This window comes from Drosophila rhopaloa, unplaced genomic scaffold (genome assembly GCF_018152115.1).
Source record: "Drosophila rhopaloa isolate 14029-0021.01 unplaced genomic scaffold, ASM1815211v1 contig_203, whole genome shotgun sequence".
Classification (NCBI taxonomy): Eukaryota; Metazoa; Arthropoda; class Insecta; order Diptera; family Drosophilidae; genus Drosophila; species Drosophila rhopaloa.
Window position 1 is genome coordinate 1,907,529 of NW_025335088.1, and position 72,089 is coordinate 1,979,617.

The 72,089-nt window shown below is 39.5% G+C and overlaps 3 protein-coding genes across 9 annotated transcripts; 2 read left to right on the forward strand and 1 right to left on the reverse strand.

Annotated features, from left to right (window-relative positions):
* Nucleotides 1-6,175: 6,175 nt before the first annotated feature.
* On the reverse strand, nucleotides 6,176-39,945 carry LOC108047547 (slo-interacting protein 1). Of its 3 annotated transcripts, none has more exons than XM_044460541.1 (6): nucleotides 39,655-39,943; nucleotides 39,024-39,566; nucleotides 32,140-32,457; nucleotides 30,923-31,907; nucleotides 27,678-27,817; nucleotides 6,176-7,547 (listed from the first exon to the last, which is right to left on the reverse strand). In XM_044460541.1, the coding sequence occupies exons 1-6, from the start codon at nucleotides 39,700-39,702 to the stop codon at nucleotides 7,221-7,223; spliced, it is 2,361 nt and encodes a 786-aa protein (XP_044316476.1). In that variant the 5' UTR covers nucleotides 39,703-39,943; the 3' UTR covers nucleotides 6,176-7,220. The 3 variants fall into 3 exon arrangements, with proteins under 3 accessions (XP_044316476.1, XP_044316475.1, XP_016983267.1); XM_044460540.1 differs by having other exon boundaries at nucleotides 27,663-27,817; nucleotides 39,655-39,940; XM_017127778.1 differs by lacking the exon at nucleotides 6,176-7,547 and having other exon boundaries at nucleotides 27,802-27,817; nucleotides 30,871-31,907; nucleotides 39,655-39,945.
* LOC108047557 lies at nucleotides 34,171-35,443 on the forward strand. 2 transcript variants are annotated; one of them, XR_001769443.2, is made up of 3 exons: nucleotides 34,171-34,260; nucleotides 34,341-34,812; nucleotides 34,947-35,443. XR_001769443.2 is itself a non-coding variant. In XM_017127790.2 (2 exons), the coding sequence occupies exons 1-2, from the start codon at nucleotides 34,282-34,284 to the stop codon at nucleotides 35,025-35,027; spliced, it is 612 nt and encodes a 203-aa protein (XP_016983279.1). In that variant the 5' UTR covers nucleotides 34,208-34,281; the 3' UTR covers nucleotides 35,028-35,443. The 2 variants fall into 2 exon arrangements, 1 of the variants encoding a protein (XP_016983279.1); XM_017127790.2 differs by having other exon boundaries at nucleotides 34,208-34,812.
* A 961-nt stretch (nucleotides 39,946-40,906) lies between the features above and the next one.
* On the forward strand, nucleotides 40,907-59,814 carry LOC123037870. Of its 4 annotated transcripts, none has more exons than XM_044460558.1 (2): nucleotides 40,907-40,988; nucleotides 58,289-59,814. In XM_044460558.1, the coding sequence occupies exons 1-2, from the start codon at nucleotides 40,945-40,947 to the stop codon at nucleotides 59,103-59,105; spliced, it is 861 nt and encodes a 286-aa protein (XP_044316493.1). In that variant the 5' UTR covers nucleotides 40,907-40,944; the 3' UTR covers nucleotides 59,106-59,814. The 4 variants fall into 4 exon arrangements, with proteins under 4 accessions (XP_044316493.1, XP_044316494.1, XP_044316496.1 ...); XM_044460559.1 differs by lacking the exon at nucleotides 40,907-40,988 and adding an exon at nucleotides 40,995-41,153; XM_044460561.1 differs by lacking the exon at nucleotides 40,907-40,988 and adding an exon at nucleotides 41,022-41,043.
* The last annotated feature ends 12,275 nt before the right edge of the window (nucleotides 59,815-72,089 follow it).

Sequence of the window (72,089 nt, forward strand, 5' to 3'; positions counted from 1 at the left end):
TTGTTCCGAAGGGAGCTATTTGACATATAAACCGGCAGAGGAAATTAGACTTTTTGAAATTTTGCAAATATCTTTAAAACTGATCAACTAATTTACTTAAAAGGGACGGATGGACAAACGGACATGCATAAACACTCCTAGTTATGCTGATCAAGAATATGTATGCTTTATAAGGTGGGAAATTTGCCCTTCACTGCGTTGAAAGTTTTGGCTGAAATTATAATACGCTCTGTAAAAGTATACTAATTGTAATTTTTGTTTTATAATTATATTATTATTATAATTATAATTATTTGTGCATATAGAATATACATATGTTTATTACATACACGAAAACGATAGCCTCAGATCGACGAAAACTGTACGCCAGTCATAAGAGAGATCAAGAGGCAAACAGCTGGTGTCCACTTTTCGTCAGACTTTTTTTTCACCTCGGTATCATTGCCAGTCTGCTGAAATTAACTCTGGGTGAACCCTAGCGAAAAGAATAAAAAATGTAATCTTTTGGCGTGCGCTTCGCACTGAACATCCTAAAAGTAGAGGGAAAATATAAAAAAAACCCGCGAAAGTCATTTGCAGGCACGGTTGCCTGCTTTTGAGCCAAATCTGGTTTTTTTTTCGCGTTGGCTCCTTGGCCCATTTTTATTGAATTTTGCTCTTTTTTGCTAATAGCGATAAAACATATTTTAAACTTTAAAAAAAATTATTAATTTTTTTATTAATGCATTTATTTTTTGCAATTTTAAAAGTGATTAATGTCTGAAACCCAAAAGTGCCGGATCGAAACTAAATTGTTCCGCTGGTATGGTAGCTCTAAACAAGTGTATCGATATGGTAACTTTAACATGTGCTTCTAAATTTGGCGGTAATTGTGGTGTCTCAAAGTGTGCGAAAATAATTTATAAAAATTTAAATAAAAATTTGGCTCTTTTTTATTCAAATTGGCTCATTTTTAATCTTTTTTTGGGCTCATAAAAAATTTTTGAAGTGACAACCGTGTTGCAGGTGTTTTCTTGTGAGGGTGTTAATCTTTTGGGGTGTTTCTTAGGTCAAAAATGTACAAAAAAACACAACAAAAAAATTAGAAAAATCGTCTGTTAGAACTAAGTGCAGCTATGAACTTTAAATTAGCAAATAATTATCAGTAAATTAAAAAAAAACTGTTAAATTTAAATTGTATTGTTTTTTTTAATAATCTTGTCAAGGTAGTTGATAATATCTTTGAAAGGCTTCCCGCAAATACCATTTTTGAATATTTACTGCTTCTCAACAAACCCAGATTGACAGTACGACCGTGGTACGCTTAATTCTGATGAACTCTTGAAAATGCAGACACACTGGAAAGATTAAAGTTTTCACGCTCGCGAACTCGTTTGTCGATCTGAGTACTAGGCTGTACTAAATAAGGACAGATAATTTAGGACCGAGGACGTGCGCTTAAGACAAAAATGTAGATCAATTTTATTTATTAAGCCTAGTACTCAGATCGCCAAACGATTATGCTCGCGTAATCTTTCCAGTGTGACCAAAATTTCGAGAGTTCATCAAATTTAAGCGTGCTGCGGTCATACTGTCAATCAGCTGGGTTTGTTGACAAGCAGTTAAACGCGCACTTCTATGATGCTATGAACTTTAAATTAGCAAATAATTATCAGTAAATTAAAAAAAAAAAAAAACACAACTGTTAAATTTAAATGGTATTGTTTTTTTAATTTCTTTGTACAGCGGCAGACTTGTCTTGCTAAGGTAGTTGATAATATCTCTAGGCTTTAATAAAAACTTTAATTCATAAAAAAATTTAATCAATAAAAATTTTCATAATATCATCAAAACTGTGCCCACAGCTTGTGGGTTGTGGGCGTCAGAGGGGGCGTGGCACCATTTTGAAACAAACTTGCGCTGCGTAGGAACTCCTAAAATCTACATGCAAAATGCCAATCTTCTGGCTTTTATAGTTTCCGAGATCTCAGCGTTCATACGGACGGACAGACAGACGGACATGGCTAGATCGACTCGGCTAGTGATCCTGAACAAGAATATATATACTTTATAGGGTCGGAAACGCTTCCTTCTACCTGTTACATACTTTTGCACGAATACAATATACCCTTTTACTCTACGAGTAACGGGTATAAATACAATTTTTATGAAGCTGTGGATAAAAAGTGTACTAACGCGGTAACACCTACCAGTTTTCGTACAAATGTACCAAATGTGTACAGAAGTGGCAACATTATCATATGTTCCTGTCGATATTTGCCAATACTTTTTTACGTTAAACTACCATCACAATATAAAACGCGTAAGTGGTGATCTACACGTATTACACAATGCCCAAAGCAAAGACCAATTTAATCTATATATATTCTAATGTCTTTGCACAAAAAGTATGAGCAAAAGTGCAGTAATGTTTGGTTGAAAAGCGACGAATGCAAGGCATGACTTCGCAGCGATGACACTGACTTGCAGCTACTGCAAGATCTGAACAAACATGTCGTACGATAGCGAAACTAATGATAGTCGCGACGAATTAGCTGACTTGCTAAATATGTTATAAATAACAAAATTAAAAAAGATTAAAAACAAAAAAAAAATTGTATGCGCTGTTTTCGGATTATTTTCAGCTTTTTTTCTTTCTCTCCAGTTAAAAACAGCTTTTTTTAAAAAGTTGTCAGCACTGAGTCATTTCTATAATTCCGAATGACATTCTGAATTTGCAATCCTACTGATATCTCTTCATTTTACAACTGATGTAGCTGTTCGGTGCCATTTTAACTTTTCTTGTATAATCCGTTTTAGAGGTATTTTGTTATGAGCCTCGACCCATTCCGATGGGTTGTAAATATGTAACCTAGCTTTAAACAGATCGATCAGAGGAATCTGGTCTGGTTCAAATCGCCTGGTTGATCAGAACCAACGTAGAGGTTTAGAAGGTTTAATCGCCAAGTTGATCGCATACCTAAAGTTGTTGGTTTTTACCGTCTTTGGTCGCCTTGTTGACCGTTAAAGACTAATTTTATGCTGACTATCAATAGTTGAAGACAGCAAAAATAGTTTGGTAGCCTAGTTGACCAACAATATTATTATTTTTTTGTTAACAAATTAATCGCCAAGCTAATTCAATTTTTTTTTAAATCACACTTGTGATTCATGAAGCAGGATCAATAGGAAATTTTATTTGAGCAAAATATATGGTTCAAATTTCTACCAAATTTCGTTGATCGATAATACCGGTTCAAATTGGAGTCCCAATTGTCGGATTTCTTCCGAAATCTGTTAGCTGAAAATATTTTTTTGCGCGCCGCAAGTACAGCACATTTGCAAAAGTCGTCGCAACAAGTACAGAACAAATTGTGCTGCGGAGAAGTGAATCCGGGCTTATATACAGCTATGAAAAAAATAATATCACCAGCTACTCAAGCTATGTTAAAACGGTCACTGTACCTATACTTTTTACACTATGAAAACGTTTAATACCATTTTGAAATCGAAATACAATAAACCAACGGGAAATGTAAAAAAAAAATTTAATTTCTTAAGATATGTTAGATATTTTATTGAAACTAAAGAAATTTGACGAAAAAATAATAGCACCACTTTTCAAAAATAGATTTAAAACTATAACAACGACTAGTTAGTAAAAAATTCATGAGTTTTCTATATTTATATATCCAAATAAAGTGTAGATTCTTTATTTACTATTTAGTTATACATCCATTATTGGCAATAACAGCCTCACAACGTCAACCAGGTACTGGCACCGTTTAGTGGGAATATGAGTCCAAGACTCCTCCACTACTTTTCAAAGTGATATTACGGTGGTTGGCTTGGATGCAGCAACTGCCTTCTTGACATCGGACCACAGATACTCTATTGGATTAAGGTCAGGCGACTGCGCAGGCCACTTCAACACATTGACAGAGTTTCTTCCGAACCAATCCTTTGCCTTTCTGCTGGTATGTTTGGGGTCATTATCTTGTTGGAAAACCCATACGAGTGTCATTTCGTACTCTGCAAAGGGTAGCGTAATCGTGTCCAAAATATTTGCGTACACGTCCTGATCCAGTATGGTTTTAATCCAATGTATTGGACTACTCCCTCCATGTTTTATGGTCTTTGTGGTGCACTGCGACATAAAATAAGAGTTTTTGGGACGCCTGACGTACGATCGAGATCCTTTTCTAACATCAGAACGAACTTACTCTCATCTGACCATAAGATATTCCTCCATTTTTAAAGTAGCCAATTAACATGTTCTTGGCAAACTTTATGCGCTTAGCAATATGCCTGGCATTTAAAAGTGTTAACCTTTCTGGGACTGCAGGCTTTTAAGTTATGTTGTCTGAGACACTTGCGAATTGTTTCATCTGTCGCATTCATTTTAGGATCCATTTTAAGCTCAGTAGCAGACTTGAAAGGATCCTTCTTACTCTTATGAATCAACATTTTGGCATGTCAAAGTGTTACATATCGTTTTCTTCCACGTGTTTTGGATTTTTTCTTATGATTTATGGCGTTCCTAATCATTTTATTGGAGCATCCTACCAATCGACCAACATTTGTGTAAGAATTTCCTTCTAAAATCAATTTTTTAAGAAGTTTACGCTTTTCCGCAGTGCTGTTTTTGATTTTTTTTTAAACAAAATAGGTAAAAAATAGTCCAATCTTATCAGCAGGTACTTTCTATTAAGGCTGTTGGGCGAAATATAAGATTTTCTCTAAGTAACTTGTAAGTGGTGCTATTTTTTTACGCTGTTTTTCTAACTTGTTGGTAAAAAACTAAAAAAAAAAACGGAAACTTTGTTTTAGACTACAACAATACTAAACCTTAAAAAAAAAATAATTAAAAAAACAAAACAATAACAGCAAACTAACTTATTTTACAGTGAAAGCAGTGCGATGTAGTGGTGCTATTATTTTTTTCGCAACTGTACATGAATTGGGGTTACAAGGATATTTACTTAGGTCTATTCTAGATAAAAATTAACAACATGGTTTATTATCAGTTTACAGAAACAATAGTCTAAATAAGAAATTACATCTACCAGATGGTCGGTTTAAAGTTTCCGAAGGGTTTGGACAGATGGTGTGAAGACACGTTCGTTGGCTTAATTTACCGCGAATGCACAATTTGAAAATTGAATTAAATGGAGCTAGATCGGCCATTTCGTCTCAATGCGTCATTGTAAAGGCTTATAGCTTCCATTCCAAGGCAAAGGGGAATTCATTATAAAACAAGAAAGGAAAGCTAACTTCGGGCGGAGCCGAAGTTAATATACCCTTGCAGAATATTCTGTAAATTATATTCTCCAAAATTATTCATATAATGCATTCTTAATACTCATAAAAAATCCAAACTTCCTAACTTTAAAAACACCAAAGTTATGGCATTTCCAATCGTTCAGTTATATGGCAGCTATAGGATATAGTCGGCCGATCCTTATGAAATTTGGTAGGTCGGATTGATAGGCCAAATATAAAACCCATAGAAAATCCCAACTTCCTTACTTCACAAACACCAAAGTTATGGCAATTCCGATCAATCAGTTATATGGCAGCTATAGGATATAGTCGGCCGATCCTTATGAAATTTGGTAGGTCGGATTAATTGGCCAAATATAAAACCCATAGAAAATTCCAACTTCCTAACTTTACAAACACCAATGTTATGGCATTTCCGATCAATCAGTTATATGGCAGCTATAGGATATAGTCGGCCGATCCTTATGAAATTTAGTAGGTCGTATTGATTGGCCAAATATAACACGCATAGAAAATCCCAACTTCCTAACTTTACAAACAGCAAAGTTATGGCATTTCCGATCAATCAGTTATATGGCAGCTATAAGATATAGTCGGCCGATCTCGGCCGACTTATATACTGCGTGCAAAGGAAAGAAGGGTGTGTGCAAAGTTTCAATTCGATAGCTTTAAAACTGAGAGACTAGTTTGCGTAGAAACAAACAGACGGACAGACGGACAGACGGACAGACAGACGGACAGACGGACAGACGGACAGACGGACATGGCTATATCAACTCAGGAGGTGATCCTGATCAAGAATATATATACTTTATAGGGTCGGAGATGTCTCCTTCACTGCGTTGCACACTTTTGACCAAAATTATAATACCCTCTGCAAGGGTATAAAAATATGTAAGTACATATTTTCAACTCTTGTACATTTTTTAAACTTTATTTTAAGTAAACAATATTATTCGTAATATATAAGAATTATGTTGAAGCTTACACAAATTATTTTTAAAATTACGTAATATGCATTTATATGCGATACATATTCATTAGCATCAACGAAGACTGTATGCATGGATGGGATTACTTTAACAAATAACTAGTTAGGAACAATTGACAACGAAATATATATATGCTGAAAGTTGTTTGACATATTTCAAATTAATGATTTTATTTTTATTTTTATTTGTCAAAGATCGTCAAAACTTATACAATGGACGAGTTCTATTGAAAATAAAAAAAAATATCAAATCTACATATTTATTAAGCAAAAATTTTTGATGAAGTAATATAAGTCTTGATTATGCACTTACGTAGACTTAAATCTTATAATCTCCGTAAGTTTCGTGAGTCGTGACAAGCAAGCAAGCTTTGAAAGTTTTACGATAGCGACTAAAAATTTTAAAATTAAACAGGGGAGAGGTCTATAAATTGGGACAATCTGTAAGTTAAACCTGTCAACCCTCTCCAAATTTGTCTACTAAAACAATTTTGTTTAATATAAGGCTCTTAAACTTTTACCAAACGAATTTCAAGCCAAGCTTAAGCCAGGTACTGAAAAAGTGTTAAATTGATGGTCAAAAAATTGTATTAAATTTTAACTTGAGAAGTGTAGGTAGAGCCACTTATTTTGAAGGCATTCATGATTAAAAAAAAAAGGCTGCTTCTCCTTTTAGTTTTAGAAGTAATAACAAAAATAAATATTTTCCTAAAAATTGGAGTGCATTAAGGCGATTTTTCAATTATCCCTAATCTGCATCACCTTTTTTTAAATTGAACTTTTTTTTCATAAAGGAGAACAATTTATTTTTGCTTTTTATTTAAAGCTAAATAAATAGCTTTCACAAGCTAGCTACCAAATGGCAGACCAAAATCAAAAGGGGTCCCAACCTGTGGACCTCTCCTCTATACAATTTACGAAAACGGTAGTTAAAGCTATTTAATACTTAAATGAATAAGTGGAAATTTTACTGCAGCTGTTGTTGCGTTTGATGATGCCGCCTCTCTCTGGCTCGTTCAATGTGCCGCTTTCGTTCTTCTTTTGTCCAATAACGACCAATTTTGACCTCAGATACAGTATCTTCTTCCGTTGTGGTAAGCTCATTACAGCGCATGTTTTTTCGGTTAGAAACTTGGGGACGGTTGCCAGTGCGTACTGGCCGTTTTACAATGTATCTCGTTCCGTCTGGGCGTCTCTTAACTTTCCAAACCATTGGAATTCCGTCACCATTTTCGCTATTGGGCAATCCAGAATTTCGTTTCGAACTTGTTGATTCTTGGCATCTCTTTGCAACCTATAAAAAAAAATTAAATAAATTAGGAAATTCGACTGGCACTGAACATAATATGTTTGGTCAAATTTACGGCGCAAAAGCGGGGAAGGGAGAAATATCGACGTCAGCGTCAAACCCCAAAAACCTTTAGAATTTCAAGACCAGACGTTGCTGCTAACAATTAAGATATTTGTTTAAATAAATTTAAAATGCTAGGATTTAGGATTAAAACAAAATAAAAGTGTTCAAGGATGCCTTCGCAGAAAACCTGATTTTATAAAAGTATTACAAGTCCTTTTTTTTCAAGCGGAGCACTCAAACACTTTCTCCTTTAAAATCAATTAAAAACAAGAAAGGCAAGCTAACTTCGGGCGGAGCCGAAGTTGATATACCCTTGCAGAATACTCTGTAAATTATATTCTCCAAAATTATTCATATGATGCATTCTTAATACTCATAAAAAATCCCAACATCCTAACTTTAAAAACACCAAAGTTATAGCATTTCCAATCGTTCAGTTATATGGCAGCTATAAGATATAGTCGGCCGATCCTTATGAACTTTGGTAGGTCGGATTGATTGGCCAAAAATAAAACCCATAGAAAATCCCAACTTCCTAACTTAACAAACACCAAAGTTATGGCATTTCAGATCAATCAGTTATATGGCGGCTATAGGATATAGTCGGCCGATCCCTATGAAATTTGGTAGGTCGGATTGATTGACCAAATATAAAACCGATAGAAAATCCCAACTTCCTAACTTTACAAACACCAAAGTTATGGCATTTCCGATCAATCAGTTATATGGCAGCTATAAGATATAGTCGGCCGATCCTTATGAAATTTGGTAGGTCGGCTTGATTGGCCAAATATAAAGCCCATAGAAAATTCCAACTTCCTAACTTTACAAACACCAAAGTTATGGCATTTCCGATCAATCAGTTATATGGCAGCTATAGGATATAGTCGGCCGATCCCGGCCGTTCCGACTTATATACTGCGTGCAAAGGAAAGAAGGCTGTGTGCAAAGTTTCAACTCGATAGCTTTAAAACTGAGAGACTAGTTTGCGTAGAAACAGACAGACGGACAGACGGACAGACAGACGGACAGACGGACAGACGGACATGGCTATATCAACTCAGGAGGTGATCCTGATCAAGAATATATATACTTTATAGGGTCGGAGATGTCTCCTTCACTGCGTTGCACACTTTTGACCAAAATTATAATACCCTCTGCAAGGGTATAACAAGAAAGGAAAGCTAACTTCGGGCGGAGCCGAAGTTGATATACCCTTGCAGAATATTCCATAAATTATATTCTCCAAAATTATTCATATGATTGTGACGGCGATTCCGATGCCGCCACAATTATTCCCGATCCCCACGGAGGGGAGGAGGAAATATGCGTTTTTTTTATTATTAATATTATTGTTATTCCTTTGATTTTTTAGCTTTAAGAGAAAAACAAGAAAGGAAAGCTAACTTCGGGCGGAGCCGAAGTTGAAATACCCTTGCAGAATATTCTGCAAATTATATTCTCCAAAATCATTCATAATGCATTCTTAATACTCATAAAAAATCCCAACTTCCTAACTTTAAAAACACCAAAGTTATGGCATTTCCAATCGTTCAGTTATATGGCAGTTATAGAATATAGTCGGCCGATCCTTATGAAATTTGATATGTCGGATTGATTAGGCAAAAATAAAACCCATAGAAAATCCCATCTTCCTAACTTAACAAACACCAAAGTTATGGCATTTCCGATCAATCAGTTATATGGCAGCTATAAGATATAGTCGGCCGATCCTTATGAAATTTGGTACGTTGGATTGATTGGCCAAATATAAAACCCATAGAAAATCCCAACTTCCTAACTTTACAAACACCAAAGTTATGGCATTTCCGATCAATCAGTTATATGGCAGCTATAAGATATAGTCGGCCGATCCTTATGAAATTTGGTACGTCGGATTGATTGGCCAAATATAAAACCCATAGAAAGTCCCAACTTCCTAACCTAACAAACAGCAGAGTTATGGCATTTCCGATCAATCAGTTATATGGCAGCTATAGGATATAGTCGGCCGATCCCGGCCGTTCCGACTTATATACTGCGTGCAAAGGAAAGAAGGGTGTGTGCAAAGTTTCAATTCGATATCTTTAAAACTGAGAGACTAGTTCGCGTAGAAACAGACAGACGGACAGACAGACGGACAGACGGACAGACGGACAGACGGACAGACGGACAGACGGACATGGCTATATCAACTCAGGAGGTGATCCTGATCAAGAATATATATACTTTATAGGGTCGGAGATGTCTCCTTCACTGCGTTGCACACTTTTGACCAAAATTATAATACCCTCTGCAAGGGTATAACAATGAATTAATAATTAGCATAATAAGCCTAGGCAAAAACAAACATAAGTACATTATTTAATAAGTGGAAAAGAGAGGGGAGAGCGGGGAAGAGAGGAGAGCGGGGAAGAGAGGCGAAACCGGGAACAACTCCTACGCAGTTGCCTAAGGAATTCACCCCAAAAAGAGCATGAGAGAGGAGTAAACTGAACGACTTGAACGGAGTGCAAAGCCCACCTCAGCGACTGCGCGGTCGACGACAACGGAGAGCGAGAGGGAATATCGAAAAGCGAGCCGGGCAGAGCAGAATAGTTGCTGTTGCCAAATGGAGAAAGGGAGTCGCGAAATCGAACTTCACCACTGCGACTGCGTGGTAAGAGGATGGTGAGATCGGAGAGGCCAAGGGCACGAGAACAAAATTAAAAGGAACGCAAGGGACTGACACGCGAGCATCGGAGCCGGATAGTCGTACTTAAAAAAACGAGATAAGTCGCAATTAGGAGACCACGTGGTTTTAGTCGGTAAGCAAAACGGTACAGTCGTGCAGAATTTTACTGGTGCAGCGAGAAACGCGATTAGATCGTAAAATTGTAGAACGAAGATTGGTGAACTCATGTGAACAAGACGAATAGGCGAAAGAAGCCAACAGTGAATAAAGACTAAATTAATAAATTATAATTTCGGCAACGTGTGTATATTCTTTTTTCTGACCTTCGACCCGCTTCAATTAAGCCCGTTGAATAAATAATTTAATTATAACAAGTGATAATAACCCTAACCTGAGAATCGATCAAACGTAACGGAACCATAATCCCGACGCGTAATTAACTAACATATCGGCCGTTAATAGAGTCCGCCCGAGTTTTACCGTAGTTATTATTAAAGCCCTGGGTCCGCCCGAGTTTTACCGTAATTAGTAATAAAACCCTGGGCCCGCCCGAGTTTTATCGTAGTTATTATTAAAGCCCTGGGTCCGCCCGAGTTTTACCGTAATTAGTAATAAAACCCTGGGCCCGCCCGAGTTTTATCGTAGTTATTATTAAAGCCCTGGGTCCGCCCGAGTTTTATCGTAATTAGTAATAAAACCCTGGGTCTGCCCGAGTTTTATCGTAGTTATTATTAAAGCCCTGGGTCCGCCCGAGTTTTACCGTAATTAGTAATAAAACCCTGGGTCCGCCCGAGTTTTATCGTAGTTATTATTAAAGCCCTGGGTCCGCCCGAGTTTTACCGTAATTAGTAATAAAACCCTGGGTCTGCCCGAGTTTTACTGTAGTTATTACTGAAGCCCTGGGTCCGCCCGAGTTTTAGCGTAGTACTTATTAAAAACCTGAGTCTGCCCGAATTACATCGTAGAAATTATTAAAAATCCAAGGGGCTACCCAAGTTTTACTGTAACCAAACCCTGCCTCGACCAAATTTATGGTAGCCACCGATAAAGCCTATCACTGACATAGGTTCCTACGATAACTGTTTACTAAGTCCAGGGTCTGCCCGGGCTCAGTAGCCAGTCTTAGGTACAGCCACGTACCTTTTGTCGCGGTTTCTTCTCTTAATTATAAGGACCACGCCTAAAAACTCACTCGATTAACCCACATCGTCCACTGTAAATTTATAAATATTTTGTGGAGGCCCTAGCCAACCCCTGAGCATATCCTGGCTGGGAAAACATCCTTACAAATGGCGCCCGAGCAGGGACAAATGTGGGGCTGATCACGATCGATCAGCAACAAAAACACCAAGCGGAGTAAAGACCCGTACAGTGTGAGGCTGGCTAAAATAGTTAAGGAGTAAGAACGTCGATCAGGATCGGATTGCTGACAAGAAGTGTAAAGGGAGCACACCAGATATAATACAATGGCAGAAAACGAACAAGGAAAGAAAACTAATATGGGTTCGCCAGGCAGTCGTATAGGGACTCGTTGGATCTATACGCTAAGAAAGGACGAATTACTCAGCTTCGCACAGGAATTCGGATTCGACGACACAGGCAAGGTGGACGAGATGAGAAGGCGTTTCGCAGAAATCGTCAAAGCAGGTGAGCTCTCTCCATCCCAAAGGGCCCGATTGGTCCGATTAGAAGCCGGATTCGCGAATGGGGGAGTGAACGACGACGTGAAAAGGGTAGAGGAAGTCGACCTAGACCCCAGGTCAATCCAATTCCAATCCACCTAGAGGTGGGAGCCCTGTCGACCACGAACGAGCAATTTCTACGGAGGGAACCACCGGCCGTAATAATACCAAATGTAATGTTACACGGGAGAACGAAATGGCTTGGGGTGGAAATTTTGGCCGGGCCACAGCACACGGTGTCATAGCAGAGCAAGTCCGAAAATGGGGACTCAAATTCAATGGCCATACCGATCCGTTGGGGTTCCTAGAGGAGCTGGAGGAGAGGGCTACATCGTACGCCCTTCCCTTAGCCCAACTGCCAAGAGTTATGACAGAAACTCTTACAGACAGAGCCTCTCGGTGGTTTAGGACCAGCCAACTGCAGGGAGCCACTTGGCCGGTATTCCGGCGGGAGTTCTTGGACTTTTTCTTACCACCACATTATTTTCGACGATTAGAAGACGACATCAGAGCTCGTTACCAACGTGAGGGAGAGGGCTTCAAGGATTATGTAATCGAGATCCGAACGCTGATGCGACACGCAGGGTACGATCAGACGAAGGAGTTAGATAGGATTTACGAGAACTGCCTCCCCACATACCAGATGTACGTAAAACGTGGCGACTTTGAGACCTTAGGCCAGCTTTTACAGTTCGCAGTCGAGTTCGAGAGTATACAACATCGCGACCGTATGCGATTACAGTCCCAAGATCGCTCGTACAGGAGTCTCGGCCAAAATCACGGGAACGCCCGAGAGTCTCCGAAGTCACAGGTGCCGGCGAACCCCATCCAGGTTCGCAACCCTTTCCGAGGAAACCCGCAAACCCCCTTACAACTTGGTCCCAATCCCATGCCACGGGAAGAAATCTCGAATAGGATGATGAACCAGGAGTCGCTACAAACACCTCCCGAAAGTCGGGGTTGTTTCAACTGTGGGGCAGAGGGCCACTTTGCGAGGGAGTGCCGGAAACCCCGACGGTTAGTGTGTTGGGATTGTAGAAGGGAAGGGATCAGGACTATTGATTGTTGTAGGCGTCCCGAGTCGGGAAACGACCAGCGTCCTCGACCAACCCGGGAGCAGTTGGGGACGAGAGTACCAGAGAACCGGGAATAGGCGCACCCCTGCGCGTAGAAGACGGAAAGATCGTAGCGCAAGTATTAGTCGCTGACATCTCTGTGTTAGCCACTGTCGATAGCGGGGCCACGAGGAGTTTCATCAACGAAACACTCCTCAGACAGCTGAAGGCATCAGTGACAGTGAGAGAGGTGTGCACCGGCATACGCTTGGCAGACGGGACCAGCGTCAGTATCACAGGAATGGTAGTCACCAACATCGACCTCGGAGGACAAGTAGTAGAATTAGCGCTACTGGTAATGGACTCTATGCTAGATAAAGTAATATTAGGACTTGACTTTCTCTGCGCAATCGGCACTACAATACGATGTGGACGGGCTCGACTACATCTTCGTGAGGCGGGACCGAGAACCACCTGCACCAACGAGGACCACCACGCAGGGAACCGGCCGGTCATGGCTAATTTGCAGGGACTCGGGACAGAAGGGACCCGAGAGGGATCTACCGTCGACATGGAAGACGTGCGCAAGGCGAACTGGGGGATAACGGAAATCGGAAAGAGGACCAAGAAATCCACTGGAAATGAACTGGAAAAAGGAGAGAAAATACAGGAGAACCAGGGGACACAGGAGAACCAAGGAGTACAGGAAAACCAGGGAATACAGGAGAACCAGGGGATACAGGAAAACCAAGGAGTACAGGAAAACCAGGGAACACAGGAAAACCAGGGAACACAGGAAAACCCAGGAGAAGAAGTCACGCCCCCTCGGCGAGAAGGGGAATGGTCAGTAGAGGACCAAGAACATATAGATCGATTCCTCCAACGAGAGCTGAGAGAATTCGAAGGGATGTCGGGGGTATCACACATCGCACAACATACGATCACAATGCGAGACGATCGACCGGTGAAACAACGATACTACCCCAAGAATCCTGCGATGCAACGAATTATCGACGATCAGGTGAACGAATTGTTAACCGCAGGACAGATAGAACCGTCCAAAAGCCCATATAGTGCACCCATCGTCTTAGTGCGTAAAAAGAACGACGAGTGGCGGATGTGTGTCGACTTTCGACAATTAAACGCGAGGTCAATACCAGACGCGTATCCGACACCTCGTATTAACTATATCCTAGAGAGACTAAGCCAGGCCCGAGTCTTGTCGACATTAGATCTGAAAAGCGGCTACTGGCAAATACCTATGGCATCAGACAGTAAACAGTACACTGCATTCACAGTCCCGGGTCGGGGTCTCTTCCAGTGGCGTGTCATGCCGTTCGGGTTACACTCCGCAGCTGCCACTTTCCAACGCGCCCTAGATAGTGTCATCGGGCCCGAACTAGATCCGTTCGCGTTTGCGTATTTGGATGACATCGTTGTAATTGGGAGAGACTTAGCAGAACATACACGAAACCTACGAGAGGTATTTCGGAGACTCAGGGCTGCTAATCTACGCATTAACAGGGAGAAATGCTCATTTTTTAAAAGAAAGCTCAAGTACCTGGGCCACATGGTAAGCGAAGATGGTATTCATACGGACCCCGATAAAGTGGCAGCAGTCAGGGAGTTACGACCACCTACCTCTTTGAAGGAACTGAGAAGATGCCTCGGCATGGCATCGTGGTACCGTAGATTCGTACCGAACTTTGCGACGATCGTTCAGCCGATGACCAAGCTCCTAAGGAAGAGCGTTAAGTGGCGCTGGGATACTGAAGAACAGGCTGCCTTCGACACACTTAAAGGACGTCTCACGAGTGCCCCCACCCTGGCCTGCCCAAACTTTGACCAACGATTCGCGGTCCAGACAGATGCGAGTGACGTCGGATTGGGAGCAATATTGACTCAGGAGATGGATGGAACGGAAAGGGTAATCGCCTACATAAGCCGTCGGCTAGAGAAGGCTGAGGAAAATTATACCACGACCGAAAAGGAGTGTTTGGCGATCGTATGGGCCATCCGGAAGTGGCGCTGCTATCTCGAAGGATACGAGTTCACCATCATCACGGATCATCTAGCATTAAAATGGCTGAATTCAATTGAAAGTCCATCCGGACGGGTAGCTCGATGGGCCCTTGAATTACAACAGTTTCGATACTCGGTCAAGTACCGGAGGGGCTGTCAAAACGTCGTGGCGGACGCCCTGTCCCGCCAACCCCTAGCGGTATTACAGTGTACAGAAACAGACAAGGAAGAATGTGAATGGTGGACACGGAAAAGGGAGCAGATCTTGGGAAGCCCGGAGAATTTCCCCGACTTTACCTATGAGAACGGAGAACTATATCGTCGTCTAGGGACCCGACCAGACGACGCCAATTTCGTGCCATGGAAGCTGTGCGTACCTCAACACCACCGGAGACGAGTACTGGCAGAGTGTCACGATGCACCAACGGCAGGACACCTTGGCATACGGAAGACGATCCTACGAGTCGCTTCGAAGTACTACTGGCCAGGGATGTATCGAGATGTGAAAAGGTATGTGCAAAACTGTCAAACCTGTCAAAGGTTCAAGTCTGACCAACAGAAGCCGGCGGGACGGATGCTGTCTCGTAGAATAGAGGAACCCTGTTCGACATGGTGTGCCGACTTTGTGGGACCTTTGCCGAAATCGAAGTCAGGAAACACAATATTGTTGGTTTTTTTCGATGCGTTTGCCAAATGGGTTGAGCTCATCCCACTCAAGAGGGCCACCACCGCGACCCTAATCAAAGCATTCCGCGAACGTATTCTTGGACACTTCGGGGTCCCACGCACGTTCGTGTGTGACAACGGCACGCAGTTTACAAGCCGCGCCTTCAAAGAATATATGCGGGAACTAGGATGTGAGTTACAATATACGGCGCCCTACTCGCCACACGAGAATCCTACGGAGCGTGCAAACCGCACGGTCAAAACCATGATCGCGCAATTCATCGAAGGTGAACAATCAAGCTGGGACAACCTTCTGCCGGAGATGACACTGGCAGTCAACTCTAGTATCTCCGATACTACAAACTTCAGCCCCATTTTCCTGATGCAAGGTCGAGAACCAAGGATGCCCAAGGCGCTATACGAGGAGAAGACACGAGGGAACGGGAACACCCCAGAAGATTTCACGATCAAAGCGGCCAAGATGAAGGAAATATTCGAGGTTGTAAAAATTAATGCGGAGCGGGCGAGTGCCGACCAGATGCGCCACTATAACCTGAGAAGACGTGAATGGCGCCCCGCCTTGGGCTCGCTCGTGTTAGTAAAACAGCACCAACTGTCCAGAGGAGTCGACGGCTTCGCGGCGAAATTGGCGCCGAAATATGACGGCCCATTCCGGGTACTTAAGTTTATATCGCCGAACATCGTACGGATCCAGAGGCCCGGGGAACGTAAAAGGAAAGTGGCCAACATTGCAGAGCTGAGAGAATTCCGGGACGATGAGACAGGGGAGGGCGAAGAAGTAACGTAAGGTATCATTAACTAACATCAAGTATCTTAAGATTGTAATTAGATATAAGGCGTTTATTGTAAGCTGCACCAGTAGGCAGGGAAATCTTAGGGTCAGTTATATAAAGTAAGTTATCTACCCACTACAGATACTACGGAAGAAGGAGAGTCAGACTCCACTCAAGAGTGGACCGGCGAAGATGGCGAGATGGACGACGGTGGTTTCGAACCTGAAGAAGTTCCTGTCGACCTCACCCTGGCGGACACGGAAGATAGCGACGAGGAGGCGGTGACGGGAGCCGAAAGAGACAACCTATCGTACTCGAGCGAGCTACCAGACGAGTCAACCCGGGGCACCTCCATTGGTAGTACATCCCCCCGGGGCACGTCCCCACGGTACGCGTCCCCACGGCACGTATCTCCCGGGTACGCGTCTCCACGGTACGCATCTCCCCGGTATGCGTCCCCACGCTACGCGTCTTCCCAGCATGCGTCACCCCACTACGTGCCCTGGTACGAATATAACCCACACTGGGCAACGGAAGAACCACCTCCCTCGACGTACAGGCCTTTCCCTCGCGGACGGTGTCAGTCCCCTCATCCAGCATCCTTTGCCAACCTGGGGGGGCATACGTATGAGCCCCGACACGACCACTATTCGTCTACCAGAGGTCGCTCACGTGACCCAAGACGAGGGCAAGGTGTATACCAGCGGACAACCGAGGCAACTGTGGACCGATATAGCGAAGTTCAAGAGTCCGAAGAGGAAGAGGATGAAGACAGCGAGTGGACTGCCAGCTTCATTAGGGAACGGGAGGATTACCACTGGGCGACAATCCCTGGGGGATATCGGGTCACCCAAGTCCGGCAGGTGACGATGGACATAATTCCACCTCTAGGACAAGGCCCCGCGTTCCGGTTTGAAGCAAACTGCGGCAGAACTCGTGCACCCCCACTGGCCGCACGAGCGGCATGGAGCGAAGGATGCCGCAATGAGAACACCCAGGTGGCCCAGGAGCCCACGCCCCCACCCCAGGAGGTAGACGACGATACCAGGCAGAGTCGCGAAGGCAGGCGAAGCACAGGACAGTCGATAAATGATGGGCAAGATGTCGCTGAGGGAACTGGAACCGCACGACGCCGCCGGATACGCCCGCGGGAGTACTGCACCTGGGACTCCATCCCGTCCGAGGAAGAACAAGAGGATGATCAACCGCTCCTACGGCGTAGATACACTGAGTCGTCCGGGGACGAGTGGGAAGTTTCCCAAGATACCAGCTTCCCGACTCTGAGTCTCCGGCGACGCAACTCTAGGGCCACGACGATTGAGCCCGAAGAACCCCAAGCTATACCGGAGGCAGAACCCGGAACAGGGGCCGGAGTAGAGGACCTAGACGTGATCGATTTCGGCCTGGGACTAGAAGGCGACGAAGAGGGTTTTGGGGTAGAGGAGTTGCTGCAGGACATCGAGGCGCTAGAGCGAGCCGCAACCGAGACCTCTCGACAGACGCTGTTGGAAGCACCAGAGACCTGGAGGGTCTACACGCCCGGCCGTATGCTCCCGGAGGAGCTAGTGAACGAATTGACCAGATTCGTGCCACAAGGACCAAAGAGGGATCGCTTCACCCGAGAAATCGACGGAGGCGTGTATCGAGTGACACGGAATGTCGATGCTGAAGGGAAAACGGCTCTGACCGTAGTCCTTCGTCCTCCCAAGTAAGGGGGGTGTGACGGCGATTCCGATGCCGCCACAATTATTCCCGATCCCCACGGAGGGGAGGAGGAAATATGCGTTTTTTTTTATTATTAATATTATTGTTATTCCTTTGATTTTTTAGCTTTAAGAGAAAAACAATAAATTAATAATTAGCATAATAAGCCTAGGCAAAAACAAACATAAGTACATTATTTAATAAGTGGAAAAGAGAGGGGAGAGCGGGGAAGAGAGGAGAGCGGGGAAGAGAGGCGAAACCGGGAACAACTCCTACGCAGTTGCCTAAGGAATTCACCCCAAAAAGAGCATGAGAGAGGAATAAACTGAACGACTTGAACGGAATGCAAAGCCCACCTCAGCGACTGCGCGGTCGACGACAACGGAGAGCGAGAGGGAATATCGAAAAGCGAGCCGGGCAGAGCAGAATAGTTGCTGTTGCCAAAAGGAGAAAGGGAGTCGCGAAATCGAACTTCACCACTGCGACTGCGTGGTAAGAGGATGGTGAGATCGGAGAGGCCAAGGGCACGAGAACAAAATTAAAAGGAACGCAAGGGACTGACACGCGAACATCGGAGCCGGATAGTCGTACTTAAAAAAACGAGATAAGTCGCAATTAGGAGACCACGTGGTTTTAGTCGGTAAGCAAAACGGTACAGTCGTGCAGAATTTTACTGGTGCAGCGAGAAACGCGATTAGATCGTAAAATTGTAGAACGAAGATTGGTGAACTCATGTGAACAAGACGAATAGGCGAAAGAAGCCAACAGTGAATAAAGACTAAATTAATAAATTATAATTTCGGCAACGTGTGTATATTCTTTTTTCTGACCTTCGACCCGCTTCAATTAAGCCCGTTGAATAAATAATTTAATTATAACAAGTGATAATAACCCTAACCTGAGAATCGATCAAACGTAACGGAACCATAATCCCGACGCGTAATTAACTAACATATCGGCCGTTAATAGAGTCCGCCCGAGTTTTACCGTAGTTATTATTAAAGCCCTGGGTCCGCCCGAGTTTTACCGTAATTAGTAATAAAACCCTGGGCCCGCCCGAGTTTTATCGTAGTTATTATTAAAGCCCTGGGTCCGCCCGAGTTTTACCGTAATTAGTAATAAAACCCTGGGCCCGCCCGAGTTTTATCGTAGTTATTATTAAAGCCCTGGGTCCGCCCGAGTTTTATCGTAATTAGTAATAAAACCCTGGGTCTGCCCGAGTTTTATCGTAGTTATTATTAAAGCCCTGGGTCCGCCCGAGTTTTACCGTAATTAGTAATAAAACCCTGGGTCCGCCCGAGTTTTATCGTAGTTATTATTAAAGCCCTGGGTCCGCCCGAGTTTTACCGTAATCTATATATATAAAACTGTTCATTGAAAACTAAGAATCAACGCACAGCCTAAACTAATTAAATGACCCTTTTAAAATTTTGTACCATTCAATTCTTATAACACTAAACTGATTTGCTAAGATTTATTTTGGCCACAAACATGCCCCCATTTTCTTCCAGTGGCAAAAAACCTCCAATTTCTATAAAAAAATCTGGACGCTAAACGCGTTAATCAATCGATGCGATTTTTGGCCAAAATTTAGTCCTCTGCATAATAAAGATTCTATTTAATTTAATATTCGATATTTTAATGTTTACTATTTTTTATCGATCTCTGAAAATCTAAGAATCTTCCTCATTTTTTCCAAACGGCAAAAAAACACTGATCTAAGTCAATTAGCAATATGAAAATTTATCGAGGGAATCCTGATACTTTAAGGATTCATATGGTGGTTTTACTGAAGCTCTAGGTCAATTCTAAAAAAAGTTACATTAGCCTAAAGTAGGAATAATAATTCCAACAAATTATACACAAGCATTGAACACCGAATGCATTCTCTCGCACTGTCTCACTCTCTCTCTCTCTCTCTGACTCTGAGTAGTACAATAATTGTGCGGCGGCTGATCTTGATTTCTTTTTAAAACTTAAAATTAAAAACTTAAAACTTATTTAAAAATTAACAATAAATTAACAATAAATTAAAATTAAATTATTCCAGCAACGAACACGAATAAACCCCGTCAAAGCGTTCAAGCCGTTGGGCTTTGTGAAAAGGGCAGGGGGCAGTCATCATCTATATATATAAAACTGTTCATTGAAAACTAAGAATCAACGCACAGCCTAAACTAATTAAATGACCCAATTAAAATTTTTTACCATTCAATTCTTATAACACTAAACTGATTTGCTAAGATTTATTTTGGCCACAAACATGCCCCCATTTTCTTCCAGTGGCAAAAAACCTCCAATTTCTATAAAAAAATCTGGACGCTAAACGCGTTAATCAATCGATGCGATTTTTGGCCAAAATTTAGTCCTCTGCATAATAAAGATTCTATTTAATTTAATATTCGATATTTTAATGTTTACTATTTTTTATCGATCTCTGAAAATCTAAGAATCTTCCTCGTGTATCTTGATTTCTTTTTAAAACATAAAATTAAAAACTTAAAACTAAATTAAACTTAACAATAAATTAAAATTAAATTATACCAGCAACACACACGAATAAACCCCGTCAAAGCGTTCAAGCCGCTGGGCTTTGGAAGAAGGGCAGGAAGGCAGTCATCATCTCTATATATAAAGCTATCAGTAAGAAAACTGGGAATCAACGCACAGCCAATACCACTGGCTAACAATATTAATATGCATTTTTATTACGTTCTAATAACTTTAAACTGATTTGCTAAGATTTATTGGGGCTCCCCAAGTGGCCCCAATCGCTTCCAATTGGAAAAAGGTCAATTTTCCTTTCAAAAATTCTGGACTCTAAACCGTTTTAGCAATCGAATCCGTGTTTTCGCCCAAAAATAGTTAAAGACATTATAAATGTTTAGACCGCTTAGATTTAAGGCTTTTTACTATTTTTAACACCCGTTCTAAAATTACAATTTAGCCAAAAATATCTTCAAACGTCGAAAAATGGCACTTCTAAACTGAGTATCAAAAATTCCTTCGGTAAAGTTTATCCTTAGGCTTTAACGATTCATTTGATGGTTTCACCAAAGCTCTAGCTATCTTCTAAACAAAGAAACTAAGCAAAAAGTCGATCTATTATCGAATTTAAGTGTCTCCATAAGCACCATACGTTTTCTGCCTGCATATTTGTATAATTGTCAACAAATGTCAACAAATGATTCCATCTCCCTCCCTCTCTCTCTGCCTTGCATTTCCGTACGCTTCCTTAAAAATATAAAATGAGCTTTAATACGGTTTTAATATCTGTAGACATTAGTTTATAGTTATTGGTGACCCAAAAGATTGCAAAGACTTCAAAATGGTCATTAACGATGTTAAAAAGCCAGCAAATGCTCATAGAGGTCGTTATAATGCACCTCAAACAAATGAAGTGGGTTTGGTATTAGTTGATCAACAATTTCCAAGTCGGGATATTGTTATTGAGAGTCATAATAGCAATGTGAACTTTACCGATCTTATGACTGTCTACAATATCCATTAATTTTTTGCCACGGATATGATGGATATTCCATAAATATTCCCCAACGGGATCCGTTAACTAAAAATGATCTAAAGAAGACTGTATCTGCATTAAGCTTTTACAGTTATCGAATAATTCTTAGGGAGACTGAAGTCAATCACTTGAATTATTATAGAGCTCTGTTTAATCAATTTTTGGTTGATATGAGTGCAAAAATGGAAACCGAACGGCTTAATTATATTCGAGCAAATCAAAAAAAGTTGGGAGCAGAAAGTTACGTATGTACATCTTCAAGACGCTATAGGTAGGGGAGATGCAGATATGACTCAACTTGGTCAGATGGTGATTTTACCTTCCACTTTTACAAGCTCTCCTCGATATATGTATGCATGAAAAGACCCAGGATGCCATGACTTATGTTCGACATCATGGCCGACCTGATATTTTTATAACATTTACCTGTAACCCTTAATGGGAGGAAATAACGAATGAGTTGTTTCCAGGCCAAAAACCTCAGAATCGTCATGCAGGTCATGTCATATCTCGAGTCTTTCATTTAAAAGTTAAAACATTAATGGCGCTGTTGGTTAAAGGCCAATTGTTTGGTGAAGTACAGTGTTTTATGTATTCTATTGAATGGCAAAAACGTGGTCTGCCCCATGTCTACATACTTATTACATAAGAAAAGTAGGATATTGGGGTTATCCATCGCAAGCGAAGCTGCGGGCACCCTGCTAGTTAGTAATAAAACCCTGGGTCTGCCCGAGTTTTACCGTAGTTATTATTTAAGCCCTGGGTCCGCCCGAGTTTTACTGTAGTTATTACTGAAGCCCTGGGTCCGCCCGAGTTTTAGCGTAGTACTTATTAAAAACCTGAGTCTGCCCGAATTACATCGTAGAAATTATTAAAAATCCAAGGGGGCTACCCAAGTTTTACTGTAACCAAACCCTGCCTCGACCAAATTTATGGTAGCCACCGATAAAGCCTATCACTGACATAGGTTCCTACGATAACTGTTTACTAAGTCCAGGGTCTGCCCGGGCTCAGTAGCCAGTCTTAGGTACAGCCACGTACCTTTTGTCGCGGTTTCTTCTCCTAATTATAAGGACCACGCCTAAAAACTCACTCGATTAACCCACATCGTCCACTGTAAATTTATAAATATTTTGTGGAGGCCCTAGCCAACCCCTGAGCATATCCTGGCTGGGAAAACATCCTTACATGATGCATTCTTAATACTCATAAAAAGTCCCAACTTCCTACCTTTACAAACACCAAAGTTATGGCATTTCCGATCAATCAGTTATATGGCGGCTATAGGATATAGTCGTCCGATCCTTATGAAATTCGGTAGGTCGGATTGATTAGCCAAAAATAAAACCCATAGAAAATCTCAACTTCCTAACTTTAAAAACACCAAAGTTATGGCTTTTCCGATCGTTCAGTTATATGGCAGCTATATGATATAGTCGCCCTATCCGGCTCGTTCCGACTTATATACTACCTGCAATAGACAACTTTTATAGTTAAAGACATTATAAATGTTTAGACCGCTTAGATTTAAGGCTTTTTACTATTTTTAACACCCGTTCTAAAATTACAATTTAGCCAAAAATATCTTCAAACGTCGAAAAATGGCACTTCTAAACTGAGTATCAAAAATTCCTTCGGTAAAGTTTATCCTTAGGCTTTAACGATTCATTTGATGGTTTCACCAAAGCTCTAGCTATCTTCTAAACAAAGAAACTAAGCAAAAAGTCGATCTATTATCGAATTTAAGTGTCTCCATAAGCACCATACGTTTTCTGCCTGCATATTTGTATAATTGTCAACAAATGTCAACAAATGATTCCATCTCCCTCCCTCTCTCTCTGCCTTGCATTTCCGTACGCTTCCTTAAAAATATAAAATGAGCTTTAATACGGTTTTAATATCTGTAGACATTAGTTTATAGTTATTGGTGACCCAAAAGATTGCAAAGACTTCAAAATGGTCATTAACGATGTTAAAAAGCCAGCAAATGCTCATAGAGGTCGTTATAATGCACCTCAAACAAATGAAGTGGGTTTGGTATTAGTTGATCAACAATTTCCAAGTCGGGATATTGTTATTGAGAGTCATAATAGCAATGTGAACTTTACCGATCTTATGACTGTCTACAATATCCATTAATTTTTTGCCACGGATATGATGGATATTCCATAAATATTCCCCAACGGGATCCGTTAACTAAAAATGATCTAAAGAAGACTGTATCTGCATTAAGCTTTTACAGTTATCGAATAATTCTTAGGGAGACTGAAGTCAATCACTTGAATTATTATAGAGCTCTGTTTAATCAATTTTTGGTTGATATGAGTGCAAAAATGGAAACCGAACGGCTTAATTATATTCGAGCAAATCAAAAAAAGTTGGGAGCAGAAAGTTACGTATGTACATCTTCAAGACGCTATAGGTAGGGGAGATGCAGATATGACTCAACTTGGTCAGATGGTGATTTTACCTTCCACTTTTACAGGCTCTCCTCGATATATGTATGCATGAAAAGACCCAGGATGCCATGACTTATGTTCGACATCATGGCCGACCTGATATTTTTATAACATTTACCTGTAACCCTTAATGGGAGGAAATAACGAATGAGTTGTTTCCAGGCCAAAAACCTCAGAATCGTCATGCAGGTCATGTCATATCTCGAGTCTTTCATTTAAAAGTTAAAACATTAATGGCGCTGTTGGTTAAAGGCCAATTGTTTGGTGAAGTACAGTGTTTTATGTATTCTATTGAATGGCAAAAACGTGGTCTGCCCCATGTCTACATACTTATTACATAAGAAAAGTAGGATATTGGGGTTATCCATCGCAAGCGAAGCTGCGGGCACCCTGCTAGTTAGTAATAAAACCCTGGGTCTGCCCGAGTTTTACCGTAGTTATTATTTAAGCCCTGGGTCCGCCCGAGTTTTACTGTAGTTATTACTGAAGCCCTGGGTCCGCCCGAGTTTTAGCGTAGTACTTATTAAAAACCTGAGTCTGCCCGAATTACATCGTAGAAATTATTAAAAATCCAAGGGGCTACCCAAGTTTTACTGTAACCAAACCCTGCCTCGACCAAATTTATGGTAGCCACCGATAAAGCCTATCACTGACATAGGTTCCTACGATAACTGTTTACTAAGTCCAGGGTCTGCCCGGGCTCAGTAGCCAGTCTTAGGTACAGCCACGTACCTTTTGTCGCGGTTTCTTCTCCTAATTATAAGGACCACGCCTAAAAACTCACTCGATTAACCCACATCGTCCACTGTAAATTTATAAATATTTTGTGGAGGCCCTAGCCAACCCCTGAGCATATCCTGGCTGGGAAAACATCCTTACATGATGCATTCTTAATACTCATAAAAAGTCCCAACTTCCTACCTTTACAAACACCAAAGTTATGGCATTTCCGATCAATCAGTTATATGGCGGCTATAGGATATAGTCGTCCGATCCTTATGAAATTCGGTAGGTCGGATTGATTAGCCAAAAATAAAACCCATAGAAAATCTCAACTTCCTAACTTTAAAAACACCAAAGTTATGGCTTTTCCGATCGTTCAGTTATATGGCAGCTATATGATATAGTCGCCCTATCCGGCTCGTTCCGACTTATATACTACCTGCAATAGACAACTTTTGGGAAAGTTTCAAGCAGATAGCTTTAAAACTGAGGGAATAGTTTGCGTAGAAACGGACGGACGGACAGACGGACATACGGACATGGCTAGATCGACTCTCCTGGTGATGCTGATCAAGAATATATATACTTTATACGGTCGGAAATGTCTCCTTCACTGCGTTGCAAACTTTTGACTGAAATTATAATACCCTCTGCAAGGGTATAACGAGGACGGGACCTACCTTCGGCAAGCCGAAGTTTTAATACCCTTGCCGACATATAAAAATAGAAAAAAAGGATATTTTCACAGTCTTTAACAATTATTTATATTTTCTATGGAAGCTATAAGATATAGAAAGGTATGCGTAAATAAGTAATACTTGGAAAAATTGATGTGAATAGCTTATACACTGCGCGAAATAACCTGAAAAACATCAAATTGTGACCTATTATTCCTATGGAAGTTTTAGAATATATACGTCTGATCAGTACGCCCATTTACCCTGATCAAGGTATGCATAAAAAAATAAGATTTGAAAAGATTTATGTCAATACCTTATATAATGCGCGATATATCCTGAAAAGTATAAAATTTTAACCGATTTCACCCTATTGTTCCTATGGGAGCTATAGGATATACACGTCCGATCGGCACGCGCTTTTACCCTGATTAAGGTATGCATAAAAAAACAAGAGAGAACGCTATAGTCGGGTGCCCCGACTATCAGATACCCGTTACTCAGGTAAAGGGAGTGCGAGGGAGATGGAGATAGAAACTTTGATCACGCATAACTTTTTTAACTTTTTTTTTTTTCTACATTTCGATAGGTATTGATAAACACAATAAAACTGCATTTTTACTTTTCCGAAATATTTAAATTTTTAAAATCGTATATAAGCGATTGTGGGCGTTAAAGGGGCGTGGCACCTTTTTGAAACAAACTTGCGCTGCGTAGGAACTCCTAGAATCTGCATGCAAAATGCCAATCTTCTAGCTTTTATAGTTTCCGAGATCTCAGCGTTCATACGGACGGACAGACGGACAGACGGACATGGCTATATCGACTCGGCTAGTGACCCTGATCAAGAATATATATACTTTATAGGGTCGGAAACGCTTCCTTCTACCTGTTACATACTTTTGCACGAATACAATATACCCTTTTACTCTACGAGTAACGGGTATAATAAGATTGGGAAAGATGCATGCCAATAGCTTTTACACTGCGCGAAATATCTTCCATTCTTGCAAGTTATATCCGATTGTTCCTATGGGAGCTATAGGATATAGACATCCGATCGGGCCGGATTTCAAACTCGATCTGCGTACACATGTTTTAGGAAAAACAAGAAAGGAAAGCTAACTTCGGGCGGAGCCGAAGTTGATATACCCTTGCGGAATATTCTGTAAATTATATTCTCCAAAATGATTTATATGATGCATTCTTAACACTCATAAAAAATCCCAACTTCCTAACTTTACAAACACCAAAGTTATGGCATTTCCGATCACTCAGTTGTATGGCAGCTATAGGATATAGTCGGCCGATCCCGGCCGTTCCGACTTATATACTGCGTGCAAAGTTTCAATTCGATATCTTTAAAACTGAGAGACTAGTTTGTGTAGAAACAGACAGACGGACAGACGGACATGCTTATATCAACTCAGGAGGTGATCCTGATCAAGAATATATATACTTTATAGGGTCGGAGATGTCTCCTTCACTGCGTTGCCAACTTTTGACCAAAATTATAATACCCTCTGCAAGGGTATAAAAATGGGTTAATCATAACTTTTTAAAGGTTTTTTAAGTTCAAATAGAAGAGTATTTAATCCCGAATCCAATAATCTCGTTTCGATAGGACGTTTAATTTTTTTCCCGCCAGTTAGGAGAAATCGTAAGAATAAAAAACTTAGAAATCGCACATCAAAGTTTCCGGCCGCTCGTATACTTGCTCGACGCGTGCTCACTATTTCTTCTGTAACTTTAAAAATATTTTGAATCTGCTTCTGAAATTTTAGGAAATTCTAAGAATAAATATTAAGAGAACTAACTATTTGCTGCTGATTATAACGGACACAATATGGCGAACGGCTTTCAAGCCACTACAACAGAGCAGTTTATTATTTAACTTTGTTAATCAAAATTATGGAATGAATCCACAATTGTGCTCGCAAAATATTAAACAAATTAAAAAACGATCTACTCATAAAACAAATGATTTTTATATACTAGTGCTTATTTGTCCCCAAGTGTGTACTTTACTAGTAGTAAAAACCCTGTCAGGCTAAGCAAGGGTGTAGTAGCACTTACCTCTTGGCTACTTACGAAGTGATAGCTACTTAAATTTGGCGCGTTGAACTGTGGACAATGGCTATTCGATTCTTCAGTTTGTTTATCTCTCAATAATTTATGATCCCCTTGAAGTTGAATGTTCTCATTTTCGTAGCTTGCCTTGCTTTGAATCTCTGAAATAAATAAAAACAAAATATTCGTATAAAATACATATTTTGGCTAATACTCTAGACTACAAAATTATTCTCGATTTTTTGATAGTTTCGTGTTTTGAAAGTGAATAAAACATGTTTTAAAAACCAATGTTATACATTAAACAAGAAAGGAAAGCTAACTTCGGGCGGAGCCGAAGTTGATATACCCTTGCAGAATACTCTGTAAATTATATTCTCCAAAATTATTCATATGATGCATTCTTAATACTCATAAAAAATCCGAACTTCCTAACTTTAACAACAACAAAGTTATGGCATTTCCAATCGTTCAGTTATATGTCAGCTATAGGATATAGTCGGCCGATCCTTATGAAATTTGATAGGTCGGATTGATTGGCCAAAAATAAAATCCATAGAAAATCCCAACTTCCTAACTTTACAAACACCAAAGTTATGGCATTTCCGATCAATCAGTTATATGGCAGCTATAGGATATAGTCGGCCGATCCTTATGAAATTTGGTAGGTCGGATTGATTGGCCAAAAATAAAATCCATAGAAAATCCCAACTTCCTAACTTAACAAACACCAAAGTTATGGCATTTCCGATCAATCAGTTATATGGCAGCTATAGGATATAGTCGGCCGATCCTTATGAAATTTGGTGGGTCGGATTGATTCGCCAAATATAAAACCCATAGAAAATCCCAACTTTCTAACTTTACAAACACCAAAGTTATGGTATTTCCGATCAATCAGTTATATGGCAGCTATAGGATATAGTCGGCCGATCCTTATGAAATTTGGTAGGTCGGATTGATTGGCCAAATATAAAACCCATAGAAAATCCCAACTTCCTAACTTAACAAACAGCAGAGTTATGGCATTTCCGATCAATCAGTTATATGGCAGCTATAGGATATAGTCGGCCGATCCTTATGAAATTTGGTAGGTCGGATTAATTGGCCAAATATAAAACCCATAGAAAATCCCAACTTCCCAACTTTACAAACACCAAAGTTATGGCATTTCCGATCAATCAGTTATATAGCAGCTATAGGATATAGTCGGCCGATCCTTATGAAATTTGGTATGTCGGATTGATTGGCCAAATATAATACCCATAGAGAGTCCCAACTTCCTAACTTAACAAACAGCAGAGTTATGGCATTTCCGATCAATCAGTTATATGGCAGCTATAGGATATAGTCGGCCGATCCCGGCCGTTCCGACTTATATACTGCGTGCAAAGGAAAGAAGGGTGTGTGCAAAGTTTCAATTCGATATCTTTAAAACTGAGAGACTAGTTCGCGTAGAAACAGACAGACGGACAGACAGACGGACAGACAGACGGACAGACAGACGGACAGACAGACGGACAGACAGACGGACAGACAGACGGACAGACAGACGGACAGACGGACATGGCTATATCAACTCAGGAGGTGATCCTGATCAAGAATATATATACTTTATAGGGTCGGAGATGTCTCCTTCACTGCGTTGCACACTTTTGACCAAAATTATAATACCCTCTGCAAGGGTATAAAAAATATGTTTTCCTTTTTCGTTTTTTATCTAGTAAATTCTTTAGAGATCACTACATAAAATTGATTTAAACAAGAAAGGAAAGCTAACTTCGGCGGAGCCGAAGTTGATATACCCTTGCAGAATACTCTGTAAATTATATTCTCCAAAATTATTCATATGATGCATTCTTAATACTCATAAAAAATGAAAACTTCCTAACTTTAAAAACACCAAAGTTATGGCATTTCCAATCGTTCAGTTATATGGCAGCTATAGGATAAGCCGATCCATATGAAATTTGGTAGGTCGGATTGATTGGCCAAATATAAAACCCATAGGAAATCCCAGCTTCCTAACTTTACAAACACCAAAGTTATGGCATTTCCGATCAATCAGTTATATGGCAGCTATAGGATATAGTCGGCCGATCCCGGCCGTTCCGACATATATACTGCGTGCAAAGGAAAGAAGGGTGTGTGCAAAGTTTCAATTCGATATCTTTAAAACTGAGAGACTAGTTCGTGTAGAAACAGACAGACGGACAGACAGACGGAAATGGCTATATAAACTCAGGAGGTGATCCTGATCAAGAATATATATACTTTATAGGGTCGGAGGTGTCTCCTTCACTGCGTTGCACACTTTTGACCAAAATTATAATACCCTCTGCAAGGGTATAAAAACGTATTACTAAAACCGTAATAAAATTCTATATGTCGATAAGTTGTAAATGATTATTTTTAAAACAACAAATGATAAATAATAAGGCCATTTGTTCATTAGCTTATCAAACTATTAAGGTCGTAGTTCTATTATATCTAATTGACGTAAAAGAAAATAAGTTATTTGACGTCAGAAAAGTATCTGAATAGAAATAGCAGAGTTGTTTTGCTTGAATCCACAGAGACCATAACGCATTTCGATAAAAAGAGCCTTTACAGGCAGAGACTTTTTTAGAAGCGAAGACAATCTGTTTAAGAAAATTTAAATGGCTGATTTCTCAATGATTTGTTAGGGTTCCAGTTTGTAACCAGTAAGATAAAGTCACATTTTGCGGAAACACAAATTCGCTTTATCTAAAAGATTGTTTTACTCGTGTCGGTAAAAAATAATAGGTTTTAGTCGGATAAACTTTAGTATGAAAATCAAAATATATTTCTTTCCGAAACAGAAAATTAACTCAACGACTTTAATACCTGAAGTAAAAGGAAGACCATTATGGAAGTTTTATTTAGAAAGTTTTTCAACTGAGTTTTCGTACAAACGGAGACGGTCAGAGGAGCAGACGGACATGGTTGTGATGCTGATTATATATACTTTAAAGGTCGAACATCTCTATTTTAATGCAATCCAATTTCGTGTATAAAATTATATTTTCCCCTTCAATATTATACAAATACCGCGCTGTAAATATATAAAATATTTCGGACTGTTCGAATTATACATTACGTCTTCGGATAATAAACGGTTTGGAAGCATATATATACGTAAATTAAAATTTGCAACAAAACTAGATATTAAAATTATTATTGATTTGCCTACCATTTGCAACAAAAGTAGAAATTAAAATGTATTTTATTATTGATTTGCCTACCGCTGACATACGTTGTTGGCAAATTGGAAGAACAAAGGCCGATTCGACCAGATTTGCCAAATGGTAATAGCAACATACTGCTTACAGCATTTGTATCCAAATATTCTCTGGGATCATCAATCACTGCATTTTCTAATTTTTGGATAGCAGTGATATCGTCCTCAACATTTGTCGTATTTTGATGGGGCGAGGCGCTATTGTTTGAGCCACCAGTGTTATAGGCACTTGATGAGTTATCAACTTCTTCGCCAGATGCCACATTTCCATTAACAAGATTATTTGGTCCATAGGCGCTGTATGCAACTCCACTACTGCTGGATCGGCTTGTGTTGGTCAATGTGCTGCGCAATGTAAAAACACGACTACAAGTTGGTTGCTGGGTTAATTTCAATGGCAGGGGACGACCAACTAAAGTGTGTATAGGTCTGGGATATTGCGGTTTTAAGCCCAACCACTGAGCGACTCGCTGAGTTTGTTGCTGCATTGTCTTTTCTAAAGCTTCGTCCTGTGTCGTTGCTATTGCGGATGAACAAGAACCGATAGATGTCTTCCCGTTTGAACTTTGGTACGGAGAACAATAAAGTGGTTCAGATTCAGAATCTTCTGGAATGGTTTCGTAAATGTGCTCACTTTCGTCGTACTCGTATTGGACATTAACTTGATTTTGACTTGAAGATTGATTTGAAGTTGTTCGATGATCCAAACTCGCATCTGGACGAAGTTTGATTTTACTACACGACTTGCTGGACTGGTCAATCATTTTTTTTGGTAAGGAAGATGTTTTAACATCGGAATCTAATAGATGCTGTTCAGATGGCGAGTGAAAACATTTGTCTGACTTCACCCTGGTTTCATTGGCTACTTCTTCAAAAGACTGAACTTGACTTATTAAGACCTTATCCAATTTATCCACTACATTCGTGTAGTCATCTGGTAAAAATGTATTGGCGTATTCAAAATTAATGTCATCATCGTCCTCGTCTTCCTATTAAAAGCGGATTAACATTATCATAATTAGTTAAAAACTAAATACGTAAACAATGCCTAGTGCCCAATTAATATAATATTTATAAATTATATTCTTATAGATTCTTGGCTAACCTTCATAGAGCTGGATAACATTCTTTGCTATCGATTTCAATTAAATTTAATTTAATTGACTAAATTTATTTTAAATATATTTTAATTGGGCACTGTTAAGACAAACTCAAGCTTACAGGGTATAGGATTCGACTAACTAGGAGCGTTACTGCAGTGCTACTTTCCGCTATATGTGCTTCTACCTCCTCCTGGTTTTTCACATCCATACCGTTTATACGAAGGATCTGATCACCCTGTCGTAGGCGACCATCTCGGTAAGCTATACTTTTCGGTTGAATACCACTAATAAACACATCCTCGCAGTGGTCTGAATCATTGCACAGTATATCACTTTTGTTCGTGTCGATGTTTGACGACTGAAATCCAGAAGAGCAAACAATCAGCCCCATTTGATCGCTGTTTGCATTTTCAACCGCTTTAATGAGCGTTACTTCCTGTTAAATAAAAAACATACTATTTAGTTCCAAATATAATGAAGATGTCTTTCATTATTGATTTCAAATTGATTAGCTTCGAGTATATAAACTTGTCCTATGTGTACATTTATTATGATGAATCTATAACAAAAGTCTTTTGGGTATTAAACGCAGTATGTATTTTTTATATATATTATATTTTACATTTATATAGAAAGATTCTTTGTTTTTGAACATATACACATAGAACTCAACCTAAAATAACGTTAAGAAAAATGGCAAAAATATAGAATAAATCTTTTATTGAAAAATGTATACAAAAATCGTAAAATTTTTGTTGATTTTGAACTTTTAAGAACGGAACTTGAAATATAGTAACTTTTTAAGATTTAAGAACAAAAATAATACAAATCGTACAGCTATAATCAATTTGAAGCAACTGGTTAATATATAGTTTACATACTCTTGGAGTTATTACAAAACGACTACATTTTGATTTCTCTGCCTATATTACTAAAAACAATGAAGCTATGTCGATTTTGCGCTGCATTTTGCCATCGTTTTTATGGCAGTTATATGACATTGTTGTTAGATTTTGACAAAACTAAAAGCTTGGGTGTTATATGATATAGATGTATAGATGTTTTAATTAAAATAAAATCTTAATTAAAACCGTTGTTCCATAGTATTTAAATACTAGCCAATCCCAAAGAACAAAAAAAAATAAAAAATAAAAAAAGCAATTATACTTTTTAAAACTTTTTTCCGATTGTTCTTATGGGAGATATAGATATAGTCGTCCGATCCGTCTCGTTGCGACTTATGTACTACCTGCAATAGAAAGACAACTTTTGGGAAAGCAGATAGCTGCAAGGGCTTAATAAGGAAATATTGGAACACGAACTTTCCCAGGTGATTATTTATTATTATTTATTAGGTCCGAGACGTCACCTTCACTGCGTAGCAAACTTTTGACTGGAATTTTAATATTTCGGTTTTACCCTTATCAAACTTCTTCTGATGTGTTGTCTTAATTACAAGATAAAACTAAAGCAATGGCAAAAGTGTAAAGGTAGAAAAGTTTAAGCTTTCTTACGCTAGGGACATTTCATCTTTCAAGGTCACTGTCTCAAACGAGCTTTTTGAAGTCATGTGCTCTGGCAACTTTCGTCCGGAAAATATGGTTGCAAAAGAATTCGAAACATAGATAAAACGTGGAAGGTAACTTCGGCAATCCGAACTTTTAATACCCTTGCAGACTTTGAAAAATTGTTGGCAATAGCTAATATACTGAGCAAAATAAGAAATTAAATTTTATATAACCAATTTAATTTTTAAATGGCAGCTGTAGTATATAGTTGTATGATTTGCAAGAACTTTTACCCTGTGCAAGGTATACATAAATAATTTAAATTTACATAGTTTTATGTCAATAGCTTTTATACCTCAAAAATTTATTATATAAAATAAGTCGGGTTTTCCTTCCTGACGCTATAACTCCAGAACGCACGAACCGATTTCCACGGTTTTGCATTCGTTGGAAAGGTCTCGGGCTCCGTGAGGTTTATAGCTAAGAAATTAGGAAAAAATTCAACAGAAAAGCGAGAAAATCTTATTTTTCATACAGCGCCATCACTGATACATAACATGCGTGATATATATATATATATATATATATATATACAAGTATATTTGACAGCTACTCATTGCTCTCTGCTCATTTAATTTCATGTGACAAACCGGTATTGTGTTCAAAAAGAAATTTTAAAAATTTAGCAAATTTGTATTCAATTTCAACAGCAGGCATTTGTCTTTAAGGTGGTAAGTTGAACTGTGTAAATTATGTGGATCGTGCATTTGAGGTTAAATTCACCACTCTGTCCATGGTCCAAAATGGCTAGAGGACGACGAGCGAATATCGGCCGCCACACAAGACATGCAAGCCAGCAAAAAGTGTATTCACAGAACTTAAGCGAAGAAAGACAAAATATAATAAGAGAAAATGCCCGATTGGGACAACGCGTGAGGACACGAGGATCATTGGCATCATACAATCGCTTGGCATTCCAATATGATCCCACTGCGAACTACAGTGATGATGAAAATTTAGATATTGGAACAATGACGATTATATGCCGATACTGCAATGCGTTAAAGTTCAAAAGAGAAACGGCTGGATTGTGCTGCGCAAGTGAAAAAGTCAAACTGGATCCATTACTTACAACACCACAGTCACTGAAACCATTGTTCGATGGAAGTGATGAAGATTCCAGCCATTTTCTTCAACACATCCTTGAATACAATAACTGCTTTCGCATGACTTCCTTTGGAGCTAATATCATTCGAGAACGCGGTTTCATGCCGACTTGCAAGGTAAAATATACAACACACATAACCAATCACTCACATCAACACAATGAATTGCCACACATAACAACTACATATACACCATCACACGATCAGAAGTTACACAGTATTCTTTAACAAATGATTCTTTACAATTACAGATACAAGGACAAAAAAATCATTTGCATGGTTCAATGGTGCCCACACCAGATGAACCGCATCAATTTCTGCATTTCAGCTGAATGTGCGGTGCAATATACAGGGAACACAACACAAGAGACGAATTATTGTACAGTTGCAAGCATTTTTTCGCGCTAATAATGCTTGGAACGAATGCAATCGGATACGCACAAATTTTTCATAAGAGCGGATTGTACCCCAACAGGTGAACATGTGCGAAGTTTCAACGCACCCTCCGTTAATGATGTCGTTGCAATTATTGTTGGCGATCCAATTAAATCGCAATACATTGTGGTTGTAAACGAGACACATCGAGACATTTTTGTAATCGAAATAAATTCATTACTGTTGTGAAATAAAATAAAAATTTTCCTTCTCAAATAAAAAAAAAAAAATGTTCTTCATCTTTTAATCACCAAACGAAATGTTACATAAAACGAAGACATCTGAAAACAAGAAAGGAAAGCTAACTTCGGGCGGAGCCGAAGTTGATATACCCTTGCAGAATACTCCTTAAATTATATTCTCCAAAATTATTCATATGATGCATTCTTAATACTCATAAAAAATCCCAACTTCCTAACTTAAAAACACCAAAGTTATGGCATTTCCAATCGTTCAGTTATATGGCAGCTATAGGATATAGTCGGCCGATCCCGGCCGTTCCGACTTATATACTGCGTGCAAAGGAAAGAAGGGTGTGTGCAAAGTTTCAAGGTATGCATAAAAAAATAAGATTTGGAAAGATTCATGTCAATAGCTTATATACTGCGCGAAATGTCCTGAAAAACACTAAATTTGTACCGATTTCACCCTATTGTTCCTATGGGAGCTATAGGATATAGACGTCCGATAGGACGACTATGAAAGTTTCAGATCGCTAGCTTATAAACTGAGCTCGCAAACGGTATTGAAACAGACGGACATGGCTATATCGACTTCCCTATTGATCCTGATCAAGAATATATATACTTTATGGGGTCGGAAACGTCTCTTCAATGCGTTACAAACTTCTGACCAAAATTATAATACCCTCTGCAAGGGTATAAAAGGGACCCCCGTGGGAGTAAGACTTCCTAGTCAAGGCCAAACCAATCTTGTTTTTAGTAATATAGGCATAAAACTTAGTCGTTTTGTAATAACTGCAAGGGTTGATAAACTTCAAAAAATCAACCTCTAACCTCCTTCTTTCCTATCAGAATATAACAGGATAGCATAGAAAGCTAACTAAATTGTGTTCTGATAGCCTTTACTTTGCATCTTATAATTTCGTGTTTACAGAAACCTGGTTAAACCCGGAGATCCGAAACACCGAACTTTTTGAAGGCAAGTACACAATATATATATATGACGGTCTCTCTAGAAGGGGACGTGGTCTTAATTGAAATTATTTGCGTAAAGTTAACATTTCGTGGTAATTTTATTTACATAGTGTGGTCATTTATTCCGCCGTTGTCTATATTTCCAGATTATTTAAATCACTTTTCCGTTGTCAAGTCTTTTGCACGTGGACACTGAAAATGGATCTCTTGTTCTAGTAGATTAGTGTTACTTAGTTTACCCTCCCTAACTAATCGTAGAACAATGCTTGGTACTGTTTCATTTATAACATTATTCTTGGTGAGATTGATAGCCCCGACTTAGTAGGTCGTTTTATTTTTCTGTGCCAAGTAAATAACTAGAAATTGTAGATCAAAACACTGCTGCAACGAAGTTAAAATTTTAAAATTTTAAAATTTTTTTCCCCAATCACCAGGAGAGTCGATCCTGCCATGTCCGTCTATCCGCCGTCCGTCTGTCCGTCGTTTCTACCCAAAATAGTTCGTCAGTTTTAGAGCTATCTGCTTGAAACTTTCCCAAAAGTTGTCGTATATAAGATGAGCCGGATCGGGCGACTATTTCATATGGGAACAATCGGAAAAAATATTTTTACAAAGTATAACTTTGTTGTTTTAAATTTTTTTCTTGTTTGGGATTTACTACTATTTAAATACTATAGAATTAATTAAAATTGGACATCTCTATCATAGGGCTCACATAGGAAAATCAAAAAATTAAAAATGATAAATATTTTTATTATGCTGTTTTTCTATTATCAAAATATTTTTGGGACAACAATATCATTTAGCGGCCATAGAAAAGATTTCAAAATGCAGCTCAAAATCGAGATAGCTTCATTGTTATAACCTTGCAAAAAGTATTATAATTTTAGTCAAAAGTGTGCAACGCAGTGAAGAACACATCTCCGACCCTATAAAGTATATATATTCTTGATCAGGATCGCGTCCTGTGTTGATATAAGCATGTCCGTCTGTCTATTTCTACGCGAACTAGTCTCTCAGTTTTAAAGATATCAAATTGAAACTTTGCACACTCTCTTCGTTCCTTTGCACGAAGTATATAAGTCGGAACGGCCGGCTATATCCTATAGCCGACATATAACTGATTGCTCGGAAATGCCATAACTTTGGAGTTTGTAAAGTTAGGAAGTTGGGATTTTTTATGGGTTTTATATTTGGCCAATCAATCCGACCTACCAAATTTCATAAGGATCGGCCGACTATATTCTATAGTTGCCATATAACTGAAAGATTGGAAATGCCATAACTTACAGAATATTCTGCAAGGGTATATCGGTATATTTGGGTATATTTGGCTCCGCCCGAAGTTAGCTTTCCTTTCTTGTTTTTAGTAATATAGGCATAAAACTTAGTCGTTTTATAATAACTGCAAGGGTTGATAAACTCGGCTTGCCGAAGTTATTTTTTTTTCTTTTTGGACCTTGAGTTTTATCAAAATCGAATGACCCTATCCTATAGCTGACTCTATTCTGACATATATGGTATGACTCTATGCAAATTATTCGCGCAGTGTAAGGGCTATCAACATAAAATTTTCCAAAAGCTAGTTTGTTTTGTGTACTCTGATTGTGTTAAGATCCTTTAGCGATTAATTAAAGATGTTTTCTAAGAATTATTCGTTGTGAAGAAATTTGCGAAGAAAATGATTAAACTAGTATACATTTATTTAGTTAATGTTTAATCATTTTTCTTCACATATTTTTAAAGTTATTCGCGTTATGCCCGCTTTAGCAAAGAATTTCACCTTTTTGCCTTCACAAGCATTTTCTGTTACAGAGTGCCGAATGGTAAACGAAATGATTAACATTTCAAAATACCTTTTTACTGACAGCACATGGGTGTAGCTTTAGTTGTTTGGAAGCTAACTTTTTTTATCGAGCTGGCCAACAAAAAAAAAATTAATACAGGATCCTAAGTCTTTACATTATATTTGATTCCGACAAATACTCAAACATTTTTATTTTGAAAACTACAAAAAATAAAGTATTTATTGAATAACTTCTAAACAGCGCTCGGGGTCATAGCAAGGGGGTTCATTCGACTCGTATTTCACGCCTAGTCCCCCCACCACTTCTGGTGCGCATCTTCACTACATGTTCTGCCGTCCATAATGATATTCGCGCAGTGCACACTGTCGCAAGAAGATCAAAACTTCCGGTTGCCAATGTATTTACAAAGAATTCAAAGGGCAGTTCTGGCCCTCTTTAAGCCAAACAAAAAAAAAGGTTTAAAATTTAATGTTGTAGAGCAAATAGGAGGTTATTCTGGCCGACTTTATATATTCTAATAACTACATTTGATATGAAAACATTCAAAGTCTCTAAAAACTAATCCAATAACATGACTTTGGAGGCCAACCGTATGCGTAAATCATTTCCACAGCCATGTGGTTGCATAATGTTTTATATGTACGTGTGTTGGCAGTGGTCTATTCTGATTTAAACTAAAAAAGAAAATCGCATAAAATCAGACAGACATACTAATAATGACTAAGAGCATTTAATTTAGGGCCAGGGGTGTGGAATACTAAAATCTGACCATAATTAGAGGAACGGGTGTAAAAAAATATAGCATAAGATGTAAATCTGTCAAATGGTAATATATAAAGTTAAACTAAAATACAGAGCTTAAGTTTTCTTAGTCCTGCAGAAAAAAGGAGATGTATTAAAAAGAAGACATTCATTTTTCACTACATACCTCAATATCAATTTCCGGTTCCAAGCATTGTTCAAACAAGTGGTGTTCTTGCTCAATAAAGTGGTCAGTTATCTGCTGTACTAAGTCCTGATCTTTTAAGACGTCGTTATCGATTGAGGTATGAGTTTGTGTTTCCTTCGAAGCCGCAATAAGTGCAGAACACCCTAAACGTTTTTCATGGCCTAAAGCACGCAGAGTTAATATAACAGGATTCTTTGTTGTGATTCCTTCCGAAGGTGCAGGAATTGTGGACGGGATGAAATCCACTTGTTGAGAGGTACAGGCTGTTTTTGTTGACGCTGATGGGTCTAATTCTGCTGGCTTTTCGAATAATGCAGAAAAGGCAGCTTCGCATTTGTTTGATTGCAGAATCGAGTCGGTTTTGTCCACATCTGACAATTTGGGATTGGCGTCTGGTTTCAGTTCTAAATCTAATGCATTATTATTCTGTCTGCACAATTCAACAACAAGGGTTTCTTTAGCTTGAAGGAACTTTTGAACCGCTTCATACCTTGGCAAATGACTAATATCGTAACCATTTATCTGGAAAATAAACAATTTTTAATGATTTGAAATTGGTAAATGCTTAAGGCGATACTTATACATAAGAATTTCACTTTTGTAAACTTACTTTTAACACAACATATTCGTACTCCACCTCAACAATGCAATTATTCATATTGCTGACTTATTGCAAAAACTCATATTGTATTTTCATTTAATTGTATACATATTTTTTCGACCGCTGGAAGTGTGGCCAAGTCTATACCTCATATATACGTCATTATATTATCCACCTCAATAAAGAATTTAGTCGATAATTTGACGTAATCGGCAGACGAGTTAAGGTGTTGTCGAGTTAGGGCAAAACTCCGTTTGAATAAAGGACTCTCCACTGCGTCGAGTTTCTTAACTCAATTTGCCTGTCTACATAAGGCTAAAGCCTAGTACTCAAATCGACGAAATCTATACGTCAGCTATAAGAGGGAGCCAGAGGCAAACAGCTGGCGAACGCTTTTCGCCAGGCTCTTTTTACACCCCGGTACTCATATCGAAAAACACAACAAAAACCCAGAAAAATCGCCTGCAAGAAATTAGTTCAGCTATGATCTCCAAATTACCAAATAATTATAATTGTAATGTTTTTTAATTTCTTTGTACAGAGGCAGACTTGTCTTGCCAACTGATTGTCAACAAGCCCAGCTGATTGACCGTACGACCGTATCACGCTTAATTCTGATGAACTCTCGAAAAGACACTGGAGAGATTAAAGTCTTTCTTCTAGCGAACTCGTTTTTCGATCTGAGTACTAGGCTTTAGCAAAGATGGTGAAGTGGTGGAAATTTTGAAACATGTCATGTTTGTATTTCTTAATTTTCTCGCTTTTGTCAGGTAGTTCAAGAAGCTTAAGTTCAGACTTTTTAAGAAAAGAAAGAACTAACTTTATATATAGAGCATATTTGCAAACATTCACGCTGCTATAGGAAGCCCCACTAATATATATAATAATAAAATAAAATAATAATAAAAATTAGTTAATTTAATATTAACTTATTTTTAAATTCTCGTTCGGTATGTTTAAATATTTTTATTTTATTTCAAGTATTTTTTCCTTTTTTTAATTCTCATATATATATTTATTGTTGTTTTGGTGGCTTAGAACATCAACGGTTAATATCAAATACTAAAAATATATATTATAATGTGTGAAATGTTGTCAATTTAAATCGTTTTTTAAAACTTATATCGATGCATGTTAAAAAATTTAAAACATCTACATTACATTTTACAACAACGCAAGGCTGTTGCGACTCTGGTCTGAATAAAGTGTAATGGACAAGGGATATTAAACATCAAACAAAGTAATCCCGTATGTTTACCATGAATTTTTTACATTGATTAGTTTTGGTATTTTTCTTGAATGTGCTTGAGGAATAAACAATTGCCAATAGTTCCTATTTACATGCAAGTATACCAACAATTTACAGAAATAATAATACAACAAATTTAGAATCTTCAGGTGGTATTAATTATAACCGTGGAAAGAGGTTTAAATTAAAATTGTGTTTATTAGTGAACAACTCCGCTACTATGTTTTGAATAAGACAATACAAATACAATGTTATTAAGGTAACAAAAAAAGTCCTTTGAATTAGACGTTAAAAAATGTTTTACTTTGGGCCCTGATGCAAATAAGCAGATACAAATTTAAATTTCAAACTAGTACTTCTCAAGGTAAAATAATTTCAAACTTCAAATTAAAATGACTATTACTGAATTTGGCAAGACAATCTTACTCTCACAAATGTACATACATACAGTGGCTCACAGCTTAAAGTATGCACTTCAAACCCCTAACTTCAAACTTCCATAGTGTTAAAACTATTAGGCGTACTGCAACAAATGTGGTGTCAAATTAAAGATGATATTGTTTAGATTAAACAATTAACAATCTCGTGCCCACCACCGTGCTTTGCTGTAGCCTTTAAGTTCTGCTTCTGTTGCTCCGTATCAGCTTTTAGCCAAACATAAGCATTTCCGTCCGATCCAAAAATGTTAAATTTTGATTCATCTGCAAAAATTACAGTGTTCCAAAAGTCTGGTGTCATCAATAGGTGAGCTTTGGCATATGTTAGCATGGACAACTTATTTTTTGGGGCATATAAATGGCTTTTGGGCCTGTATGTCCGCTGCTGGTCCGGGAAAACTGGACTTTTTTGAGTCTACAATGGACAAAATGAAATATCTCAATATTCTCAAGGACAATTTGTTGCAAAGTGCGGAGGATCTGGGAATAAGGTCAAATTTCCGTTTTTATCATTACAATGATCCAAAGCACAAGGCGGGTGTTGTGCAGTCTTGGCTGAGCTACAACTGTCCCCATATGATGATTCCGCCGTCTCAATCTCCAGATCTAAACGTGATCGAAAATTTGTGAGCAATTTTGGAGAATAATATTCGAAAAGACTCCATTTCGAACCAAAACCAGCTGAAGGATGGTCTTTTCAAAGAGAGGAGCATTATATCAGCCGATCTGACAAAAAAATTAGTGGATTCGATGCCAAAAAGGCTTCAAGCGGTAATAGACACTAAAGGCTACCAAACTAAATACTAAACAAACAAAAAAAAATAAATACTTTCCAAACATTTTTATATTTTTGGTGCTGCATAAAATAAGCTGTGAGGTAGAAATAGGCAGTATTTTATTATTTTGTTATGTTTTGGTTATAAAACGAAGAAGTAAACAATAAATGAAGTCACTAATTTAATCTAAACAATATCATCTTTAATTTGACACCACATTTGTTGCAGTACGCCTAATAGTTTTAACACTATGGAAGTTTGAAGTTAGGGGTTTGAAGTGCATACTTTAAGCTGTGAGCCACTGTATGTGAAAACCCTAAAAAAAATTTATATAAAATGCTGCGAGTGTCCTCAACTCAAAGCTTCCTCGACTAAAAGTTACATACAGTGACTCCATCGCTTAATCGGACAAGTACCTTCTTATGATAAATGTGCTCTAAAAATATACTAAATGGGCTTAATTAATTTCTAAAATTTTTTTTATTATAAATATACACTTTTATCTCTCTAAAACAAAAGAAAAAACTTAACATTTTTGTTAAGAACCCAAAGTTTTCAAACAAATACAAATTTATATCGATATTTGGCGCTCAACGAATAATCGGACAATCCCAAAATGAACACAAAAAATCGTTTTTTTTATTGGAATTCGATGCAAACTTTAGGCTTTTTGAATAGCGTTTGGTTTATAATAGAGATTAGGAGCAGAAAACATAAATTTGCTATTATAAAGTAGAAAAATGGCTCCAAATGGAAAGCAATCCTCTGTAGAACTTCGGCAGTTAGTTGTTAAGCTACATTTTGAAGGAAAAACTGTAAGGGAAATCTCCGAATTAGTTGGAAAAAGCAAATCTACGGTCCACGACATTATTAAGCGGTTCCGTGATAAATTTAGATTTGCCAATAAAAGCAGGGAAGGCCAAAACAAGATCTTAAATAACCGAGAAGAGAGGTCGGTTTTAAAAGAAATTAAACAAGATCCCTTCAAAACTGCTAAATAACTAAAGATTTCTTTACAAAACCGAACTGGTAAAGACGTGTGTCTCAATACTGTGCGTAATACTTTACATAAATTCGATTTCCACGGAAGATTTGTGAGGAAGAAGCCCTTTATTAGCCCCAAGAACAAATAAAATCGCATTAAATATACAAAAGTATATTTGATGAAAACAGGGGTTTTTTGGAAGACGGTAATAAAATAGTTATTAAGCACAAACAATTTTTTTGTTGATTTTTATTAATTAATTAAAAAATAAAAAAACGATTTTTTGTGTTCATTTTGGGATTGTCCGATTATTCGTTGAGCGCCAAATATCGATATAAATTTGTATTTGTTTGAAAACTTTGGGTTCTTAACAAAAATGTTAAGTTTTTTCTTTTGTTTTAGAGAGATAAAAGTGTATATTTATAATAAAAAAATTTTAAAAAATTAATTAAGCCCATTTAGTATATTTTTAGTGCACATTTATCATAAAAAGGTACTTGTCCGATTAAGCGATGGAGTCACTGTATACCGATTTCTCATAAAAAACTTATTTCAGAAAAAAAAAAGTTGATCAATGGTACATAAGCCTATACACATATTTTCAAACATATTCTTAAGGAATGTCTTTCGTCGTATCACCTTTAAAATTTCAAACAATTTAAACAGCTTGGAAAAAAAACTTTTTCTCACATCCTTAAAAATGTTTGAGCTTGTAATAATTTTAAATTAATTTAAATACAGTGGCTCGCAGCTTATTTCGTGCAGTTACCTAAAAAAGTTTAAGTCGTTATTCCTGCTAAACTAAGAAAGATAAAAGAAAAATTTAAATGCAGTATTTTAATAGGGAATATTAACATGTTTATTAAAAAAAGCGATTTTCATAATCATAAAAACAAAAGAATTATTTAAAAAGAACAAAATGTACAGGCTTTTTTCATGCCGCAGCTTATTTCGTGCAGTATATTCTACTTAACTTATTATTTGTAATTTAAAAGCTAAAATTTTGTGTGTCCTTCTTTCTGGTTCAGGACAGCTTTGAGACAATTTCCCATGGAAGAAACAAACTTTTTAGTGGTTTCCACTGGAATTTTTGGCTCTTCTTCCATAAAAACACTTTTCAGGCCGTTTTTGTTCGAAATCTTCCTATTCCTTATAGCAATGTCCAATATTTCCCAAAAATGTTCGATCAAATTTAAATTTGGAGGCTATGCTGGCGTTATGACGACATGAGGGCGGTTCCAGACAAGCCAAGCCTTCGCAATTCCTGCTGAATGCTTCGGATCGTTGTCCTGGTATAATCGAAATCGATGCCCAGTTTTTCAGCAGTTTGCAGCAGAGTTTCTTTTAAAATCTGTAGGTACATCTTGGACACCCATGATAAGCCAGAAGCTGCCATACAAGCCCAAACCATAACACCCACCATGCTTGACTGTAGCATTGACTCCACTAGTTTTCGGCACCTCACTTCGGGTGTATTCGACCATTCCTTCAGCAATATTGTACAAAAGCCAATTCTTGACTTCCCAAGCCGTATGTTTCGGATCATTGTCCTGTTGGAAAATGAACTTGCCGCCTTCTAGACCTATTTTGGTGGCACTGGAATGTTAATTTTCCTTTAATATTTTAAGATATCCTTCAGCATTCATAATTCCGTCTATAAAAACCAACATTCCAACTCCTCGAGCGGCCACCCTCAAACTAGTACGGAACCGCCGTACCGTTTACCGTTGGTTTAACATTTTTCAGTTTAAGCTTTTCACAGGGCTTTCGCCTAACTTTTCCTTCTCCATCAGATCCGAATATATTAAATTAGCTTTCATCACTAAATATTGCTTGTTCCCAGTACTCAAAATTCCGGTCTAAATACGTTTGAGCAAAAGAAAGCCGCTTTAATATATTTATGGCTGAGAGCAAGGGTTTCTTTCTAGGGCATCTCCCATGCAGATCTTGGCTCCTGAGCACTCTTCGGACGGTTTCATTGGATACGTTTGTTCCCAGGGGTGTGGATATGACAGTATTAATTTTCGGAGCCGAAATGTGCGGATTTTTCCTGTTTTCTTCGAGGATTTTCCTCTCTTCCCTGCAGGTTAATGATTTCAGACGGCCAGAACGGAGTAGATTTTCCAGGGAATTTCTGGATTTCAGTCGGGAAATGATACTCCTTATGGTTAAAAGACTTCTGTCAAACATCCCACAAATATATTTAATAATTCGACCCTCATTATGTAGGTGTAAAATAATTTTTTTTTTTAAGTTTAACTCCGTTCCTTTTGGCATTTTGCTACAGATTTACACCAAGAATGACACCAAAAGTTTCTGTTTTTCCCCGAATTCAGTCTTTAAAATAGAAACGCAACCAAAATCGCAAAAAAAAAAATAATGCGCTAACCCTAAAAAATACTACAAAACAAGAAAGGAAAGCTAACTTCGGGCGGAGCCGAAGTTGATATACCCTTGCAGAATATTCTATAAATTATATTCTCCAAAATTATTCATATGATGCATTCTTAATACTCATAAAAAGTCCCAACTTCCTAACTTTAAAAACACCAAAGTTATGACATTTCTAATCGTTCAGTTATATGGCAGCTATAAGATATAGTCGGCCGATCCTAATGAAATTTTGTAGGTCGGATTGATTGGCCAAAAATAAAATAATTTTTTTTTTTAAGTTTAACTCCGTTCCTTTTGGCATTTTGCTACAGATTTACACCAAGAATGACACCAAAAGTTTCTGTTTTTCCCCGAATTCAGTCTTTAAAATAGAAACGCAACCAAAATCGCAAAAAAAAAATAATGCGCTAACCCTAAAAAATACTACAAAACAAGAAAGGAAAGCTAACTTCGGGCGGAGCCGAAGTTGATATACCCTTGCAGAATATTCTATAAATTATATTCTCCAAAATTATTCATATGATGCATTCTTAATACTCATAAAAAGTCCCAACTTCCTAACTTCACAAAACACCAAAGCTATGGCATTTCCGATCAATCAGTTATATGGCGGTTATAGGATATAGTCGTCCGATCCTTATGAAATTCGGTAGGTCGGATTGATTAGCCAAAAATAAAACCCATAGAAAATCTCAACTTCCTAACTTTAAAAACACCAAAGTTATGGCTTTTCCGATCGTTCAGTTATATGGCAGCTATATGATATAGTCGCCCGATCCGGATCGTTCCGACTTATATACTACCTGCAATAGAAAGACAACTTTTGGGAAAGTTTCAAGCAAGCTTTAAAACTGAGGGACTAAATTGCGTAGAAACGGACGGACGGACGGACAGACGGACAGACGGACGAACAGACGGACATGGCTAGATCGACTCTCCTGGTGATGCTGATCAAGAATATATATACTTTATAGGGTCGGAAATGTCTCCTTCACTGCGTTGCAAACTTTTGACTGAAATTATAATACCCTCTGCAAGGGTAGGTTAGGTTAGGTTAGGTTAGGACGGCTACCAGGCTATAGCCTGGTACACTTAGACCTCTGTGGGTCCATTGTGATACCGTATGATCTCTATTTTTGGGTGCCCTATCCGTTAAGAGTCAGCCTGTAAGTTGGTCGATCAGCAGGTCCCCCATCCGGAGGATTTAATAAAAGAGCTTAGACTCTTCAGGTTAGTCTGCGATATTTCGGTCAGGTCATTTATGAAAGGATATCCTAAGTGTTTCAGTCTGAGCCTGCATAGGGCTGGGCATGAACAGAGTAGGTGTTCCACCGTTTCCTCTTCTTCCTCATCCCTGCAGCTTCTGCAAAAATCGTTTTTTGGGGCTTTTAGCCTGCCGGCGTGTGCGCCAACGAGCCAGTGGCCTGTGAGTACTCGAATTAGCATGCTGCACTCAGTGCGGCTGAAATTGAGTAGTTCTGATGTTTTCTTATTGTTTATTACTGGCCATGTCTGGTGAGAGATTCGGCATTGCGGTGTGTTTTGCCAATAAGTGTTGGCTAATTTGCTGAAGTGGTTTTTAATAATTAGCTTACAAGTAGCCATCGGCATGCCGACATTCTCCTTACCTGGAAGGAGAGGTATGGTGGTGCCTTGCCTGGCTAGCTCGTCTGCTATACAGTTGCCTACGATATCCCGGTGACCCGGAACCCATATAAGGCTGACAGTAAACTGATTAGCCATCTCGTGGAGAGATTTGCGACAGTCTGCTATTGTTCGGGAGTTTGTGTTTGTCGAGTAGATTGATTTAATAGCCGCTTGGCTATCACTATATATGTTTATGTGTCTGTTCTGGGTGTTTAACTCCCTTAAACAGACAAGTGCTTCCATTATAGCGTACACTTCCGCTTGGAAGACACTGCAGTGGTCAGGAAGTCTGAAAGACCGCCTGATCTCTAATTGCTCGGAGTATATGCCTCCACCTACGTGTCCGTCTAGTTTGGAGCCGTCTGTATATAGACAGATTGCGTCTATTGAGCCCGGTCGGCCACGATCCCAAACTTCCCTGCCTGGGATCAGAGCTTCGAAGGGCGTGTGATTGTATTCACGGGTTTTACATAGATCCGTTTTTGGCGGGATCAATTTGTCATGCTGAAGAATCTTAGCGTGACCATACAGTTGGGCTTTCCATTGCCCTGTATCCCTTAGTCGAATGGCTGCCGATTTCGCCCTTTCCATTCCTGCTAAGTCCAGGCTCTGGAGGTTCAAGATCGCATTCAGCGCTTCGTTTGGGGTAGTTCGAAGGGCTCCACTCATACACAAGGCCGCCATGCGCTGTACTTTGTTAAGTGGAGTTAAGATACATTGTTTGTGTAAAGCGGTCCACCACAGAGCCACTCCATATAGTAGGATTGGCTTGACTACCGCTATGTATATCCAATTGACTATTTTAGGAGACATACCCCATCTTAGCCCAATTGCTTTTTTACAAGAGTAAAGTGCAATGGTCGCTTTCTTGGTTCTCTCTTGGTTGTTTAGTCCCCATTTAAGACGCTTATCTAATACTAACCCCAAGTATGTTGCGTGCTCACTAAAAGAGAGATTACAGTTGTTTAAAGTGGGTGGGTTAAGTTTAGGGATTTTGTATCTATTTGTAAAAAGGACTAGTTCCGTTTTTGAGGGATTTACCCCAAGTCCGTTCTTTGTAGTCCATTCCGATAGTGTTTTTAGTTTTGCGGTCATAAGATCGCATAACGTTTGTGGGTATCTACCATTAAAGATGATAGCGACATCGTCTGCGTATGCCACTATTTTACAGCCTCCTCCTTCAAGAATCCGCAGTAGTTTATTTACCGCGATATTCCATAAAAGGGGTGATAGTACACCTCCTTGCGGAGTGCCTCTGTTCACTAATCTAGTCTGGGTCGAGGTCCCTAGTGTGGCCGTGACCAATCTGCTTATCTGCAAGGGTATAAAAATACAAAATTGCAACGAATACTTTTGTGAGCATGCAAAACGGATTATATTTATATTTTTGTCCATATCTTTTTATGGAAAGCGTTTTCTGTTTGGTTTTTTTCGTCATAAGCCATTGTTTTCCTTAATAGCTTGTAAGCGACTCGGCATTGAATCCACTAATTTTCGGCAACTCACTTCGTAAACATTCTGTTGCCGCCATAATTTAAATTTAATTTTGATTTCTTTTTGTTATATATAAGCACTCGATATAAACATCGAGATATCGCTGTAAGGAATATCGATCTCATTTTACGTTGTTAAGAACCATCTCAATCGGACATAAGCGAAATAAGAGAAGGAGAAAAGACAAAGTTTTTAAGCGTGCTCCGCAACGCAAACTGTAATTCACATCGATTCGGAAGCTGAAATTTAAATAAAGATAATTTTCAATACATAGTTTACTGCTCTCCGTCTGTGCTTTCGAGTGAGTGGTGTGGGCTGCTGTAAAAACAATTTAGTTTCGCTCTCAACATTCTTAAAAACTTTGTGCACAACCGGTTGCCGTTATAACTGTACAATTACGAAGCGACGCATTTCCAATTAGCCATAATATTGTGAAATCGCGATCGCATCCCTTTCTTGAACGTAAGGTGAGAAAAACGTAATACGTAAACGGGGCCAAAAAACCACAGAAATTACGCACACAAATACAATTCCGCCACACGCCAAGTTGACATAACCTTAAAAAGTTAATTGAGATGAGCAAAGAAGTGTGTAGAATATGCAAGAAAAAAGCGATAGGAACTGAGGAAAGCTGGGTTCAATGCGACAGTTGTGATAGTTGGTACCACTTTCACTGCGCAGGTGTCGGCTACGACGTCGAGGATACGGATTGGAGTTGTGACCTGTGTCTTGCTGGAGGTAGCTCCGAAAATCCACCTGGAAGGATGATGCGATCACCGCCTCAAAATCACTTCGACATCTCCAACTCATTATCCGTAAACCAAAATAAGCCACAGCTGGACGCGCTCATCGAAATGGATAAACCCAGCGGCGGACAGATTATACCCGACGATAATTTCAACGTCAACAAAAGCAAGCTAATGCTCGACATGTTGGAAGAAAAGAAAGCTTCGGAACAGAGATTTATTGAGGAGAAGTATAAAATTTTACTACAAATGAATATGCAAGACGGATCGACAGACGGGCTATTTCAGGCGACTCCCGCATCACCGTCCAGTTCCCAAATCGCCTCAAGACAAGCTATACCCAAGGAGCTTCCTTCGTTCAGCGGGGATCCTGAGGAGTGGCCAATGTTTATCAGTACATTTGAGCACAGCACTTCCGCAGCAGGATTCTCCAATGTTGAAAACATGCTCCGTCTACAAAAATGCCTAAAAGGTAGGGCTCGCGAAATGGTGAAGGATAAGCTTCTACTTCCTAGCCTAGTTCCGGAAGTAATGAGCACGCTGAAAATGTTCTTCGGCAGACCCGAGCACATCCTGGAGAGGATGATCGACAAGGTGAGGAAGCTACCGCCACCCAAAGAAAAATTGGAATCCATAATAGAGTACGCGCTCGCAGTACGCAACATTTGCGCCACGATCGAAGCTTGCAGCCTACAAGCGCACTTAAGCAACCCAATGTTAGTGAAGGAGCTTGTAGACAAACTTCCAAGTAACCACAAACTAAACTGGGCGATGCACCTCCGCGACGAATCGGTCCCTCCCATTAAAGCTTTCAGCGACTGGCTCTACAAAATAGCGCAGGCGGCGTCGACTGTCGTGACACCATTTTCTCACAGGACAAGTTCTGTGAATACCCATAATAGCTGCGCAGCCAGTTCGAGCCAGGGATCTACAGTCCAGCAACAGCCTAATCGAAAGTGCATTGCATGCGAGTCCACAAATCATTGGGTAACACAATGCGAACAATTTAAAACCAGCGCGGTAGATCAGAGATGGCAAGTCGCTAAAGCCGGAAAGGCCTGCTTTCGATGCTTGAAAGTTCACCGAAATAATTGTCGACCAAAGGAGTGCGGAGTAAATGGTTGTACAAGAAAACATCACCCTCTACTCCACTCGGAAAGTGTTCCCAATACAGTCAACGAAGCGGGAAATCAAAGATATGTAAGCACACATCATGGCGACGTAGAAGGAAACCAGTTCTTCCGAATCGCTCCCGTAACTCTACATTACGCTGACAAAAAAATCGAAATTTTCGCCTTTCTGGATGAAGGATCATCTGTTACCCTAATCGACTCATCAATTTTTGACAAGCTCGATATAAAAGGTACACCGTCACCGATTTGTTTACAGTGGACTGGAGAAACAACCCGGTTCGAAAATACATCCGTGCAAGCATCAATCCAAATCTCAGGCGTTAGCTCCGAAACACGTTACTGGCTCAACAACGTTCATACTGTCAAAAACATTGCACTGCCAAAGCAAACAGTTGATATGGATGAGTTGCGCAGTAAGTACAGCTATCTAAAGGACCTGCCATTAGAGACCTACTCCGCGCAGCCAATGTTATTAATTGGAACAAACAATTGGAAAATAGCCGTTCCTCGCAGGATCCGCGAAGGTAAATGGAACGATCCAATAGCGTCAAAGTGCATGTTAGGATGGACCATCCAGGGATCGGCAAACTCAAATCGTCACGTATCTATGCACCACTGCGATTGCAACTGGCAAAAGCTTCACGAAGAAGTAAAGGAGCACTTCAACCTCGAGTCAATCTCGCCTAAAAAACTCTTTTCAAGCGAGGACAAACGAGCAGTCGAAATCCTAGATCAGACTTGCCAAAACAAGTGTGGAAAATACGAAGTTGGGCTTCTTTGGCGGAATGATATTCAAAGACTTCCCGAGAGTCGCATTACCGCTCTAAAGCGCCTACAATGCATGAGAACCAGAATTCTGAGGGAACCGGACCTGTTTACGAAAATCGACGACCAAATCAAAAATCTTCTTACCAAAGGATACGCCAAGCAACTGTCTGACGAGGAGGCGGAGAAAGAAGAAACTCGCACCTGGTACTTACCAATATTTATAGCCCTAAATCCGAATAAGCCAGGAAAAATAAGGCTGGTCTGGGATGCGGCAGCAAAAACAAATGGGATATGCCTCAACGACCTTCTGTTAAGCGGACCGGACTGCTTAAACCCACTTATCGACGTTCTTCTAGCCTTCAGAGTCGGAAAAGTCGCCGTAAGTGGCGACATCGCCGAAATGTTCCACAGGATCAACATTCGCCAAGAAGACATGCATACCCAGCGCTTTCTTTGGTATGATACCAACCAAAATAAGATAAACACTTACGTCATGCGTGCAATGACTTTTGGTATTAGTTGCGCACCATTCATAGCCCACTACGTGCGCGACAAAAATGCCTTAGTCCACCAGCAGCAATTCCCATTAGCCTTGGATGCGATTCAGCGTGCGCACTATGTCGACGACTTCATCGACAGTATGAGTGATGAACAGAAAGCCATCGAAATATCCAGCCAAGTAAGAGAGGTCCACTCCAGAGGCGGATTCGAAATTCGAAACTGGGCGTCAAATTCCAGTACAGTTCTCTCGTATCTTAAGAACGATGGAGACGCCAAAAAACAGGAGCCAGTGCAGTTCGGCGCTACAGAAAAGGTTTTGGGTATGTACTGGGACCCACATAAAGACGTATTTAAGTTTATTTGCAGATTCTCAAGACTTAAGCGAGACGTCCTTACCGATCCTGCAGTCCCAACGAAAAGAGAAGTCCTTCAGGTTCTCATGTCGATCTTCGACCCTTTGGGCCTGCTGTCATGTCATACGATCGGATTAAAAATCCTTCTGCAGAAAATCTGGCGCGCAAATATCAGCTGGGACCAAGAGCTGCCAGAATCACTGTCGGAGGACTGGAATCAATGGAAGCTGCTACTGCCTCAAGTGGCAACAATTAACATTCCGAGATGCTACTCCCCAAGGATATCTGCAGAAACCCGAATCGACCTGCACACGTTCGTGGACGTTAGCGAGCATGCTTATTCCGCTGCTTGCTACCTCCGAGTGTCACAAAAAGACGAGGTGGACGTACTGCTAGTGGCCGCGAAAAGCAAAGTGGCGCCACTAAAGCCATTATCTATTCCGCGCATGGAACTCCAAGCCGCCGTGATGGGCTCACGCTTAGCAAACAAAATCGTCAACGTACGTAATCTTCGAGTTGACGATCTTACGTTCTGGTCGGATTCACGAACCGTTCTACAATGGCTGGTGATGGACCCTCGCAACTTTCAACAATTTGTGATGCACAGAATCGGCGAAGTCCTGGAGACCACTCGAGTGGATCAATGGCGATGGATCCCATCAAAGCTCAACGTCGCAGACGGGGCAACGAAGGTCATCAAAAATCCTTGCGTGGACACATGGCTTTACGGACCCGAGTTTCTGAAAACGGAACCCAGTAACTGGCCAACAGTTCCGTCACGGGCAACGGAGATCGATACGACCGAACTCCGCAGACATGTCTTTATAACCCGTGCGAATAAAGTCTTACTCGACGTGGAATATCTCTCGGATTGGCGGCGCCTGTACAGAGCTGTCGCAAACATGTCCCTATATATCCGGCGACTACAAGCTAAATGCCAAAGGACGGACATGCCGACAGCAGTGACCGAATTTGACGTCAAAGAAGCACAGACCCTTCTATACAAGGAAGCACAGAGGCTGGAGTTCGCGGACGAAATCCATTCATTAAGTTGTAAAAAGACAATAAGCGCAAAAAGCAGATTGACTGGCTTAAACGCATATCTGGACGACAACGGAATACTTCGCACTAAAGGTCGAGTGAATGCAATCGGATATACTATGGACGCGATAATATTGCCACCAGAGAGTCGGGTAACGTTCTTATTAGTCCGTTTCTATCACGAAAAATATCACCACCTCGCTCACGAAACCGTGATAAATGATATAAAATCCAAATTTTATATTCTGCGCCTAAGAGTACTACACAAATCCGTAAGAAAAGCCTGTCAATTATGTAAAAATCGTAGCGCAACGCCACAGCCTCCACAAATGGCCGCGGTTCCAAAAGCTAGGTTGGCAAGTTTTGAAAAACCATTAACGTGCACCGGCGTCGATTATTTTGGGCCTATCCTAGTCAACGTTGGAAGACGGAAAGAGAAGAGATGGGTTGCGCTGTTTACCTGCTTAACCCTGCGTGCAGTCCACTTTGAGATCGCTCACAGCCTCGATACAAGCTCCTGTGTGATGTGTTTCACTAATTTCATGGCACTTCGTGGGACACCAAGAGAAATTTATTCCGATAATGGCACTAATTTTAAGGCCACTGAAAAGACATTGCGAGAGGAGCTGATCAAGATCGACTTTGATAAAATCGCAATCAAGTTTGATGGCATTAAATGGCTATTTAACCCTCCAGGAGCACCCCATATGGGCGGTGCTTGGGAAAGATTAGTGCGGACTACAAAAACAGTCCTAAAAAACATCTGCCCGAATTACTCATTCAACGACGAAAGCCTGAGGTGTGCTCTAATGGAAGCACAGTTCATCATTAACTCACGTCGCTTAACTTTCGTCAGCCTGGACTCCGAGGACGACTCTGCGTTGACTCCGAACCACCTGCTAATGGGTTCATCGAACGGTTACAAGCCAATCAAGGAAGAGAAGATTAACCTAAGACGTCATTGGAACGAGGTAAAACTCTTTGGAGATCGCTTTTGGCAACGCTGGGTGAAGGAGTTTACACCAGTGCTCACTAGACGCACTAAATGGTTTGAAAAGTGTCCCCCAATATCAGTTGGAAGCGTGGTCATAATCATCGATGAAAACTTGCCTAGAAATCTATGGCTTAAAGGACGCGTGATCAACACTTTTCCTGCCAAGGACGGACAAGTTCGTCGAGCCACTATTAAAACGCAGCATGGAGTTCTCGATCGACCAGCTACGAAGATTGCGGTTCTAGATGTCGGCTTAGAAGATGGTAACTGACCACCCTAGGATCAATTACAGGAGGGGGAATGTTGCCGCCATAATTTAAATTTAATTTTGATTTCTTTTTGTTATATATAAGCACTCGATATAAACATCGAGATATCGCTGTAAGGAATATCGATCTCATTTTACGTTGTTAAGAACCATCTCAATCGGACATAAGCGAAATAAGAGAAGGAGAAAAGACAAAGTTTTTAAGCGTGCTCCGCAACGCAAACTGTAATTCACATCGATTCGGAAGCTGAAATTTAAATAAAGATAATTTTCAATACATAGTTTACTGCTATCCGTCTGTGCTTTCGAGTGAGTGGTGTGGGCTGCTGTAAAAACAATTTAGTTTCGCTCTCAACACATTCCTTAAGGAAAATCTTTTTAAGAATGTTTTTGGAGGAATTCTTATGATCCTGGATTTTAGCTTGAGGTGGGCCCAACGATTTTCAATTGGGAAGACGTCTATGGTCTGTAGAGGCGTTGTGATCTGCGGTCTTACTGTCAATCAACTGGCTTTGTTGTTTAACAGTTTAAAATCGAAATTTGTAGGAAAGGCCCTTTAACGGTGGAAAGTTTAATACTATTTTGTATAAACAAAAACGCGACTTAGATGGGATAAGCGACGAATTTTTATTTGCAAAATTTAGGGACGACGAAAAGGAGTGTGGTGATGATCGGATTCGATCACTGCATTGTAAGTTCCAACAAACATCTCTTAGAGCTATGCTTAGCTAAGGGGGCGGGAGACGGGGCGAATTCGCGAGAGCGAACGAAAGCTTTATTTGGACACCCAAAAATCGAATATAAAACGCGCTAGCTTGCCCATAACTTCGGAAGTTTTACTCGGATCAATCTAAAATTTTAACACAATATTCATGAAATGTTGTGCAATCAGAAACAAAAATGCAGACAACAAAAATTAAATACTATACATCCCCCTTAACTCGTTGACACCATAAGTTGGGCCGTGTGGTTGGGACCTTGTACTCTTTACATATGCGAATAATTTGGAATAATAACACCAATCGTTGTTCCTAAGGCACAGAAAAAATACAAAAAAAAATACAATTAAATAAAAATACCTCTCAGAGAGGTAAAAACGGCGTAAAATTTGCAACAAAAAAGATAAAAATCTCGTATTGAATTTAGATATGTTAAGAAACAACAAGTTATGATTTTATTTCCCCTTTGTTCTAATGGGAGCTATTTGATATAGTTCTTTGATTTAAATTCTACCTGCAACAGAAAGAAGACTTTTTCCACGCACTCCAACTGTAATATCTCTCTCAACCTTTCTGAACATCATTGCGGACTTGTTGGAACGGCGAAACTTAACGTTGTTACGCTCCCGACCTATCACTTTCTCTGTCTATCCCGCTCAGATGTGTCTGATATCGGAATTAATTGGTGTTACGCTCCCGCACTCTTTCTTTTTCATTCTATCTGGTTTCGAGGTGCCTAACATCAAAGTTAATTGGTGTTTCCCTCCCGCTCTGTCACTTTTTTTTCTCTCTCATCATAAAGTTCTGAGCTCTTTGATTTTTAGTCCGCTATAGTTGCTAGTTGATAATAGTTTCTGATAGTTTCATTAAAAAACTGCAACTCGGCTGGACAGCAGAGTATTCCCTGTCATACATGTGATAAAATTTATCATGCAAAGTGTCTTGGCTATTCTGGTCTGGTTCGCGGTGCCATCGATAAGAGGAGTGGCAACTGCCGTTAAAATACGGACCGTCTTGTGGCGCTCAAATGGTACTTAGATAGGGGAAAAAATTATTTATTACCCAAAGTTCCTGGACCCGATGTAGAAGATCCCTATCATTATAACTCAAGAGCTGACTGTAGAAGCAAGAACAGAGCTGAATAAAAAAATCCGAAAAGTCTGTTAAGTCTGTTAAACGAATTCTCTGCTTTCGTAAGGCAAACTTTCATCGTCTAAATACTTTTATATCCGGCTATGACTGGTCCGAACATTATTCATGCACACTGCACCAAAATCAGGCAATGGCCGATCTATTTGGCAAGTTTTTCCAGACAACATATTCTGTTTCATCCCGTCTAAATCCGTCTTAATCATATGCCAAGTCAAACTTAATTTTTTGTCCGAGTCTAAGCGAAAGCTGCCTTCTCTTGGACTTCCATAAAGTTAAACCAGTTTATTCACCGGGTCCCGAAGGAGTTCCAGGCTGCATGCTTAGATACCGCGCTGAAACCCTGTGTAGACCTCTGCACAAATTGTTTACCTTATCTTTGGAAACTTCTCACTTTCCACTTATTTGGAAGGAATCATTTGTTATTCCTCTTCATAAGAAAGGAAACAAATCGAATATGTACAAGTAATTACAGAGGTAGATCCAAGTTGTCGGCTATCCCAAAGCTTTTCGAAAACGTTATCACACCCCACTTGAAACATCTTTGTAGATCAAATATATCTCCATGTCAACATTGACTTATAAAGCGAAGATCTACGACGACAAACCATTTGGAGATAACGTCTTTTGTAATAAATGGCTTCAGAAAAAACACTCAGACTGTACACTGATTTTAGTAAATCCTTTGATTCTGTAAATCACTCGATTCTTGTAATAAAACTAGAGTTATTAGGGTTTTCATGTTATCTTCTAACATGGATCTTAAGTTATATAAGTGGTAGAACTCAACGAGTACTCTTTAAAAGCTCTACTTCTAATTTTATCCGAGTTACTTCAGGCGTCGCACAAGGAAGCACCCTTGGCCCACTCCCTTTCACATTATTTATTAAGGATCTCCGTCTAGTCCTGACAAAGTCGCGAGTCCTCATGTACGCAGATGACGTTAAGTTTTGCCTGCAATATACAATTTTCTGCAGTTCAGACTTACAATCGGACCTAAATGCTTTTTAAACATTGTGTTGTGAAAATATGTTGGATTTATATAGCGATAGTTGTAAGATAATGACATTTTTCGGGTGCACCAACAATATGCCATATAAAGGCTGGGTGGTTGGGCGCAGTCTAGTATCAAGCATGGCGTCATTCTTGACCCTAAACTTAAGTTTTGTGACCATATTCCATGGTGAATAAAGTAAGGGGAGTGATTGGATTTATCAAAAGGTGGTCAAAGGCTACAAAGACTCTGTTCATCCTGGTTACAAAGCTCGTCCAATCCTGTAGTACTGTACACCAGTTTGGAGTCCTCAGTATGGTGTACATATATACCGGGTAGAGTTTATGCAAAATAACTTATTATTATTTAATTACCAGGACTTCAAATCATTGTAGATCTAACTATGATATGCATGATCCTTTTAGAGTACTGTGTAATGACTATAATAATACCATGTTAACTCTACTGCCGACTCTTGCCAATTTCAAAAGCATTTATTTTATCTTATTTAGCACAAAATTAGTATAAGTATTTTGTTTTATTTTTCATTAAAGTCCGAAAAAAAATATCTGTAAAAAAAATATACAAACAGGAAAATTCATAAAATTAAATCTTATGTAAATTAACTTATTGATTAGAAACGTTAAATATCAATTAAAAGTTTAATCATTTAAGATTTAAAGATTGGTGTTAAGCAAACCCATTTGAATTTTTTTAATTTAATTTTGCAACCCATTTAACCATTGAATTTTTTATTATTCTTGATTAACTATAAACTCATACAAAAAAGGACTGTACCGTGCTTTTTTCATGAAGGCATTGCATTCTACAATTAATAATTGGTATGACTTTATAGCTTATAATAAAAAACCAAATTTAAATTTTAATGATACAACTTTTTCAGTATGATATTTATTGAAAGGTGTGCATTTATATTTTTGTATATACATTCATAAACGTTATATGTATGTAAATTATATTGTTTATTGTTTCAGATTAAGGATGGCAACACATGAAGGAATACATGGGTACCTTTCAAAACTTAATTCCCTTTCTGAAAAGATTACGCGCGATGTAAATAAAGTGAAAGCTGCATACAGTCAAGATGCCTGGCTGACATTGACTTTAAATGAACAGGAAAATATATTAAATAATCAATTAATAAATCCAGATATATATACTAAGTACTATAATGGGATCGAGGAAAAAAAACGACGAATAAAAGCAGAAAATTTTAAAAATGATTACCAACAACTTGGATGTAGTGACGCTGTATATTTATATAACGAGAAAGACCTGTACACGTATACTTACCAAAATGTTGGGTTAAAAATACTACATGACGAAAATACCAGAGATTGTCGAGATGAACATTCATTTCCATTTAGTTATCGAACTAAATCTCAAATAAACATACCGTCAAAAGAATTTGAAGACGTTTCTGTTCTCGGAGCTCCCAATGATGTAACAAAATCCCATTATTTAAGTTTAAGGACGAACGATTCACACAACCCAAAAATACCCAGTCTCCATGTTCATGATTATGAAAAAGCCGAGGTTAACCAAAGTAAAAAAATAATTTTCAATCGAATAAACGACCAAAAAAGTAAATGTGTGTATAATACCGAGGAATGTTTTGACTCGAATGAAGAACTGCAACTGCTGGTTAGGGTTGCATCACAAAGCAGTATGCCAAACGACTTGTCGGATAATGAAAATGAGTTTAAAGATCTTCGTTATAATGAAAATGCTAAACTTATAACACCAGAATTGGAAATCCCTAAGGGTTTTGATTTTCTCAGCAATTGGTAGTACTAATTTTCAATACATAAAAGCCCATAAATTGTGTAGGAAAATATATAAGAAGCGCTAAAAATTAATAATTTTCATTTTAAGTGCATTTTTAAACCAAACAAACTAAAATTTTCCGAAAAACTCAAATACAATAAATACTAATTGCTTTACCGTAATACCTTACAAATTAAGTGACAATTAAAATAAACACTTTTAATCAAAACTCATAAAGTTCAATATTTAATTTTAAGTAGCGGTCTTACTAACATTAATACGTGTTATTATAAACATTTGCTTGCTTAATAAGTGTAAGTACAACAACTTTAACAGAGTTTCATAATAATCGGTATCCTGTATCTGGCCTGACTGTCAGGTCTAAGGGGTATTTAAATATTGTTTAAAAATTCTTGATCACAATAAGAAGCCAAATCGATTTATTTATTTATAATTTAAGATTTTATCAATTCTTCCGCTCTTCTTGATTTAAATAGTACGGAAATGCTTTGTAATCGAAACATTTACATAGATGTCCAAAAATTTACAAATTCAAATTTGTAAAGTCCATATTATTTAAACAACGTTCATTTCCTTAACAAGAAGAAACATTTTGAGTTCAGTAAATATACATATTCGGTCTTTAAAAATAAATTTAATTAGTACAGAAATGAAATCTGTAAGATTTGAACTTCGTAAAACTACTGTAAATAAAGAAGAAAAAACACCTAAATCTGTGCTTTGCTGTTGATGTGAGGTCTTGACATAACCTACAAAACGACGATTCATAACAAGTTTGGTTATGTGTATTAGGTATACATGTGTAAACATGGAGTTCGCTAACGCCGAAATTCGCGCTGTTTTAAAGTTTTCCGTCGTAAAAGGTAAATCCGCTAGAGAAACATTCCGTGAGATTAATGGTGTTTTAGGGGATGGTACTCTATCACTTCGAACCGCGGAGTAATGATTTCGACTATTAAGAGCCGGTGAAAACGACACCATGGATAAGCCAGCCCGACGAATACCGATCAAATCATGGGAAATATCGAGCTATACCGGCATGTGAGATCTCATGACATCGCCGAGGAGATAGGAGTTAGTCACCAAACCATTTTAAACAATCTGCAGAAGGCTGGAAAACAAAAAAAAATGGATGTTTGGGTGCCGCATGATTTGACGCAAAAAAACCGGTTGGACATAATCAACGCCTGCTGCTCAAACGGAATGAACTCGACCCATTTTTAAAGCGGCTTGTGACTGGCGCCGAAAAATGAATCACATACGACAATATCAAGCGAAAACAGTCATGGTTGAAGGCCGGTGAATCGTCCATAACAGTGGCCAAGTCGGAATTGACAGCCAGGAAAGTTTTGCTGTGCGTTATGTGGGATTGGAAGGGAATCATACACTATGAGTTGCTCCCATATGGTCAGCCGCTTAATTCTACCATCTACTGCGAACAACTGGACCGCTTGAAGCTGGCGATCGACCAGAAGCGACCAGAATTGGCCAACAGGAAGGGTGTAGTGTTTCACCAGACCACACACTTCTTTGATGACTCGTCAAAAGGTACGGGAGCTCGGATGGGAGATTTTATCGCATCCACCATATAGCCCGGACATAGCGCCAAGTGTTCCTGTCCATGGCGAATGCCCTTACTGGTGTAAAGTTAGGCTCAAAAGAGGGTTGTGAAAAGTGGCTGTCAGAGTTTTTCGCAAATAAGTAGGGAAGTTTTTACGAGGGGGTATTCTGAAGTGGCCGTCTAAATGTGAACACATTATCGATCAAAACGGCGCCTATTTTTTATACCCTTGCAGAGGGTATTATAATTTTGGTCAAAAGTGTGCAACGCAGTAAAGGAGACAAATCCGACCCTATAAAGTATATATATTCTTGATCAGGATCACTTCCTGAGTTGATATAGCCATGTCCGTCTGTCCGTCTGTCTGTTTCTATGCAAACTAGTCTCTCAGTTTTAAAGATATCGAACTGAAACTTTGCACACGCCCTTCTTTCCTTTGCACGCAGTATATATGTCGGAACGGGATCGGCCGACTATATCCTATAGCTGTCATATAACTGATTGATCTGAAATGCCATAACTTTGATGTTTGTAAAGCTAGGAAGCTGGGATTTTCTATGGGTCTTATATTTGGTTAGTCAATCCGACCTACCAAATTTCATAAGGATCGGCCGACTATATCCTATAGCTGCCATATAACTGATTTATCGGAAATGCCATAACTTTGGTGTTTGTAAAGTTAGGAATCTGATATTTCCTATGGGTTTTATATTTGACCAATCAATCCGTCCTACCAAATTTTATAAGGATCGGCCAACTATATCCTATAGCTGCCATATAACTGAACGATTGGAAATGCCATAACTTTGGTGTTTTTAAAGTTAGAAAGTTGGGATTTTTTATGAGTATTAAGAATGCATCATATGAATAATTTTGGAGAATATAATTTACAGAGTATTCTGCAAGGGTATATCAACTTCGGCTCCGCCCGAAGTTAGCTTTCCTTTGTTGTTTTGTATTTATTTATTGTGTTTCTTGACTAACATGCTCTTTTTATACCAATTTTTACAAACATTACTAACGTTGAATATATATTGTTGACTTTCTGTATCTATTAGTTGGATCCAACAGAGTCCGTAGTGCCACTGAAGTGTAAACCAACCTTTGCAAGTGAACTATAAATCTTTGTGCTCAAGCTTATACCTAAAAATTGTTTTAATTTCGTAATTTTTTTTTTTTTTTGTAAACTTTGCTCTTATTTATTAAATCTTCTCTTAATTTTGAGACTAACAATAAGTTTACGAATCTTAACATTAAAATTTAACTAACAGTATAATAAGACTGCATTCTGGTTGCGCGTCCTTCAAGTCGGCCGCTGGGTGGGTAAGTCATTACGACGAAGGCGTGATTGGTTGATCAACCTTGTAAGATCTCTCGCCAGGTGGTTAGGGTGCAACGGAAGCTTTGTAAAGTACTTTTTCTTCTGTTCTGCGATCACTTCTTTGACTGGTAGAATGTTTAAGTCGCGATGTATGTTTTCGATGCGAACGTACCACGGTGCCCCGGTGATTGTTCTCAAGATCTTCGATTGAGCTCGCTGGACTATGTCAATATTGCTATTGCTGGCATTCCCCCATAGCTGAGAGCCGTACATCCATATAGGTTTTAGTACCGAGTTATACAGCAGGACTTTGTATTCAAGGCTAAGGGGAGACCGAGCCTTGATAAGCCAATGAAGGCTACTGGCTTTTAGCTTTAGGTGTGTTCTTTTGGCTTCAATGTGCCGGCGCCATGTGAGTCTTCTGTCGAGGTGTACTCCTAGATATGTCACTTCGTTTGCTTGCGGGAGTAGAGTATGGTTTAACATGAGCGGCGGGCAGTTTTGCCTGTTCAGGGTGAACGTAACGTGCTTGCATTTTTGTTCGTTCACTTTAATTTGCCAATCTGAAAGCCACTTTTCTACATCGACCAGATGAAGAGCGAGCTACGCAGTTGCTTGCATCGGGCATTTTGAGCGGCTGAAAATGGCTGTATCATCAGCAAACGTAGATGTTGTTAGTCGTGTGCTTGTTAGGATGTCTGCTGTGTAGAGGACATATAATGTTGGCCCACGCCAACGTCTATCTGACGTGGGGATTGTGTGGTCTTTTCCCGGCTTTGCTATCATTATTATAATCGACTTTTTTCATCTCACTGGAAAGTGGCGAAGCTTTGCGATGGCATTAAAAAGCTGGGTGACAGTGCAAACGGTGCAATATGGGAGCTCAATGATCATTTTGGGAGTTATGATGATGTTAACGATTTCGTTTGGGCGAAACTCAATTGGCTCATGTTGAAGCTGAGGCTCATATGGTAAAGTCGGCAAAGTGAAAGCACTAGTGGCAGGATTTGGTTGGAAGATATTTTTAAGGTGGTTGGCAAACGTGCTGGCTCTGTCTACTTTCGGTGAGCTTAGAGTTGGGTGAGCTCTCTATTGTGAGTGTTTTATACTAGATGTTCACAATTGTTCTATGTAGCGTAGGTGACCATATGCTTCTTCTTGCTGTAAAGCTTTAGTGAGTTGACGTGAGGCATGTTTTAAGCGTTGCCTGGCAGATGGAGAATGTTTTTAATTGTAATTGCAAAGTCTATTAAATCGGGTAGTTTCTTTGGGTCTGCCGGCCAGTATGTTGGTCTGCCAGGAGAAACATAGTCCAGCTTGTTCTTGGCTTTTATAATTGCATTATAGAACTGCTTTCCTTTTGAAGTCATGAGACGTGATCCCCAGTGTGTGTGCTTGGCATTGTAGTCTCCTGCTGCTATGAAGTGGTCACCTAGTGAGTTGAAAAACTGCATAAACTCATATTCAGCTATAGTGAAGCGAGGAGGGCAGTATAAGTGTAAGTTGGTTGCCAGTATTTATTTTGTATATTTATAGATGTGGCCTGTAGATAGATTTGCTTAATACGGCTTCTGATTAGAATTCTAGTCCCACCATGTGCTTTACCATCTGAATAATTTGTTCCGTAGAATGAATAGTCTCGTAGTTGAAAATTGTATTTGTTTGTAAGGTGTGTTTCTGAAAGCAGCATTACGTCGATATGGTTGTCGAGTAGGAATTGAGCTAACTCAGGTTTATGCTGTGAAACGGCGTTAGCGTTCCACGTAGATATCCTTAGGGAAGTCATTATTTGGATTTTTGTGAAGCCAGCATGTGAATCAATAGATTTTGTGACATTTCTTGCACAGTTGTGGGCATAAACGACATAAACTCCGTAAGGCTTTGTTGAATGCTACATATCATAGCTTCAAAGTTGCTTTTTGGTTGCTCTGGCGATTGTTGCTGCTGAGCCGTGTTCGGTTCTTGGTATGCTGATTGCAGAAATTAACTTTTTGAGACAGGGTTAGCCAGTCCTGATCTTAAAGAACTTGCGTATGTCACATTTTTATCAGACTTGTGCGGGCAGTAGTTACTCTCTTGTGGATGTGACTTTTCAGCTCCTTATAAACTGGGCAGCCTCTGTAGTTAGCAGTGTGATTGCCACCGCAGTTGCCGCACTCTTTCGAGTTGCAGTCTTCTTTGCTCGCTGGGCAGTGTGCGGAGTCATGAAGTTCTCCACAAACCACTCACCGGGCGCAGTTTACAGTATGAACTTGTAGGGCCATATTCTTGGCAGTTCGCACATTGTACCGGGCCATTGCCTTTGTGCGGTTCCTCAACTGTAATTCTGCGGTGCAGCAGGAACTGAAGATTGTCTATAGGGTGCACTTCGTATTTCTTTAGGTGCTTATTTTCTGGTTCGAGCTTTTCAGAAAGCGTCTATTGGCGTTATAGTAGATTTATTAAACCAGTCAGTGCACTTTTATGATTTCATTGTATAGTTTTTCCCGGGGCACAATAAATACACATCTGCATGCGACGACGGCTTAATTTCGTAATTCTGTTCTGTCTTTTCTTTTCTTGCAACCCCGCCGTTTTTCTTTTGTGCGTTGTTCGTCGTAAGTCGTATAGTCGGGTTGTTTTTAGTGTTGCGTTTGCATGCACTTTAACTAAATTACGTTCCCGCTCTCTCGCTCTCTTTGTTTTGAAAGTTCTAAGCGCGCAGTTTCTGCGCTCTTGCGGTATTTATAACTGCTCGCTTATAAATTTCAATTCGTTTTCTTGGTACTATGGTTCCAATAGGTAGAATGAGTAATTATAATTTAGTCTGCTTCTGCAAAAAATCCAGCAGTAATTAGGGCTGACCAATCTAACATGACTTGCTGGCTGTGTGAAAACATGGTGCACACCAAGAGCGCCGATTTTACTGGCCGGACAAGTGATGTCCTTTCAAAGGGGCCCAATTTGCAGTTCTGTTTTGATGCTTGTGTTGAGGTTGCGAACGAGATGAAATCGTTCATGCGCCAAACTAAAGGGTGCTTGATGGGGCTTGAAAAAATTAGATAGTTTTCTAATTATCAAAACCGAGAAAAAACTTGGCGGTGGCTAAAATTATTATTTGCGAAAACGAAAACGGAAAGAAAAGGTGTCGACGGCTCAAATCAATTTCAACGAATACTTCTATATTTTTCGACAAAGTACTTAGAGCCTAGCTTAACGAAGGTTGGCGAAGACGGGGCGATTCGCCGAGAGCGAGAGAAAACTTTATTATGCTCCCGCCTTCGCCCTAAACTAACTTACACTAAACTTCAAGTTTTTTAACAATTTCATTAAATTCAAATTTGCGCGAACACCGGCCCCGTTGAACACCCATCGGGCTTCAACACAGTGGAAGCGGCGCCAACTTATGAATGGCCCGCCGAAAAAGGCCTCCTCCACTAGTTCGTACGTCGACGACCCTGACCATGCCGTCCTCCCCTGCGTGCCTGGCGACTATTCTGCCGAGGAGCCATTGTTGGGGCGGCAGGTTGTCCTCGGCCACGAGGACGAGATCTCCCTCGCTGATGTTGGGCTGCTGCTGGTGCCACTTGCCCCGTATTTGGAGGCCCAGGACATATTCCCGGGACCATCGCCGCCAGAACATTTGCCTGACTGACGAGACAAGCCGCCATCGCCGCAAGCAGTTGAGACCCTCCTGGTCCGGGGTCCGGAGTGCTGGTGTGGCGAGTAGCGGCCCGCCTGTCAGTAGGTGCCCGGGTGTCAGCGCCTCTCCGTCGCTTGGGTCGCTGCTGATCGCTCCGAGCGGCCGGGAGTTCATCACCGCCTCGATTCCCACGAGGACTGTCCCCAGCTCTTCTGCGCTTAGGAGCGCGCTGCCCACCGCCCGTAGGAGTAGGTTCTTGGCAGTTTTGACACCTGCCTCCCATAGTCCGCCCATGTGCGGAGCCCGCGGTGGTGTGAACACAAATTCGCATCCGCTTTTTGATGCGAATTCGCGTATCGCGTCGGCTTCGTCCTCTATCCTCTCTCGAAGGGCCCGGAAGTGGCGACTCGCTCCGACGAAGTTCGTCCCGTTGTCGCAATGGACGACTTGGGGACATCCTCGGCGCCCAACGAACCTTTGAAAAGCCAATAAAAAGGAATCTGTGGTTAAATCTGAAACAACTTCTAGATGAACCGCTTTGGACGCAAAACAAACGAAGAGCGCAATGTAGGACTTATACGGAGGCCGACCACGAATTTTTAATGTCGTATAGACAGGGCCACAAAAATCGACGCCACATATAGCAAATGGGCGGAGAGCACGGAGACGATCTGCGGGTAAATTTCCCATAATTTGTGTCATTAGTCGAGGCTTACACTTAAAGCAGCGTATGCATGATCGAACTATCTGACTGCAGACCTCCTGAGCGTTTACGATCCAAATACGCTGTCGAAGGAGACTCACAAGGGCTCGTGGACCAACATGAAAATTGGAATGGTGAAGATGCCGAACATAGCTCTGCACAAATTGGGAGCGTTTTGTCAACAACAATGGAAACTTGGCCTCGTATGATATAGGAGCATTAGCTAGTCGCCCCCCAACTCGCAACAAAGAAAAGTGACACCAAGTCCCCTTGTCTTCATGGATGAATGGATTCAATCGCTGAAGACTTGGGCCAACTCTGGATCCTTTACGAACCTTTTCTCTTTCTTCATGATACTCGTGCTTCTGTAATATCTCGACAATTTTTAGAAAAGCTTCATTATATTCAGTCGGCGACAAAGTTTTTTCAAATACCATACTTTTGTCTTTGCATTTTCTTATGAAGCGGAACATATAAACGAATACCCGAAGCAGTTTAAGGTGTGACGAAAATCCCTCGATGACATCTACCAAATCCAAATTTCTTACAGCAGCGGTCAGTCCGACCGCAGTCTTCCTCGATTCTTGTAGTAGGACTTCTTCATTTAGGTCAAAGTGTGCATTCTGGGGCCAGTTTGCATCTTCATCTTTTAAAACGCAGGTCCAGTAAACCATATTGACTGTAAAATTTCGTCGACGTCACAACCTCTTGATACAATATCTGCTGGGTTTTGTTTCGTTGGAACATGCCGCCACGTAGCTTCACCTGACCACTCTTGAATCTCCGCTACTCTATTCGATACGAATGTGGATAATGAAGATGGATGAGACCGGATCCAATGAAGCGTAACTTCAGAATCCGACCAATAAACAATCCGTTCGATAGGTACCTTTAATAGGGGCTTGATTCTGTGGCAGAGATCTGCGAGAAGGTGAGCGGCACATAACTCAAGCCTTGGGAGTGTTTTAGTCTTGAGCGGCGCTACTTTAGACTTTGAAGTCAACAGCGATATTTTATAACCTTCTGCAGTTTTGCTACGAATGTAGACGCAAGCTCCATAAGCTCTTAAGGATGCGTCAGCAAAGGCATGTAATTGGACCGGTGACATCGGATCGGTATGCACAAACCGGGGAATAGATATTTCCTCTAATTTAGACAATGTAATTTTTATCATATTCCAAGCTGTTTCCAAATGAATAGGAATCGACTCATCCCAATCTAACTTATTAAGCCAAAGTTCCTGCAATAGGATCTTTCCTCTAATTACAATAGGACTTAATAAGCCAAGGGGGTCAAACAGCTTCGATGTCACCGATAGTATGTTCCGTTTTGTCGCTCGGAGACCCATGACAGCAGTGTCAATTTGAAATTTGAAGGCATCTTCGTTAGGCAACCACGATATTCCTAACGCCTTAGTTGACTCTGAGTCCGAGATGGGTATGGATTTAACTGTGCTCTCAGATGCGGTAACGTCAGGTGAGTTTGAAAACCACTTTGTCAATTCAAAACCTGCAGTTTGAAGAACCTGAGATACTTCAGACTTAATAGTCTTTAACTCCTCTACGCATGCAGCACCAGTCAACATATCATCGACATAAAAGTCGGATCCAATAACCTTAGCAGCTCTAGGAAAAGAAACTTTGGCAGACTCACTTAACCTTTTTAAACACCGAATAGCCAAAAACGGGGCTGGTCCAGTACCATATGTTACGGTGTTGAGCTTGTATAATCTCAAGGACTCAGAGGGGTCTCTTCTCCACACTATAAGTTGAAACTGCCTATCTGCTTCATTCACCATCACTTGGCGATACATTTTCTTTACATCGGCGGTCAGGGCAAACCTATGCAGCCGGAAGCGCAGTAACGTTGAGTACAACTCATCTTGGATTGTCGGCCCAACCATCAAAATGTCATTTAGAGACTTCTGAGTTGACGATTTACAAGACGCATCGAAAACGACACGTAACTTGGTTGACGTACTTTGGGGTCTCAGAACACATTGATGTGGGATAACATAATGTGGAGCAGAAGGAAGTTTATCTGTAAGAGACATATGACCTAAGGAAAGGTACTCCTCCATAAATTCTAGGTACATTTCCTTCATCTCAGGGTCTCGAGACAGCCTTCTTTCAAGCGACAAAAACCGCCGTTTTGCAACTTCAAAAGAGTTGCCTAACTCATTTGGATCCGATTTAAACGGCAGTCTTACTTCAAACCGACCTGATGACAAAACCTGAGTAGTCTTCCGGTAGTGTTCTTCACATAACTTTTGCTCAGGTGACAGAATTTTCTTTAGAGATGGCATTTCTTCCAGTGACCAAAACTTCTGTAGTGTGCTGTCAATAGACACTAAAATCTCTTCACTACAACTGAAACTTTTCACAACTTCTGTAGGGGAAGATGCCTTATATCTACCCGATACAACCCAGCCGAAGAGGGTTTTCTGCAGAGTTGGAAAGTCAGGACCTTGTCTAATTTGTCCAACAGCTAATAATTCGAAAAATGATTTTGCTCCTATTAACATATCTATTCTTTGTGGCTTGTAGAAATAAGGGTCTGCTAGTGGTAGGTTCTTTGGAATTTTCCAGTCATTGATATTGACCGACTGGTCAGGATGATATCCTGATATTGATTTCAAAATCCAAAAATCGAAGGAGAACTCACTACCATTTATACGCGACTTCACCATTGTGTGTACCTTTTTCTTAACTTGAGAATTGGACTCGCCAATACCAAGTAAGTTTATACACGACTCCTCTTTACGGATCTGTAAGCGGTGAGCAAGGTCCTCTGTTATAAAATTCGTTTGGGACCCAGAGTCAAGAAGTGCTCGGGCCCAAATATATTCACCGTTTTTAGTTCTTACACTTACGATCGACGTGGCTAAAATCATTTGTCCAATGATGTCGCATGCATAACATGTGACGTGGAAGGCTGATCTTGATTTAAAGAGGGAGAAAGAATCTCTTGGGGTGGTGGCAACGCTAAACTATTTTCGGACACTGTATATCTATGCAGTAAAACGTGATGCGAGCGGCCACAAACTCGACATTTATTAAATTTGCATTTTGAAACAGTGTGACCCTTTCGCATACAATTGATGCATAAGGAAGCAGATTTTACAAAGTCAAACCTTTGCATTACCGAAAGGCGACCAAACGGACCACAGTTTGCTAGGATATGGTCTCCTGCATTGCAATAGCTACAACTTTGCTGCGATTTACTGTTGGACGAAGAACAAGAAAATGAGCTGCGATTATGTGGCTTGCTCGACATAACTTTATCTTGCTTTGGTTTCGTCGATTCTTCAGCGGATAAATGCTGGTATCGGCGGTTTAACATTTTTTCAAAATCGGACCAAAGCGGTAACCTTTCATAATCTAATTGTTCTTCCCATTTTTGTTTGGTCACTGGGTCTACTCTGTTCAAAACAAGATAGATCAACATTGCATTTGAAATCTTGGTGTCGTCTCCTATCGATAACAAAGAACCGTATATAGATGATACGGTGTCGATAATATTTCTTAAAGACGAAGCTGACTGTTGCGTTATTTTCGGAAGATTAAACAATGTTGAAATATTATTCATAAAAATTAAACATTCGTTATCATACACTTTTTTCAGGCTGATCATAGCCTTTTCATAATTGCTCTCGGTGACTTGGTATGCCTTAATAGTTCCCAAAGCTTCACCAGAAAGACAAGAAATTAAGTGATTGAATTTTTCTATGACGGGAATGCTGTCGTCTTGATGAACAAGAGTTTCGAAAAGGCTAATGAAATTCTTAAACTCCGAATATTTGCCGCTGAATTTCGGCAATGCCAAATTCGGAAGTCGAGCTCGAGTTGGGGCTACAGAAGCTGATCCAATTATTTTGGTCTCGCTTGCCGTCTTCAAGGCTGAGATAAGCGACATTATTTTTGCCTTGGTAATTATTGAAAGCTCTTCCAACTCTTCTCCGAACTCATCGCCATCATCTAAATCTTCGATCTGTTCTTGTATTTGAGTTGCCTTAATAATAGAAGCATTTAAAATCTCTAGCCGACAAGTTAATTCTACTTCTTGGATCGGAATCTGGCCGGCTTCTATTCGATCATTTAATCGGCGGATGCTCATCACTGGTTTTTTGAGCTTATTTTTAAGATCCGCAAGAAGTTCAAGAGATTTTGGCTTATCTGGACTCATTTTAATTTATTTTTTTTTTTTTTTTTTTTTTTTTTTTTTATATATAAACCACGAAATAAATAAATATATATATAAATAAATTATTTATCCAAGAATAATAATTAATAAAATAAATAAGTTTTAAAAGAGGATAATTGTTCAATTAGAATGACGATAAAATGTTAAATAAATTTTCGAAACAAAATACTAAGAGTAATGACAATTTAATTTAATTATTAAATTTGTTCGAAAAAATTATTTTAATAATTATCCACAACGAAAACGACGAAAATAAAAATATTAAATTGAATATCGAGCCACGAGGTATCAAAATTAACAGTGGTTGCAAATGACGGCAAAAATCAGTATACCCGTCCGAATGCAGGGTAGCGCGTCACTTTGATCTTCAGCGCGCCAAACCAAAAGTCCAACAACAATTACAACGATGCTAACGGCAGACAAGCGAAGCGAAAAAGGAAAACGAAAAAGTTAACCGCTGCAGCTGCTTGTGTATGAGGACTTATGTATTGGTTATATATAGCGGCTGGGATGATTTTACCAACTATTAATTTTCGAGTTTCAATAAATAAATTGGGGGCGACAGTGATTGCAATAATATAACACAATTATGTAAATGTTGCGTCCAACGGAGGTTCAAATAGGTTATAATGTGTATGTGTATATGTATGTGTATATAATAAATTTTAATATAATTTTTTATTTTTATTTATTATAAATAAATGCATGCACAACTAGCTCTACTATATCGATACGTCTGTGCCAAGAATTGAAAGCGAGGTGCAATTTTTCAGCACAAGACAATAAACAATTAAATTGTTTTTCTTATAAACTCAAGCTTTCAATTTTTTGCACAAATACCTCAGGTTCTGCTTTAGGGTCTTTCAATCCAGCTTCCACTTTCCTTTTGCACATTGAGCAGTCGCAGGGCATCCCTCTGGCAGCAGTTCTTTTTGGCGAACAGAGTATTTCGCGACCGGCACGATATTTTAAGCAGGAGCTGCTGTGTATTTCCTATCCACACCGACACGCCGCGGGCAACAAAATCACTGTGTATATGTGTAATTGAGTGCTTTGAACTCCACTTGCACTTGCACTTTATATATATATTTTTTTTTTTTTTTTGGTTTGTGTGTCACTGTCACTAGTTTCCAAATATTAATAACTTTAACGTCCACCCGGGAGCGCCATGAAAAAATTAGATAGTTTTCTAATTATCAAAACCGAGAAAAAACTTGGCGGTGGCTAAAATTATTATTTGCGAAAACGAAAACGGAAAGAAAAGGTGTCGACGGCTCAAATCAATTTCAACGAATACTTCTATATTTTTCGACAAAGTACTTAGAGCCTAGCTTAACGAAGGTTGGCGAAGACGGGGCGATTCGCCGAGAGCGAGAGAAAACTTTATTATGCTCCCGCCTTCGCCCTAAACTAACTTACACTAAACTTCAAGTTTTTTAACAATTTCATTAAATTCAAATTTGCGCGAACAGGGCTAATTAGCTGTTTCGGAGTTGCTAGAAATAGTTTTCGCCGAGCTGATGATCTTCTCTCTGCGCTGGATTCCCAGTTTAAAAATCGTAAGCTATTAGAAATCC

Excerpts from the sequence above, each read along its gene's own strand:
- LOC108047557 (XM_017127790.2), top strand. The coding sequence starts at position 34,282 with ATGTGGATCGTGCATTTGAGGTTAAATTCACCACTCTGTCCATGGTCC. Across the intron at positions 34,813-34,946 it reads GTTTCATGCCGACTTGCAAG|ATACAAGGACAAAAAAATCA; the intron begins GTAAAATATACA and ends TTACAATTACAG.
- LOC108047547 (XM_044460540.1), bottom strand. The coding sequence starts at position 39,702 with ATGAATAATTGCATTGTTGAGGTGGAGTACGAATATGTTGTGTTAAAA. Across the intron at positions 39,567-39,654 it reads ACGAATATGTTGTGTTAAAA|ATAAATGGTTACGATATTAG; the intron begins GTAAGTTTACAA and ends TTTATTTTCCAG. Across the intron at positions 27,818-30,922 it reads GCCAACAACGTATGTCAGCG|AGATTCAAAGCAAGGCAAGC; the intron begins GTAGGCAAATCA and ends TATTTATTTCAG.
- LOC123037870 (XM_044460558.1), top strand. The coding sequence starts at position 40,945 with ATGTGCTTGAGGAATAAACAATTGCCAATAGTTCCTATTTACAT. Across the intron at positions 40,989-58,288 it reads CCAATAGTTCCTATTTACAT|ATTAAGGATGGCAACACATG; the intron begins GCAAGTATACCA and ends TTATTGTTTCAG.